At 43.2% G+C, this 60948-nt stretch overlaps 2 protein-coding genes across 5 annotated transcripts; both read left to right on the top strand.

Moving 5' to 3' along the window:
* The first annotated feature begins 965 nt into the window (after positions 1-965).
* On the top strand, positions 966-31750 carry LOC110535157 (glycogenin-1). Of its 4 annotated transcripts, none has more exons than XM_021620019.2 (8): positions 966-1107; positions 4274-4409; positions 6544-6718; positions 6787-6949; positions 23237-23363; positions 28574-28790; positions 29026-29118; positions 30549-31750. In XM_021620019.2, the coding sequence occupies exons 1-8, from the start codon at positions 1098-1100 to the stop codon at positions 30732-30734; spliced, it is 1107 nt and encodes a 368-aa protein (XP_021475694.1). In that variant the 5' UTR covers positions 966-1097; the 3' UTR covers positions 30735-31750. The 4 variants fall into 4 exon arrangements, with proteins under 4 accessions (XP_021475694.1, XP_021475693.1, XP_021475697.1 ...); XM_021620018.2 differs by having other exon boundaries at positions 28574-28802; XM_021620022.2 differs by lacking the exon at positions 29026-29118.
* Positions 31751-41750: 10000 nt separating this feature from the next.
* Positions 41751-52922, top strand: bdh1 (3-hydroxybutyrate dehydrogenase, type 1). Its single transcript, XM_021620016.2, has 5 exons — positions 41751-42019; positions 42301-42411; positions 43698-43839; positions 49976-50128; positions 51468-52922. The coding sequence occupies exons 1-5, from the start codon at positions 41807-41809 to the stop codon at positions 51932-51934; spliced, it is 1086 nt and encodes a 361-aa protein (XP_021475691.2). The 5' UTR covers positions 41751-41806; the 3' UTR covers positions 51935-52922.
* The last annotated feature ends 8026 nt before the right edge of the window (positions 52923-60948 follow it).

Raw genomic sequence — 60948 nt, 5'->3', positions numbered from 1 at the left:
TTTCATTAGCTGTCCAGGTGGCTGGTGTCAGATGATCCCACAGGTAAAGAATTCTCTAAAATTATGTTGGAGGTGGCTTATGGTAGAGAAATTAGCATTCAATATTCCTGAAGTCAGCATGCCAATTACATGCTCCCTCAAAACTTGAGACATCTGTGGTGTTGTCTGACAAAACTGCACATTTTAGAGTGGTCTTTTACTGCCCCCAGCACAAGGTGCACCTGTGTAATGATCATGCTGTTTAATCAGCTTCTTGATATACCACACCTGTCAGGTGGATGGATTATCTTGGCAAAGGAGAAAATGCTCACTAACAGGAATGTAAACAAATTTCTGCACAGAATTTTAAAGAAATACACTTTTTGGGGTTTGGAACATTTCTGGAATCATTTATTTCAGCGCACAAAACATGGGACCAACACTTTACATGTTGCGTTTCTATATTTTTTCTGTATATATACGAACCCCACACTGCTCATCGTCTGTCTGGAAAGCCTCCGCAAATTAAAACGGATGGTGGACCTCGAAGAGGGGCTTCTCCAGCGAGGTCCTTCTCCATAGATCAGGGATCATCAACTAGATTCAGTTGCGGGCAGATTTTTTCTTGAGCGGACGGTCATGGGACGGGAACATAATTACAAATAATTTGTAGACTGCAAATTGACTGCAAGAAGCCCAAACATCTATTATATTTGACTAAAACATAATCATATTAAACCTTGCTTATGTTTGTATACGGTCACATATGTCTCTCTATCATGCCCGAGAATACTTTGGAACAGATTTACTAAATGTTAATCACTTGGAGCTGATTTGCTGTTTTTTTTACAGTCTTTTTTGTCCAACAATAATTGTTTTCTTTTGCTCAGCAACCTCTGGGATGAAATAAAATCCCCTGCGGGCCAGATTGTGATCCGCGGGCCGCCAGTTGCGGAACCCTTCCATAGATAGAGCAGGAGTGGGTGTGCGCCAAGACCCTGTCACGTGACCCACGGTCTACATGCGTCTATAAATTCACCTCCATGTCGTAGGCTTGTCCTTTCCTAACGAAGGTGCTGTGTCTAATCTACAGAGGATCTGCAACTTCTACCATCAATATGTCAAAAGGTACGTGACGGGTTGTTACAATGTAATCCTTGGATGATGTGATGGAAGTTTGGCTGTGGCAGACACGGTGGAAACTAAGTAACTTGTCGTGATTGTTGCCACTGTCAGAGGCTAAAAAAGTTACTGTGGAGTTGCAGCAATGTCCGTCGTATATAAATGATGGGATGGCAGGCACGTTGAGAAATGTACAGTTTGGTTTGTTGCCGTTATTTTGTTTTTTGTCGATCCGTGACACAACCGGCATGTGGAAACCGGCTGAGTCGTTATTTAGTCTCTTTTCCGCTTTCCATCACCGCGTGTTTTGCAACACGGACTTTCTTAATAGAGCCGTATCGATACGTTTCACGGCTGTGTGGATAACGGTTGGGTCAATGAGTTTCGCTGTTGCTCAGTCTCTCCCTAGTTGTAACCCCATATTCCCACGTACCCTAAACAGCCGACAGGGACCGCTCAGTCGGTGCTGTCTGGCACTGATGTACCCAGCCGTTAATACTGGTGTGGACCGGTTCAACAACGTCCATTCAGGCTGCAAATGAATCATTTTCTTACTCAAAGGGTCTCTCTCTCTCATCCTGCGTTTAGACTTTAATACAACTGGGAACTGGTGGAAAAACGAGCCCACCGTTAAAGCTTGTTACAGTAACCTAAAAAAATATATATATTATTGAAAACCACAAGTTTTGGGTTTAGTGCAACGCGTCAATTCTGGCCTTCATTTTGAGGGTGTCTAAAATCAAATCGTAGATTCCTGCCGTTGTGCCCTTAAGCAAGGCACAGCACCCCAGGCGCTCTGTGGCAGCCCCCCGCACCTCTCCAAAACCTGTTTTTAGAGGTGTTTGGTGAAAAGCAGAAGACATCTTTTTGTTGGACCGCCTGCACACTTGACCAATAAAGTGATATCATTTATATTTTTGACGGCCTGTCATTAAATATAGTTAAGGAGAAAAATGATGCCTTTGCGGCCTGAGACGGAGAATGCTTTATGTACGAGCCGGTCCACGGAGGGCATCAATCCTAGACGACAGTGCAGATCTAGTGTTAGGTTAAATCGCACTGTACCTGCATTGCTGTAGACAGCTAGACGTATGCTACTTGATTATTGAATTACTGTTCCAAGTGAAACTGCATGTCCTGTAAGCCTACACAGCCTTCTCGCAGTGTTTTATTATATTAAGCTTTTATAGGCCTACCTAAAGTCAATACAAGATGCACACTAAAACGACAGTTATATATGTACCTGACAAATGTAGTAGTGAAACCTGACATCCTGTCCCCATGACTTACAAAAGGTGTCATCCCATGGTCATCTGCCTTTGCGATAGCAGCACTTTTTAGATCTTCATATAGTCAGTGGGTTGAGGCCTGAAGGCCAACAGCATGTCTTTCTGTGCTTATCATAGAAATGGCATTTTACCAGTAAGAGTAGCAGAGATCCAGTAGAACAGACTTCTGTTGACTGTTTTTTTGGGTGGCAGATTGCTTTGGGGTTTCTTGCTTCTAATATAACATCAGCTGTTTTCTTGGGACCAATGGCAATACGGGGTGGGAGGGAGGTACAGTTGGAAATGCATAATTTCACTTCAGCTGTACCTGGTTTGGCATCTGAACACAATTTGAGGTTTTGTATCCAGTGGTTTCTTTTTACCAGGCTGTTATCCAGTTGGCCCCCAATACCAAGTGTAGTTTTTACTATACCAGGGGATTGTTTAACTGACCAGCCAGGCCTGCTAATATTAACTGCCAGTTTCTACATTTGGCATTATAATTACATGAATCTATTTGCCCTTTGTTAGCTTACAATCATTTCATTGTTGAGACGTGAGTCTATGGGTAGTTTTATAAATTTTCCTATCTGGCACAGCATGCCAAAGTAGACATCATCAAGCCCTTGGCCATTCTGTCTGGCGTTCAGACATTGGTGTCATTGTTAAAACTGCCGCAGACCATTGGACATCACTCCCTCACAATTTTACTTTAATTTAGTCAATATTTTCTTAACTCTATTTCTTCAACTGCATTGTTGATTAAGGGCTCGTAAGTAAGCATTTCACGATAAGGTCTACTACACCTGTTGTATTCAGTGCTTGTGACAAATACAATTTGAGTTGTTAGTTTGATGCACTGATGAGTTTTGACTGATATCCGGTATTTTCCATGCCAAAAAACCCGACACCGATATTTAACATTTTAGCTGCCTTTTAAACCTTCTCATAAGGCTAAATAGTTGCAACACACCCCAAAATTATTTGGTTGGCATTTACCCATATCCCCATAACCAGTAAAACATCATCAAAACCTATTTAGTTCACTTACATGCTGTTTTGTTGTTCATTCTCAACCAGGATTTCATCATGCATGTCAAGCAGTGAACTTTCTCAGTATAAGTACCTGGGTGTCAGGATTGATAAATTGTCCTTTGTAACGAATATATAGAACATCTGGTTAAGGTTTTTTTTGTTATAGAAATAAATCAATCCGTAGTATTAAAAATAAGAGATTATTCAAACTTCTCCCTGTGTTGGCTGTTGGTAATATTGTTTACATGCGGCACAACCTCTGTTTTTAAACCCCTTGGACGCCGTCTTCCATTAGGTTTCATCACGGGACAATTTTAGGACTCATTGTAGTCTGTATAAACATGTGGGAAGGACCTCTGTTTTTAAGAGCTGCATTCCCAAAACGAACTGACAAACTCCCTCTAACATTAACTAGGATAAGAATTATAAGTTACCCGTTCACAGGAATCGATGACACAAGAGATCCCTCCAGTCTCCACAGATTTGGGGAAATCTGTTTAGTTTTTTGCCCCTATTTTGTGGATCAATCTGCAGAGTTCAATCGGGTTAAATGTGCTGGTGCCCCTCAGGCAGTTGACATTATTGATTGAGGACCTCTATGTAGTTAAATGGGATTGCTTTTATAACATTTTATTGTGCTGAATGATATTGTTTTATATGCATGTTTTTATTGTAATGTGTACAGGGCTCTCGTAAAATAGATTTTTAATCTCAATGTGACACCCTGTTTAAAAATATATGAAAAAATGTGTGTCCTTACAAAGTATTTTTTGGGGAAGGTTTTAAGAGTAGGATTCACACCATTTGAACCTAACGCAAATGTTATTCCTAAATTTGTATTAACAAGTTATGCCCCCCCCCCCATCCAGACCAGGCTTTTGTGACATTGGCCACCAATGACAACTATGCCAGAGGAGCCATGGTCCTGGGAAAGTCCCTGAGGAACCACCAGACAACCAGGAAGCTGGTGGTAATGATCGGCCCCCACGTCTCTGATCCCTGCAAGTAAGAACCTCTTTAAAGGACAATGTTTTACAACCAAATCTAAATGGTTTCACTTGTTGAAGAATTTACTCCAACCAGCGATGAATTTCATCGTCCTTGTTGGGAAATACGTCTTTTCAGAAAAGCGTTCAATGTAGTTATGCAGTTCTTCAGATGTTGTGCAAATCAAATCTAATTTATTTATATAGCCCTTTGTACATCAGCTGGTATCTCAAAGTGCTGTACAGAAACCCAGCCTAAAACCCCAAACAGCAAGCAATGCAGGTGTTGAAGCACAGTGGCTAGGAAAAACTCCCTAGAAAGGCCAAATCCTAGGAAGAAACCTAGAGAGGAACCAGGCTATGTGGGGTGGCCAGTCCTCTTCTGGCTGTGCCGGGTAGAGATTATAACAGAACATGGCCAAGATGTTCAAATGTTCATAAATGACCAGCATGGTCGAATAATAATAATAATGAGGCAGAACAGTTGAAACTGGAGCAGCAGCACGGCCAGGTGGACTGGGGACAGCAAGGAGTCATCATGTCAGGTAGTCCTGAGGCATGGTCCTAGGGCTCAGGTCCTCTGAGAGAGAGAAAGAGAGAATTAGAGAGAGCACACTTAAATTCACACAGGACACCGAATGGGACAGGAAGTACTCCAGATATAACAAACTGACCCTAGCCCCCCGACACATAAACTACATGACATTGCGGATAAAGGAATGGCAGTGTAATATTCAGTGCAATGCCCCTCCGTCCATTCTACAGGTAACTGCCTAAAACAAGGAAACGCCAGTAAATGAAGGATACAAAGTATGTTGCAGGAGCTTCCACACAGGAAGTTCCAGACAACTGTTGAAACTATGCCAACGGGCATTGAAACTATGCCAACGGGCATTGAAACTGTTCTGGCGGCTCATGGTGGCCCAATGCCCCGTTAAGATGCTTTGGTTCCTTTATTTTGGCTGGTACCTGCAGCAGTAGGCTAGAGAATGGCATGGCTGGATAGGGGAAAGGCTTGAGTGGCACAAAATGGTAAAAAAATCCAGATTAAAGTTTGGAATGACACAATTGCTTTTTCCCCCTATTGTAAGGAAAAATATTTTATTTGTATTTTTTGGAACAGTAATTGGTGATATATTTTGTCAAATCTTATTCCAGTATTTGACAATTTGTAAACAGTTCTAAGAATATTTTTGTAGGACTTAAGAGTTTTGAAACAAATGTACTTTGAGGGTAGCATACCATAATATGCGTTTAGAAAATGCCAGCAGAGGACGTGTGAGTTGAACTCTCTGACCATATATGTAAGAACCTGTCACTTCCCAGTTACATTTCCCTTAATAACCCGTATAGGTCTATGCCCATAGATTGCAATATCTACTAAGCTAACAAATGGAGTTTGATGGCCATAAAATCTAATTTGGCTGTTTTTATTTTTAATTTTAGGACCCCATATTGGTATGTATATCAATTATTTTATGAAATATTGAGTTAGGCCTTTACTGCTATAGCCCATAGAAATGCTTTGAATGACACATTCATAAATGTCAACTAAGTTTTAAAAAAGTCATAAGGAACAAAAATTAGAAGTCTGTCCTATATCTGATTATGTAAGAAAATACATGTCTACTTGTGTTATTTTTGGCACATTTCACCCAATGCACTTTCTGCAATTTTTACAACCCCCGTACTGTGTTAGCGTCAGATGACTCCCATGAAGCGTGTGCATCGTAGAGCAGAACAACTGACACCTTAGTGTTCGCTAGGCTCCCCTTTCGATATTGTAGCTCCAATGGTTCGGTCTGGACAGTTGGTTTTGTGAGAAACGAGGACGTCCACGACAGTATTCAGATGACTGCCCTAAACTTGTGGATGTCGTAGAGCCAACCAACTGGCACGGTTGTGTTGAGTTTCTCCGTATTGGTGACATTTGTAGCTCACACAGTTCGGGTTTTACAGCTGATTGTCTTGTCCGGATCATTGTGTAGGAGTTGAATACCCCTGCCCTACAAGTTTGGCATGGTAAGCCCTGGCCCCCGCCCTATGCCCCTGACTCATCACCACTGCAGTTATTCAGAATGCTTTCCACTGTACACCATATTGACGGTACGTCATGCAGTCTCTGCTTCCTCCTCTTCCTCCACCTCCACCAGGGGAGTGCTTCTCAAGATCTTTGACGAGGTACTGTTGGTGGATGTGTTGGACAGTGGAGACGCAGCTCACCTGGACCTGATGAAGAGACCTGACCTGGGAGTCACCTTCACCAAGCTACACTGCTGGACCCTTACACACTACTCCAAATGTGTCTTCATGGATGCAGACACACTGGTGAGACCGTTGGTGTTGTGCACACTCCCCCTGGTACGGTATAGTTCACCTGTATGTGTTTGTTGCAGGTGGTACAGAACATAGATGAGTTGTTTGACAGAGAGGAGCTGTCTGCGGCCCCGGATCCCGGCTGGCCAGACTGTTTCAACTCCGGCGTGTTCGTGTTCCGACCCTCCAACGAAACGTACAGCAAACTGCTCCAGTACTGCGCAGAGCACGGCAGCTTCGATGGTACGTGTTAGTTTGTAATGTTTCCTTTTGTTTTGTTAAGAAATGGAACGTCCATTTCCCATCCCATGACTTGTGTATTTTAATGCTACCTTATACTCATTACATAGAGCTAACCATTGGCACTTTTGTACAAATGTAGGTCTATCGGAGTAGTGTTTCCATGGTCTGCTGGTAGGTCATGCAGCATATTGTAGTGTTTCCATGGTCTGCTGGTAGGTCATGCAGCATATTGTAGTGTTTCCATGGTCTGCTGGTAGGTCATGCAGCATATTGTAGTGTTTCCATGGTCTGCTGGTAGGTCATGCAGCATATTGTAGTGTTTCCATGGTCTGCTGGTAGGTCATGCAGCATATTGTAGTGTTTCCATGGTCTGCTGGTAGGTCATGCAGCATATTGTAGTGTTTCTATGGTCTGCTGGTAGGTCATGCAGCATATTGTAGTGTTTCCATGGTCTGCTGGTAGGTCATGCAGCATATTGTAGTGTTTCCATGGTCTGCTGGTAGGTCATGCAGCATATTGTAGTGTTTCCATGGTCTGCTGGTAGGTCATGCAGCATATTGTAGTGTTTCCATGGTCTGCTGGTAGGTCATGCAGCATATTGTAGTGTTTCCATGGTCTGCTGGTAGGTCATGCAGCATATTGTAGTGTTTCTATGGTCTGCTGGTAGGTCATGCAGCATATTGTAGTGTTTCCATGGTCTGCTGGTAGGTCATGCAGCATATTGTAGTGTTTCCATGGTCTGCTGGTAGGTCATGCAGCATATTGTAGTGTTTCCATGGTCTGCTGGTAGGTCATGCAGCATATTGTAGTGTTTCCATGGTCTGCTGGTAGGTCATGCAGCATATTGTAGTGTTTCCATGGTCTGCTGGTAGGTCATGCAGCATATTGTAGTGTTTCCATGGTCTGCTGGTAGGTCATGCAGCATATTGTAGTGTTTCCATGGTCTGCTGGTAGGTCATGCAGCATATTGTAGTGTTTCCATGGTCTGCTGGTAGGTCATGCAGCATATTGTAGTGTTTCTATGGTCTGCTGGTAGGTCATGCAGCATATTGTAGTGTTTCTATGGTCTGCTGGTAGGTCATGCAGCATATTGTAGTGTTTCCATGGTCTGCTGGTAGGTCATGCAGCATATTGTAGTGTTTCCATGGTCTGCTGGTAGGTCATGCAGCATATTGTAGTGTTTCCATGGTCTGCTGGTAGGTCATGCAGCATATTGTAGTGTTTCTATGGTCTGCTGGTAGGTCATGCAGCATATTGTAGTGTTTCTATGGTCTGCTGGTAGGTCATGCAGCATATTGTAGTGTTTCCATGGTCTGCTGGTAGGTCATGCAGCATATTGTAGTGTTTCTATGGTCTGCTGGTAGGTCATGCAGCATATTGTAGTGTTTCTATGGTCTGCTGGTAGGTCATGCAGCATATTGTAGTGTTTCCATGGTCTGCTGGTAGGTCATGCAGCATATTGTAGTGTTTCTATGGTCTGCTGGTAGGTCATGCAGCATATTGTAGTGTTTCTATGGTCTGCTGGTAGGTCATGCAGCATATTGTAGTGTTTCCATGGTCTGCTGGTAGGTCATGCAGCATATTGTAGTGTTTCCATGGTCTGCTGGTAGGTCATGCAGCATATTGTAGTGTTTCCATGGTCTGATGGTAGGTCATGCAGCATATTCTAGTGTTTCTAAGGTCTGTTGGTAGGTCATGCAGCATATTGTAGTGTTTCTATGGTCTGCTGGTAGGTCATGCAGCATATTGTAGTGTTTCCATGGTCTGCTGGTAGGTCATGCAGCATATTGTAGTGTTTCCATGGTCTGCTGGTAGGTCATGCAGCATATTGTAGTGTTTCCATGGTCTGCTGGTAGGTCATGCAGCATATTGTAGTGTTTCCATGGTCTGCTGGTAGGTCTTGCAGCATATTGTAGTGTTTCCATGGTCTGCTGGTAGGTCTTGCAGCATATTGTAGTGTTTCTATGGTCTGCTGGTAGGTCATGCAGCATATTGTAGTGTTTCCATGGTCTGCTGGTAGGTCATGCAGCATATTGTAGTGTTTCTATGGTCTGCTGGTAGGTCATGCAGCATATTGTAGTGTTTCCATGGTCTGCTGGTAGGTCTTGCAGCATATTGTAGTGTTTCCATGGTCTGCTGGTAGGTCATGCAGCATATTGTAGTGTTTCCATGGTCTGCTGGTAGGTCATGCAGCATATTGTAGTGTTTCTATGGTCTGCTGGTAGGTCATGCAGCATATTGTAGTGTTTCTATGGTCTGCTGGTAGGTCATGCAGCATATTGTAGTATTTCCATGGTCTGCTGGTAGGTCATGCAGCATATTGTAGTGTTTCTATGGTCTGCTGGTAGGTCTTGCAGCATATTGTAGTGTTTCCATGGTCTGTTGGTAGGTCATGCAGCATATTGTAGTGTTTCCATGGTCTGCTGGTAGGTCATGCAGCATATTGTAGTGTTTCCATGGTCTGCTGGTAGGTCATGCAGCATATTGTAGTGTTTCCATGGTCTGCTGGTAGGTCATGCAGCATATTGTAGTGTTTCCATGGTCTGCTGGTAGGTCATGCAGCATATTGTAGTGTTTCCATGGTCTGCTGGTAGGTCATGCAGCATATTGTAGTGTTTCCATGGTCTGCTGGTAGGTCATGCAGCATATTGTAGTGTTTCCATGGTCTGCTGGTAGGTCATGCAGCATATTGTAGTGTTTCCATGGTCTGCTGGTAGGTCATGCAGCATATTGTAGTGTTTCCATGGTCTGCTGGTAGGTCATGCAGCATATTGTAGTGTTTCCATGGTCTGCTGGTAGGTCATGCAGCATATTGTAGTGTTTCCATGGTCTGCTGGTAGGTCATGCAGCATATTGTAGTGTTTCCATGGTCTGCTGGTAGGTCATGCAGCATATTGTAGTGTTTCCATGGTCTGCTGGTAGGTCATGCAGCATATTGTAGTGTTTCCATGGTCTGCTGGTAGGTCTTGCAGCATATTGTAGTGTTTCCATGGTCTGCTGGTAGGTCTTGCAGCATATTGTAGTGTTTCTATGGTCTGCTGGTAGGTCATGCAGCATATTGTAGTGTTTCCATGGTCTGCTGGTAGGTCATGCAGCATATTGTAGTGTTTCTATGGTCTGCTGGTAGGTCTTGCAGCATATTGTAGTGTTTCTATGGTCTGCTGGTAGGTCATGCAGCATATTGTAGTGTTTCCATGGTCTGCTGGTAGGTCTTGCAGCATATTGTAGTGTTTCCATGGTCTGCTGGTAGGTCTTGCAGCATATTGTAGTGTTTCCATGGTCTGCTGGTAGGTCTTGCAGCATATTGTAGTGTTTCCATGGTCTGCTGGTAGGTCATGCAGCATATTGTAGTGTTTCTATGGTCTGCTGGTAGGTCATGCAGCATATTGTAGTATTTCCATGGTCTGCTGGTAGGTCATGCAGCATATTGTAGTGTTTCTATGGTCTGCTGGTAGGTCTTGCAGCATATTGTAGTGTTTCCATGGTCTGTTGGTAGGTCATGCAGCATATTGTAGTGTTTCCATGGTCTGTTGGTAGGTCATGCAGCATATTGTAGTGTTTCCATGGTCTGCTGGTAGGTCATGCAGCATATTGTAGTGTTTCTATGGTCTGCTGGTAGGTCATGCAGCATATTGTAGTGTTTCCATGGTCTGCTGGTAGGTCATGCAGCATATTGTAGTGTTTCCATGGTCTGCTGGTAGGTCATGCAGCATATTGTAGTGTTTCCATGGTCTGCTGGTAGGTCATGCAGCATATTGTAGTGTTTCCATGGTCTGCTGGTAGGTCATGCAGCATATTGTAGTGTTTCTATGGTCTGCTGGTAGGTCATGCAGCATATTGTAGTGTTTCTATGGTCTGCTGGTAGGTCATGCAGCATATTGTAGTGTTTCCATGGTCTGCTGGTAGGTCATGCAGCATATTGTAGTGTTTCCATGGTCTGCTGGTAGGTCATGCAGCATATTGTAGTGTTTCCATGGTCTGCTGGTAGGTCATGCAGCATATTGTAGTGTTTCTATGGTCTGCTGGTAGGTCATGCAGCATATTGTAGTGTTTCCATGGTCTGCTGGTAGGTCATGCAGCATATTGTAGTGTTTCCATGGTCTGCTGGTAGGTCATGCAGCATATTGTAGTGTTTCCATGGTCTGCTGGTAGGTCATGCAGCATATTGTAGTGTTTCCATGGTCTGCTGGTAGGTCATGCAGCATATTGTAGTGTTTCCATGGTCTGCTGGTAGGTCATGCAGCATATTGTAGTGTTTCTATGGTCTGCTGGTAGGTCATGCAGCATATTGTAGTGTTTCCATGGTCTGCTGGTAGGTCTTGCAGCATATTGTAGTGTTTCTATGGTCTGCTGGTAGGTCATGCAGCATATTGTAGTGTTTCTATGGTCTGCTGGTAGGTCATGCAGCATATTGTAGTGTTTCCATGGTCTGCTGGTAGGTCATGCAGCATATTGTAGTGTTTCCATGGTCTGCTGGTAGGTCATGCAGCATATTGTAGTGTTTCCATGGTCTGCTGGTAGGTCATGCAGCATATTGTAGTGTTTCCATGGTCTGCTGGTAGGTCATGCAGCATATTGTAGTGTTTCTATGGTCTGCTGGTAGGTCATGCAGCATATTGTAGTGTTTCTATGGTCTGCTGGTAGGTCATGCAGCATATTGTAGTATTTCCATGGTCTGCTGGTAGGTCATGCAGCATATTGTAGTGTTTCTATGGTCTGCTGGTAGGTCTTGCAGCATATTGTAGTGTTTCCATGGTCTGTTGGTAGGTCATGCAGCATATTGTAGTGTTTCTATGGTCTGCTGGTAGGTCATGCAGCATATTGTAGTGTTTCCATGGTCTGCTGGTAGGTCATGCAGCATATTGTAGTGTTTCCATGGTCTGCTGGTAGGTCATACAGCATATTGTAGTGTTTATATGGTCTGCTGGTAGGTCATGCAGCATATTGTAGTGTTTCCATGGTCTGCTGGTAGGTCATGCAGCATATTGTAGTGTTTCCATGGTCTGCTGGTAGGTCATGCAGCATATTGTAGTGTTTCCATGGTCTGCTGGTAGGTCATGCAGCATATTGTAGTGTTTCCATGGTCTGCTGGTAGGTCATGCAGCATATTGTAGTGTTTCCATGGTCTGCTGGTAGGTCATGCAGCATATTGTAGTGTTTCTATGGTCTGCTGGTAGGTCATGCAGCATATTGTAGTGTTTCTATGGTCTGCTGGTAGGTCATGCAGCATATTGTAGTGTTTCCATGGTCTGCTGGTAGGTCATGCAGCATATTGTAGTGTTTCCATGGTCTGCTGGTAGGTCATGCAGCATATTGTAGTGTTTCTATGGTCTGCTGGTAGGTCATGCAGCATATTGTAGTGTTTCTATGGTCTGCTGGTAGGTCATGCAGCATATTGTAGTGTTTCCATGGTCTGCTGGTAGGTCATGCAGCATATTGTAGTGTTTCCATGGTCTGCTGGTAGGTCATGCAGCATATTGTAGTGTTTCTATGGTCTGTTGGTAGGTCATGCAGCATATTGTAGTGTTTCTATGGTCTGTTGGTAGGTCATGCAGCATATTGTAGTGTTTCTATGGTCTGCTGGTAGGTCATGCAGCATATTGTAGTGTTTCCATGGTCTGCTGGTAGGTCATGCAGCATATTGTAGTGTTTCTATGGTCTGCTGGTAGGTCATGCAGCATATTGTAGTGTTTCCATGGTCTGCTGGTAGGTCATGCAGCATATCGTAGTGTTTCTATGGTCTGCTGGTAGGTCATGCAGCATATCGTAGTGTTTCTATGGTCTGTTGGTAGGTCATGCAGCATATTGTAGTGTTTCTATGGTCTGTTGGTAGGTCATGCAGCATATCGTAGTGTTTCCATGGTCTGCTGGTAGGTCATGCAGCATATTGTAGTGTTTCCATGGTCTGCTGGTAGGTCATGCAGCATATTGTAGTGTTTCCATGGTCTTCTGGTAGGTCATGCAGCATATTGTAGTGTTTCCATGGTCTGCTGGTAGGTCATGCAGCATATTGTAGTGTTTCTATGGTCTGCTGGTAGGTCATGCAGCATATTGTAGTGTTTCTATGGTCTGCTGGTAGGTCATGCAGCATATTGTAGTGTTTCCATGGTCTGCTGGTAGGTCATGCAGCATATTGTAGTGTTTCTATGTTCTGCTGGTAGGTCATGCAGCATATTGTAGTGTTTCCATGGTCTGCTGGTAGGTCATGCAGCATATTGTAGTGTTTCCATGGTCTGCTGGTAGGTCATGCAGCATATTGTAGTGTTTCTATGGTCTGCTGGTAGGTCATGCAGCATATTGTAGTGTTTCCATGGTCTGCTGGTAGGTCATGCAGCATATTGTAGTGTTTCCATGGTCCAACCTTCCCACAATAAGGGGTGAATTTGGCCCATTCCTTCTGACAGAGCTGGTGTAACTGGTTCAGGTTTGTAGGCCTCCTTGGTCACACACACCTTTTCAGTTCTGCCCACGTGTTCTATAGGATTGAGGTCAGGGCTTGACTTTGTCGTCCTTGACATTTTGCCACAACTTTGGAGGTATGCTTGGGGTCATTGTCCATTTGGAAGTCCCATTTGCGACCAAGCTAACTTTCTGACTGGTGTCTTGAGAATTTGCTTCAATATATCCACATAATTGTCCCTAATGATGACATCTATTTTGTGAAGTGCACCACCCCTGCAGCAAAGCACCCCCACAACATGATGCTGCCACCCCCGTGCTTCACGGTTGGGATGGTGTTCTTCGGCTTCCAAACATAACGATGGTCATTATGGCCAAACAGTTCTATTTTTGTTCCATCAGACCAGAGGACATTTCTCCAAAAAGTGTTATTTTGTCCCCATGTGCAGTTGCAAATCGAAGTCTGGCTTTTTGGGGGGGTTTTGGAGCAGTGGCTTCTTCCTTGCTGAGCGGCCTTTCAATGTTATGTCGATATAGGACTTGTTTTACTGTGGATATAGATACTTTTGTACCTGTTTCCTCCAGCATCTTCACAGGGTCCTTTGCTGTTGTTCTGGGATTGATTTGCACTTTTTGCACCAAAGTAGGTATATCTCTAGGAGACAGAACGTGTCTCCTTCCTGAGTGGTATGATGGCTGCGTGGTCCCATGGAGTTTATACTTGCGTACTATTGTTTGTACAGATGAACGTGGTACCTTCAGGCGTTTGTAAATTGCTCCCAAGGATGAAACAGACTTGTGGAGGTCTATAAAAAAATAAAATAAGATCTGAGGTCTTGGCTGATTTCTTTAGATTTTCCCATGATGTCAAGCAAAGAGGCACTGCATTTGAAGGTAGGCCTCGAAATACATCCACAATAATTGACAATTAGCCTATCGGAAGCTTCTGAAGCACAATTTCTGACATTTTCCAAGCTGTTTAACCTTTCTGATCTCCCCATCCCGGATCCGGGTTCGTGAATACAGACTCAAGCTCATTACCATAACGCAACGTTAACTATTCATGAAAATCGCAAATGAAATGAAATAAATATGCTAGCTCTCAAGCTTAGCCTTTTGTTAACAACACTGTCATCTCAGATTTTCAAAATATGCTTCTCAACCATTGCAAAACAAGCATTTGTGTAACAGTATTGATGGCTAATGTAGCATTTAGCATTAGCATTCAGCTGGCAACATTTACACAAAAAAACAGAAAAGCATTCAAAAAAATCATTTACCTTTGAAGAACTTCAGATGTTTTCAATGAGGAGACTCTCAGATAGCAAATGTTCAGTTTTTCCTGAAAGATTATTTGTTTAGGACAAATCGCTCCGTTTTCTGCGTCACGTTTAGCTATGAAAAAACCCCTGTATCCAGGATTGTGTTAATCTATCAGCAAGCTCATTAGCATAACACAACGTTAACTATTTATGAAAATCGCAAATGAAATGAAATAAATATGCCATCTCTCAAGCTTAGCCTTTTGTAAACAACACTGTCATCTCAGATTTTCAAAATATGCTTCTCAACCATAGGAAAACAATCATTTGTGTAAAAGTAGCTAGCTAGAGTTAGCATTTCGCGTTAGCATTTAGCGTTAGCATTAGCGTTAGCATCCAGCACGCAACATTAACAAAAACATAAAAGCCTTCAAATAAAATCATTTACCTTTGAAGAACTTCTGATGTTTTCAATGAGGATACTCTGTTAGATAGCAGATGCTCAGTTTTTCCAAAAAGATTCCTTGTGTATTAGAAAGAGCTCCGTTTTATACATCACATTTGGCTACCAAAAAAAATCCATAAATTCAGTCCTCAAAACGCAAACTTTTTTCCAAATTAACTCCATAATATCGACTGAAAACATGGCAAACGTTGTTTAGAATCAATCCTCAAGGTGTTTTTCACATATCTCTTCATTGATACATCGTTCTTGGAAACATGCTTTCTCTCCTGAATCCCAGGAGAAAATGCCTGCACCTGAAGATTACGCACAAATTTAGACAAAGGACACCGGGCGGACCTCTGGAAAATGTAGTCTCTTATGGCCAATCTTCCAATGATATGCCTACAAATACGTCACAATGCTGCTAAGACCTTGGGCGAACGACAGAAAGTGTAGGCTCATTCCTTGCGCAATCACAGCCATATAAGGAGAGAATGGAAAACAGAGCTTCAGAAATTCTGCTAATTCCTGGGTGATGCATCATCTTGGTTTCGCCTGTAGAATGAGTTCTGGGGCACTTACAGACAAAATCTTTGCAGATTCTGAAACGTCAGAGTGTTTTCTTTCCAAAACTGTCAAGAATATGCATAGTCGAGCATCTTTTCGTGACAAAATATCGCGCTTAAAACGGGAACGTTTTTTATCCAAAAATGAAATAGCGCCCCTAGAGCTCTAAGAGGTTAAAGGAATAGTCAACTTAGTATGTAAACTTCTGATCCACTCAAATTGTGATAGTGAATTTTAAGTCAAAAAAACAATTGTTGGAAATAATACTTGTCATGCACAAAGTAGATGTCCTAACCAACTTGCCAAAACTATAGTTTGTAAACAAGAAATGTGTGGAGTGGTTGAGAAACTAGTTTTAATGACTCCAACCTAAGTGTATGTCACTACTTCATGAGAGGCATTTGAATGTTTTAACAGTTTAGCTTCTGTCTCTCTCCTCGCCCCTACCTGGGCTTGAACCATGGACCCTCTGCACACATCAACAGCCACCCTCTAGCTAGCTAGCTAGCTAGCTAGCATTGTGTATGATCTGTGTACAGTAGTAATATTATTCTAATCATAAATCCATTTGCATTGCTAGTTATAGACTAATATTAGCGCACATTGGTCCTAGTTAGCTTTAGCTAGCTGCAGATTCATACTCAAGCTATGACGATGTTTGTTTTGTTAGTATGAGTTGGGATTATTCCGGTTCATTGTCTAATCCCTCTGCATATGACTCCATCAGTCTACTTTCAGAGAAGTGAACCATACATTTAGTTTTTCTTGCATTAAGCACACGTTTCAATTAAAACGTTTATTTTAAACGACATCAAAAGCCAACTGTAAATCCTGAAAAGGCTTCTCAATATTAGATGCCCTAAAATAAGTAATTGTCATTAGCATACAGAGTCCACTCTTCTGTCATTTATATACTGTGAAAAGCATTGGACCAGCGGGGTCAAGTGTTCAAGCCTTTTCGATAAGTCGATAAAATGTAAGTGCACAGTTTGGCTATCTGACGATGGTTATCCAACTGGCACGTATCGCCACCCTTATTTAAAGGGCTGAAGTAGGCTGCGTTCCAGCTGTTTGGAATCTTATTACTTGCCAATGAAAGATTGAATATGAGTGATGGGCAGCAAAGATGTATATTTTTTTAAATAAGGGTTAAATTCGTCCAGGCCGGACACTTAATATCAATAGATAGGAGTGCCTTCAACTCCTGAGCTTGTTCTCGGCTCTCAGCTGTCGGCTGTCTAGCGGCATGCAGAGCCTCATTCGCAGATGTTATGATGGAGTTCATTATCAAATGAAAGCCCAGCTTTAGCAAAATGCTCATTAAACAGGTCAAGCAGTTTATTCTGGTCACGTATCTGAGGTCAATTTCAGCAGAAGACCAGAGGAGGTCATTTTAACATTCATCGACTTAGTGGTTTTCCATCATTTTGTGCGGTTGAGGTTTCTCTTGGTAGATTTGTCATAGAAGCTAGATTGGCCTTTCTGTATTAACAAGATGCTCTTATTTCTGGAGAAAACATGATTGCGTTTAACGCATTCTCATATCTGTCGCATGTGTGAAGTCTGACAGAACTGCTTCAAGTTCTGTGACTATGAACCGATGGAAACTTTAGGCCAACTTCACAAAGATCGCTTAAACCATTATGGAAACAACCAATGGCTGAAAATTATGCGGATTGTTAGAATAACTTGAAGTGTTGACTTGGAGATGTCTTTTTGTTTGGGCCTGGCGACTGCATTTATCAATTGCGTAGAAGCCTGTACAATCAGTCCTCGTATGGCCTCTGAGTTATGATAACAAGTCCCAGTATAAATTGCCCATAGGCATCATAGCATTTCCCCCAACCACACAGAACTTCAGTCAGTGAATCAAGGGGTTGTATTTTTGCAGATGGCTTATAGCATCCTATTAAATCTAAGTTAATTAGCTTTTGATAACTGCAGTTTCAATTCTAAAAACTGCTTTGGTTTAGATGAAGACCTTAATTCATTAAATTTAATTTAACCTTTAACTAGGCAAGTCAGTTAAATTCTTATTTACATTGATGGCCTAGGAACAGTGGGTTAACTGCCTTGTTCAGGGGCAGAACAGATTATATATATTTATTTTTACCTTGTCAGGGTTTCGATCTAGCAACTTTTTGGTTACTGGCCCAAAGCCAGGCTACCTGCTGCCTACGGGCTCCCGAGTGGCGCAGCGGTCTAAGGCACTGCAGTTCAGTGCTAGAGGTGTCACTACAGACCCTAGTTCGATTCCAGGCTTTATCACAACCGGCCGTGATTGGGAGTCCCATGGCCCAGTGTCGTACGGGGTAGGCCGTCATTATAAATTTGTTAATTGACTTGCCTAGTTACATTACGTATCCGTCTTTAATATGACTGACTACCTCTCATTCACTTGGTCACATCGATAAACATCAGCCAGTCGAGCCTATAGACTGATTTATAAAATATTTGTTTGTCCGGTTGCGGACAGAACTAAGACGGTATGAACCCAGTCTTTTGTCTTGTACAATTTACACATCAGACTCATGTTAATGTGTCGGTCCCAACCCTGATCTAGGTTACATTTTAGAGTCAGAAGTTCATCCACAGCCATTGGGCCTGGGTTCAGGGGAATGTTTCTTAACACCAAGAGCAGAAAAATGAAACACCTTGATTTGTTGCTTCCTAAAATCTCTACACTTATTATTAAAATAATCCTAACTTCAGTCCTCTGATACAACAGTTGGTAGCCAGACCAAAACCTGCAGATGAGAATGTATTAATGAGCTGTAGGAATCCAACGGTAACACAATCAGACCACTCTTTAAGATAAAAGCTGCGGTACCATCAAAGTAGGGTTTGGTGTTTTCTGGGTTTTTACCCTACCACCCCCACTCTTCAGGGGACCGGCACACGCCTAGTCTGCAGGCACACGCCTAGTCTGCAGGCACACGCCTAGTCTGCAGGCACACGCCTAGTCTGCAGGTGACCAGAAACAAGCTACATACGAATAATACCAGAATAGATCATCTAGTGATTGTAGATTTTGCTGTGAAGAGACCGAGATGAGATTGAGATCTCTCTCATTCTGATGGTGGAAATCGGTTTGTATAAGTTAAACCAAATCAAGTGGTTTTATGTATCAGTTTATAAACCATGTGCTGTGGAATTGGTACATTGCACATCTCTTCCCATTTTTTTATTTTGCAACTTGTATGGGGCAGCTTTCAACACGTTTTCTTCAAATGAAACTGGTATATTTTTACATTTATGCCAATTATTTTCAGTGAATTTGTATCTTTTTGATATTTGGCAGAACAAGTTCCCTGCCTTTCTACCTCTAACATGGTATTTTGTCACCTGTGAGTCACAGCAATCTTTAGTATTTGGTTGAGGTGATGGTAGAAAGTTGTAGTAGCTTTGACTACTCGCTCAGCCTATAACGGTTAATATACACTTCAGAGGTACAACGGGCTCAGCGGAACGGCTCAGCCGCCATCTCGGCTTGCCTGTGAGGGCTGGTATGACACAAAAGGAACCTGGGACAAAACAAACTACGATCACTTATCATCCAAGAACGCAGTCTCTCCATAGCCCACACTAGCTTGTTGGAGGCGCCTGTCCATCTTTAATTTGGACGATTTGTTAACTGCCTGGATTCCCTGTGCTGTTGACTTACACACATTAATGGGTTAGCCGTATGCTAACTGGCTAGAGCTGCGGTATGCTAACTGGCTAGAGCTGCGGTATGCTAACTGGCTAGAGCTGCGGTATGCTAACTGGCTAGAGCTGCGGTATGCTAACTGGCTAGAGCTGCGGTATGCTAACTGGCTAGAGCTGCGGTATGCTAACTGGCTAGAGCTGCGGTATGCTAACTGGCTAGAGCTGCGGTATGCTAACTGGCTAGAGCTGCGGTATGCTAACTGGCTAGAGCTGCGGTAGGCTAACTGGCTAGAGCTGCAGTGTTTTTAGTCAGCGTTGGTCTTTAAATGTTTCGCTGTGACTTGCACTTCTCTGACCTTTAACATTTATGCTCCGGCTCTCCACTACAATTGGAAAACAGTCGGGGGCCATTATTGTGCCAGTCATTTTTGGCGTGGCTGTGTAGCGCTGGCTAACCAACTATTGGGCAATGGCAGATCGGAGTGATGAAATGGTTCAGGAGAGATCAGGCTTCAGGTCTTGGGCCGGGGGCGCCTCAATACAATTTCCCCTTTATTACTGCATACTGTCCAGGTGGCAGTGAGGCAGTAGCTGGACCTGTGGTTCAGTATCATCTGCTGCCAAGGTACACTGGCAGTGCCCCCAGGGGTAGAGCTGCATTCCTGCTGGCTTCTGCTCAGCCCCTCTAAATGAAGATTCTTGGGCTCATTAACTTCCTGGAACCTCTCTGCTAGAGTGAAGCCTCAAGGGGGGCATCTGGCCGGCCTGGGGTTGGGCTGACAATAGACGGATAGTACTTCAGCCCCTCTGTTTGTAATAAACTGTAGAAACAAGTAGTTTAGACTGCAGACACAGCGCTACGCTGTTGAACACAGACTAGTCTCCAGTTTAAAGGTCCTCCTGCTCACGTTCTGTGTACAGTAGATAGACCACTCTAACGTGTGGCTAGTTTGTCCTCAACCTCCAGCACAAGACATTTTCTCCATGTCGTAATTTGACTGGTGGATTGTGAAACCTTGGGTGTAGATTACTCAATGACCTCTTTCATACCTTTTACGTGTGTTTGTCATCTCTAGGAATGTGAGCCTCTTCTGAGAAGGTTACTCAGCTGTTGGTGTGTCATTTACAGACTTCCTCGGTCTAGTGTGGCGGAATGTCGTCCTCTGTCTAGTGTGGCGGAATGTCGTCCTCTGTCTATAGTGTGGCGGAATGTCGGCCTCGGCCTATAGTGTGGCGGAATCTCGGCCTATAGTGTGGCGGAATGTCGGCCTCGGTCTATAGTGTGGCGGAATGTCGGCCTCGGCCTATAGTGTGGCGGAATGTCGGCCTCGGCCTATAGTGTGGCGGAATGTCGGCCTCGGCCTATAGTGTGGCGGAATGTCGGCCTCGGCCTATAGTGTGGCGGAATGTCGGCCTCGGCCTATAGTGTGGCGGAATGTCGGCCTCGGCCTATAGTGTGGCGGAATGTCGGCCTCGGCCTATCGTGTGGCGGAATGTCGGCCTCGGCCTATAGTGTGGCGGAATGTCGGCCTCGGCCTATAGTGTGGCGGAATGTTTTTCAACTGAAACAGTTTACTCCAAACAGAAATCCACTGACACCATGACGTCTAACTACCAGAAGAATACAGGGGTCTCCTTTGTGATGTTCTGACCATTGCTGGCACTGTGATAGCCACACTGCCAGGCTGCCCTTCCTATAAATACATCTGTGGAAAGTGACTGACTGTATAGTGACTTTATCATATAGCGATAGAGATTCTGTCAGCTCAGACATTTTGCTATTTATATCTCTGGATGGCTAAAGCATAGTGACTGGATATCAAATCCAGTGTTATTTGTCACAGGCTTTGGAAACAACCGGTGTAGACTAGCAGTGAAATGTTAACTTACAGGCCCTTCCCAACAATGCAGAGAAAAGGCATAAAGTGAGACCAGAGGGTAAACTGTAACAGCAGCGTATGTAAAGAGCTGGTGCAAGAAAGGCTGAATGCAGGGGTAGCTATTGGTTAACTATAATGGAGAAAATAAACTCGAATAAATAAACTGTTGGAGTTAAGAGAAGAGGGATTTATACCTATTCTGGAGGGAATGGTATTTGTCTGAGGCTTTCTGGCTGTGGCTCAGCTTTTCATGACCTGGAGACCTACACAAAGTATCAGATCTGAAATGGATTCTAGATGGGTGGATCTTTCATTTAAAGCCACTATTAGAACGTCACTTGAGTTTGAGTTTTGACGACTGGTGCTATTTTCTGACGTAACAAATGCATGGCTGTTAGGAGAGAGAGGAGTGCTGTGTTTGCTGCCACCACCCCCATCCAACCGTCCAGAAATATCCTACACCGCAGTCTGTGTAAAGAGCATTGTGGGTACTGTGTCTTCAGAAAGTGTTCACACCCCTTGACTTTTTCCATGTTTTAAAGCATGATTTTTTAAAAAATGGATTCAGGTAACTTTTTTGCCACTGCCCTACACACCATAATGTCAGTGGAATCGTTTTTTGAACATTATTACAAAAAATGAATGCAATGTTTCGATTCTAAGTCTTCAACTGTATGTTTGGGCAAATCCAATATTACACTTAACTGAGTACCACTCCATGTTTTCAAGTGTAGTGGTGGCTGCATCTTATGGATGTGCTGCCGGATGTGCTGCCGGGACGGCAGGGTAGCCTAGTGGTTAGAGCGTTGGACTAGTAACCGGCAAGATCAAACCCCCGAGCTGACAACGTACAAATCTGTCGTTCTGCCCCTGAACAGGCAGTTAACCCACAGTTCCTAGGCCGTCATTGAAAATAAGAATTTGTTCTTAACTGACTTGCCTCGTAAAATAAATAAATATTTTAGAGCTCAGCACAGGCAACATCCTCGAGGAAAACCTGCTTCAGTCTGCTTTCAACCAGACACTGGGAGATGAACTCACCTTTCAGCTGGACAATAACCTAAAACACAAGGCCAAATCTACACGAGTTGCTTACTAAGAAGACAGTGAATGTTCCATGTTTTACCTTAAATCTACTTATCTGCAGAATGGCGAGACTTGAGATGGTTGTCTAGCGACGATCAATAACCATTTGAAAAGGGTAATCTACATATGTTGCACAATGCAGTTGTGGAAAGCTCTTAGACATACCCAGGAAGACTCACAGCTGTCATCTCGGGTGTGAATCTCAGGTGTGTGTAGTTTAGTGAGGGGAAAAATGTAATCAATTTTGAGTTCGGGCTGTAACAACAACGTAGAATAAGGTCAAAGGGTATGAATACTTTCTGAAGGTACCTTCTATTCAGACCATCTTATGTAAACATTGAGTGACTTTGTGTACATCCAGTTTTACTGTCAGGACTGATCTGAGCAGTCACCTGACTAGGAGCCTGTGGCGGCGTTGGCAGGAGGTCAAATGGCTTTAGGGGTCAGAGGTGAATCAGTTGGATAGACGGCTGAATGACTGACAGCCAGCTGATCCATACATGGGTACAGATGCTTCCCTCTGAAGTCTATCATTTAGACAACCTGTTCACATTACGTTAGTCATTTAGCAGAGTGACTTAGTGCATCCATCTTAAGGTATCTAGGGCGAGACAACCACATAGGAAGTAAATTCTTCCTGAAAGTAGCGATCAGCGGCGTCTCCGTGTGTCCACCTGTTTTATAGTCTCTGAGGTTGTGGCTTGGGTGCAGAGGATATTAACAGAATGGTTTTGTTTCACAGCATCTGTTTATAAAATAATGTTGGTCTTTCTGCGGTGGGCTTCTTGTTAGCCTCACTGTCTGGTCTAGTCATATCCTGGACAAGGTACAAAGCTCATGATGATAAATTATTACGTCTAGATGGAGTAAGTCTTGAACCAGCCTCTGCTTCCAGGCTTCCTGGTGTTTTGAACCAGTCATAACCATATATGTTGGGGCAAAATATATTGTGCTTCCTGTTGTGTGTAATTGCTAACAGATGTTTTTCTTCTGTCTCTAGGTGGAGACCAGGGGGTCTTGAATGGCTTCTTCAGTAACTGGGCAACAGCAGATATATCAAAACACCTCCCCTTCATCTACAACCTCAGCAGCATAGCGATCTACACTTACCTTCCAGCATTCAAACAGTAAGTACTCAATCTACACTTACCTTCCAGCATTCAAACAGTCAGTACTCAATCTACACTTACCTTCCAGCATTCAAACAGTCAGTACTCAATCTACACTTACCTTCCAGCATTCAAACAGTCAGTACTCAATCTACACTTACCTTCCAGCATTCAAACAGTCAGTACTCAATCTACACTTACCTTCCAGCATTCAAACAGTCAGTACTCAATCTACACTTACCTTCCAGCATTCAAACAGTCAGTACTCAATCTACACTTACCTTCCAGCATTCAAACAGTCAGTACTCCATCTACACTTACCTTCCAGCATTCAAACAGTCAGTACTCCATCTACACTTACCTTCCAGCATTCAAACAGTCAGTACTCCATCTACACTTACCTTCCAGCATTCAAACAGTCAGTACTCAATCTACACTTACCTTCCAGCATTCAAACAGTCAGTACTCAATCTACTCCCCCCTTTCAGTACTCATATGATAGAACTGTGTAGCTCTAGTTACTGGTTTAGGCAGTAACGACTATCTGAATAGATCTCTATTTCTTACATCGATAAACCATTCAGCTGAATCACAAACATGGCTACCTCAAGTTAATATTTGAGGTGTTTTCTACAACTCCCTGCTTGCCTAACGTTAGGTGGGAAGATCAGCAGTGACTCAATAGTAGACTACCTGTAAAATCCCTAGCAGGGAAAGGTTTGTTGGTGTGGGTTGTTAGAACGGGAGGCGTAAGGTGATACGGTCACATGAAAGTGTGCTCATGCTATGGCATCAGGTTACCAGTGATGGGAGCTTTTACGGAGCAGCAGCATAAAGTCTAAAGGCTTCTCCCAGCTACTGTTGGGCCCAAGGCCTTGTTGGGTTAGATATCAAGCCGGCGCTTCACAGCTGAGGCCAAAATAAAGCTATTTATTTAAAGACCTTAATGCCTGTAGACAGGACCTCTGCTGGTCAGTGACAAATCTCTCCCTCCTTTCTCTCTTGCCCTTCATTCTCTCCCCCCACCACCCCCCTCTCTCTGGCATTTATTTTTCCTCTGGCAAAATCAGACATTTCATCAATGTATCTCAGCAGTTTTTCTTTTTCTTTTTATTTAACCAGGTAGGCTAGTTGAGAACACCTTTATTTAACCAGGTAGGCTAGTTGAGAACACCTTTATTTAACCAGGTAGGCTAGTTGAGAACACCTTTATTTAACCAGGTAGGCTAGTTGAGAACACCTTTATTTAACCAGGTAGGCTAGTTGAGAACACCTTTATTTAACCAGGTAGGCTAGTTGAGAACACCTTTATTTAACCAGGTAGGCTAGTTGAGAACACCTTTATTTAACCAGGTAGGCTAGTTGAGAACACCTTTATTTAACCAGGTAGGCTAGTTGAGAACACCTTTATTTAACCAGGTAGGCCAGTTGAGAACACCTTTATTTAACCAGGTAGGCTAGTTGAGAACACCTTTATTTAACCAGGTAGGCTAGTTGAGAACACCTTTATTTAACCAGGTAGGCCAGTTGAGAACACCTTTATTTAACCAGGTAGGCCAGTTGAGAACACCTTTATTTAACCAGGTAGGCTAGTTGAGAACACCTTTATTTAACCAGGTAGGCTAGTTGAGAACACCTTTATTTAACCAGGTAGGCTAGTTGAGAACACCTTTATTTAACCAGGTAGGCCAGTTGAGAACACCTTTATTTAACCAGGTAGGCCAGTTGAGAACACCTTTATTTAACCAGGTAGGCTAGTTGAGAACACCTTTATTTAACCAGGTAGGCCAGTTGAGAACACCTTTATTTAACCAGGTAGGCCAGTTGAGAACACCTTTATTTAACCAGGTAGGCTAGTTGAGAACACCTTTATTTAACCAGGTAGGCTAGTTGAGAACACCTTTATTTAACCAGGTAGGCCAGTTGAGAACACCTTTATTTAACCAGGTAGGCCAGTTGAGAACACCTTTATTTAACCAGGTAGGCTAGTTGAGAACACCTTTATTTAACCAGGTAGGCCAGTTGAGAACACCTTTATTTAACCAGGTAGGCCAGTTGAGAACACCTTTATTTAACCAGGTAGGCTAGTTGAGAACACCTTTATTTAACCAGGTAGGCTAGTTGAGAACACCTTTATTTAACCAGGTAGGCTAGTTGAGAACACCTTTATTTAACCAGGTAGGCTAGTTGAGAACACCTTTATTTAACCAGGTAGGCTAGTTGAGAACACCTTTATTTAACCAGGTAGGCTAGTTGAGAACACCTTTATTTAACCAGGTAGGCTAGTTGAGAACACCTTTATTTAACCAGGTAGGCTAGTTGAGAACACCTTTATTTAACCAGGTAGGCTAGTTGAGAACACCTTTATTTAACCAGGTAGGCTAGTTGAGAACACCTTTATTTAACCAGGTAGGCCAGTTGAGAACACCTTTATTTAACCAGGTAGGCCAGTTGAGAACACCTTTATTTAACCAGGTAGGCTAGTTGAGAACACCTTTATTTAACCAGGTAGGCCAGTTGAGAACACCTTTATTTAACCAGGTAGGCCAGTTGAGAACACCTTTATTTAACCAGGTAGGCTAGTTGAGAACACCTTTATTTAACCAGGTAGGCTAGTTGAGAACACCTTTATTTAACCAGGTAGGCTAGTTGAGAACACCTTTATTTAACCAGGTAGGCTAGTTGAGAACACCTTTATTTAACCAGGTAGGCCAGTTGAGAACACCTTTATTTAACCAGGTAGGCTAGTTGAGAACAAGTTCTCATTTACAACTGCGACCTGGCCAACATAAAGCAAAGCAGTTCGACACACAACGACAGAGTTACACATGGAATAAACAAAACATACAGTCAATAATACAGTAGAACAAAAGAAAACAACAAGTTTATATACAGTGAGTGCAAATGAGGTAAGTTAAGGAAATAAATAGGCCATGGTGGCGAAGTAATTACAATATAGCAATTAAACACTGGAATGGTAGATTGGCAGAAGATGAATGTGAAGGTAGAGATACTGGGGTGTAAAGGAGAAAGATGCATAAATAAATACAGTATGGGGATGAGGTAGGTAGATGGGCTGTTAACAGATGGGCTATGTACAGGTGCAGTGATCTGAAAACTGCTCTAACAGCTGGTGCTTAAAGCTAGTGAGGGAGATGTGAGTCTCCAGCTTCAGAGATTTTTGCAATTATTTCCAGTCATGGGCAGCAGAGAACTGGAAGGAAAGATGACCAAAGGAGGAATTGGCTTTGGGGGTGACCAGTGAGATATACCTGCTGGAGCGTGTGCTGCTATGGTGACCAGTGAGCTGAGATAAGGCGGGGCTTTACCTTGTAGAGACTTGTAGATAACCTGTAGCCAGTGGGTTTGGCGACGAGTATGAAGCGAGGGTTAACCAACGAGAGCGTACAGGTCGCAATGGTGGGTAGTGTATGGGGCTTTGGTGACACAACGGATGGCACTGTGATAGACTGCATCCAGTTTGTTGAGTAGAGTGTTTGAGGCTATTTTTATAGATGACATCACCGAAGTCGAGGATCGGTAGGATGGTCAGTTTTACGAGGGTATGTTTGGCAGCATGAGTGAAGGATGCTTTGTTGCGATATAGGAAGCCGATTCTAGATTTAATTTTGGATTGGAGATGCTTAATGTGAGTCTGGAAGGAGAGTTTACAGTCTAAGCAGACACCCAGGTATTTGTAGGCCCTCCGATTTGACACACTGAACTCTCAGAAGTAGTTGGTAAACCAGGCGAGGCAATCATTTGAGAAACCAAGGCGGTTGAGTCTGCTGATAAGAATGTTGTGATTGACAGAGTGGAAAGCCTTGGCCAGGTCGATGAATACGGCTGCACAGTAATGTCTCTTATCGATGGTGGTGATGTCGTTTAGAATCTTGAGCGTGGCTGAGGTGCACCCATGACCAGCTCTGAAACCAGATTGCATAGCGGAGAAGGTATGGTGGGATTCGAAATGGTCAGTAATCTGATAACTTGGCTTTCGAGGACCTTAGAAAGACAGGGTAGGATAGATGTAGGTCTGTAACAGTTTGGGTCTAGAGTGTCTCCCCCTTTGAAGAGGGGGATGACCGCGGCAGCTTTCCAATCTTTGGGAATCTCAGACGATACGAAAGAGGTTGAACAGGCTGGTAATAGGGGTTGCAACAATTTCGGCAGATCATTTTAGAAAGAGGGTCCAGATTGTCTAGCCCGGCTGATTTGTAGGGGTCCAGATTTGCAGCTCTTTCAGAACATTGGCTATCTGGATTTGGGTAAAGTAGAAATGGTGGGGGCTTTGGCGGGTTGCTGTGGAGGGTGCCGGGCTGTTGACCGGGGTAGGGATGTGGAAAGCATGACCAGCAGTAGAGAAATGCTTATTGAAATTCTCAATTATCAGAGCAGTGGGCAGCTGGGAGGAGGTGCTCTTATTCTCCATGGACTTTAGTGTCCCAGAAATTTGAGTTAGTACTACAGGATGCACATTTCTGTTTGAAAAAGCTTGCCTTAGCTTTTCTAACTGCCTGTGTATATTTGTTCCTAACTTCCCTGAAGAGTTGCATTTCACGGGGGCTATTCGTTGCTAGCAATCAGTAATCAGTTCACATATAGTATCGAGGGCACAGCTGGGGGCAGAGGGAGGTCTATAGCAAGCGACAACAGTGAGAGACTTGTTTCTGGAAAGGTGAATTTTTAGAAGTAGAAGCTCAGGAAGGGACTGGTGGGTAGGGGGGACGGAGCGGTTCAGGAAGGGACTGGTGGGTAGGGGGGATGCAGCGGTTCAGGAAGGGACTGGTGGGTAGGGGGGACGCAGCGGTTCAGGAAGGGACTGGTGGGTAGGGGGGACGGAGCGGTTCAGGAAGGGACTGGTGGGTAGGGGGGACGGAGCGGTTCAGGAAGGGACTGACTCTTGGAATCTTATTACTACTGATTAAATGGTACGGTATCTTGTAGAATTTAATCACAAATGTATTGCCCAATTTGCTGCCAATATTGCAGATATACAGGCCGAAAGCCAATCAAACATGTCAAACCACAGCAGTCACAACAATCTTTAATTACAAGAGGAGTTGTATTTCGCTACAAGATTTAAGCAAATGCTTTTACGCCTGCATTGCTTGCTGTTTGGGGTTTTAGGCTGGGTTTCTGTACAGCACTTTGAGATATCAGCTGATGTACGAAGGGCTTTATAAAATACATTTGATTGAAGTAAATTAACATGCATTCTGTTCCAGATACGGTGCCAACGCCAAGGTGGTCCACTTCCTGGGTCAGACCAAGCCGTGGAGCTACACGTACGACCCCAAGACCAAGAAGGTCAGCGGGGACATGCAGGAGACCTCCACACACCCCAGCTTCCTCCTGGACTGGTGGTTCCTCTACTCTTCCTCTGTGGTGCCCATGATGACAGAGGGATATGGAGACCAGCCCTTCCACTCTGGCTGTGTGGAAGTCAGTCTAGAAGTATTAGCCTTTTCTTCCTCTACAGAATGTATCAACAGCTGGAACAATTTAAATTAAGTGGTTACTTGGATGCTTCTTGTTAGTAAGTAAAAGTAATATTGTCTCATCGCACCTGAATTAATACCAAACGATATAAATTACGATGAGTCAATTGATGAAATGCAGTGTTACTTCAGTCCTGATGGCTGTTGCGATGTGTAACCCTCATTCGTCCATCTGATAGTTCCAATCCTCGGTCAAAGAAAGTTGTAATCATCATGGTCACTGGCATGAGCTGTGGTCCCAGATCTATAGTCACAAGGGGGATGGATGGAAGGTATGCTGAAGGAGACTAGATGGTTGTGATGCTACCTTATCAGACAACGCCTTGTCGATCGTCACTAATAATTGCTGCTTCTTGTGGGCAATCTGTTCTACAACAAACCTGGCTTAGCGTCTAGCCCTATAATACTATAGCCGTGTGTTCGCTGGCTATATGAACTGAACAAAAATATATAAACGCAACATTTAAAGTGTTGGTCCTGCGTTAAATTAGCTGAAATAAAAGATCCCAGAAATATTCCATATGCACAAAAAGCTTATTTCTCATTTTGTGCACAAATTTGTTTACATCACTGTTGGTGAGCATTTTCTCCTTTGCCAAGATAATCCATTTACCTGACAGGTGTGTGTGTGTATATAGAGAAGCTAATTTGTGATCTGATCATTACACAGGTGCACCTTGTGCTGGGCGATAAAAGGTCACTCTAAAATGTGCAGTTTTGTCACACAACGCCACAGATGTCTCAAGTTGAGGGAGGGTACAATTGGTATGATTACTGCAGCAATTCCCCGTTAATTTATCTACCGTAAGCCAACTCCGAGGTCATAAAGGATAATTTGGCAGTCCAAATTACATCCAACCGGCCTCAACTGCAGACCACGTGTATGGTGTTGTGTGGGTGAGCGGTTTGCCAATGTCAACATGGTGAACAGAGTGCCCCATGGTGGGGTTATGGTACGGGCAGGCATAATCTATGGACAATGAACACACTTGTGTTTAATTGATGGCAATTTGAATGCTCAGAGATACCGTGACGAGATCTTGAGGCCCATTGTTGTGCCATTCATCCGCTGCCATCACATGTTTCAGCATGATAATACACAGCCGCACGTCGCAAGGATCTGTACACAATATCTGGAAGCTGAAGATGGCCTGCGTACTCACTAGACATGTCACCCATGAGCATGTTTGGGGTGCTCTGGATCAACGTGTACGACAGCGTGTTCCAGTTCCCGCCTCCTATCCAGGAACTTCACACAGCCATTGAAGAGGAGTGGGACAACATTCCACAGGCCACAATCAACGGCCTGATCAACTCTGTGAAGGAGATGTTTTGCGCTGCATGAGGCAAATGGTGGTCATACTAGATACTGACCAACGGATGCATCTGTTTTCCCAGTTATGAAATCCATAGATTAGTGCCTCATGAATGTGTTTCAATTGACTGATTTCCTTTTTAAATGATCAGGAACTCAGTAAAATCTTGGCATTGTTGCCTGTTGAGTTTATATATTTGTTCAGTATAGATCGATTTGATGGTTTGGCGTGAAGTTGATGTGTAAATATGAATGGCAGGTTTTACATAATTGTGTAGCTGTACTGACTGAAGAAACGGTTTTCTCCGTAGCTTTTAGTTTTGTAGCTTTCTCCTGAATTCATCAAATCTCAAGTTCTAGCTGTTAATATTTTGTTTCCTCCTCCAGGGAAGCAGCACGTGTTTCCTCCCACAGTGTAGCAGCACGTCCCAGGAGCCCCATCACACCGAGCCATACGTGCCACCCGAGACATCTGAGGAACGCAAGCAGAAATGGGAGCAGGGCCAGGCGGACTACATGGGAATGGATTCGTTTGACAATATCCAGAAAAAGCTTGATGCTTTTCTCAAATAAACGTCTACAAGGGATCACTTAGTTTGACAGATTGATTTAGTAGACCCCCCCCCCCAATTCTCGATCTCACCAATAGTTGGTTCTTTAGTGAACCACTACCCACACCAGCTCTAAGGATTACAGCACATTGTTTTACAATGTGAAACATTCTGACATCGTTGGCAGAGCGCATACTACACAAGTATTGCATAGTGTATGTATGTTTAGGCTGTCATACTGTAAAGATGCCCACATTGTGAAGCACCATTTTTTTTTGACACGCATGATTTAAAAAATGTTTTGAAATTGCTATATTTGTGAAGAGAATAAACAGCAATAAAATATGGCCTTGTCAGATATATGAACATACGAGCCTTACATGGGGACACTGACACATTTTAAAGATTAATACTTTATTTTTTGGGGCACTGAAATACTTCTGAATCCTCAGACTAACAAAGCATTTCATGTATTGTCCTGAAATGTCCTGTGAATGGAGTCTCCACACAGCACAACCAGGGACTGTATGTGTTACCATGCAGTCAGTTGGATATGAAGTCACACTTGAATGTCTGGGCCCAGGGTAGGTCTTCAGTTGGCCTGGGCCCAGGGTAGGTCTTCAGTTGGCCTGGGCCCAGGGTAGGTCTTCAGTTGGCCTGGGCCCAGGGTAGGTCTTCAGTTGGCCTGGGCCCAGGGTAGGTCTTCAGTTGGCCTGGGCCCAGGGTAGGTCTTCAGTTGGCCTGGGCCGAAGGGTAGGTCTTCAGTTGGCCTGGGCCCAGGGTAGGTCTTCAGTTGGCCTGGGCCCAGGGTAGGTCTTTAGTTGTCGTAAACCCTCAAAAAGCTGGATTTGAGAACCTGTTCCACTCCCTCTTTTGAGCTGAAGGCTCCATTCTTGGGCTTGTGTTTGATCATATCTGTACTCTTGGTACTGACACACCCCCGGGACATGTTGGTCTCCTTCTGTTCAGCTTTTACTTGACACATGGTGCCTGTACCACAGCCCCTGTCACATGCTAAATAAACTACTGGTAGAATAAGTTGTGCTTGGTCTTTCATCTGGCACAATAACGTGCTAGGGTTCATTCAGGAAGGTCCAATGGTACAGGACATGAATACATTACGTTGTCACAATTACCCCATATCTCTGTTAGATCCGTGTTAGAAATCAGGATACGAGTACCTCATTACTATTGAGCCATTGGATTCCCATGTGAAGGCTTATTGGCCATTCATTCATAGACCTAAAGACAATATAGCACAGAGAAAGGTCATGAGCAGATGAGCTCCCACATTGTTCAGCATGTTTAGAGTTAGACAAACCTGGACATATACAGGATGCTACCCTAAACAACACAACCTTCACTCCAAACCTACAACCTGATTTTGGATGGAATTACCTGGAATGCTTCCTACACCCAAGGATTATTATTCCCAAGTCACACAGTAAATGCTCTGGCAAACAAACAGAAACCTGAAAACACCATCCAACCTGGACCTGAGCGAGTAATGCTGTCTGAATCTATTTTTTTACTTTCAAAAGCCAAGAAAAATACATTACAATTATATATTTTACTTTATAAGGACTGAATGATCAGGCTACCAAGCTTGCTAGGACAAAGTGATACAACTTCAATTAGCACTGACGTGAAGCGAGAGGTGTCGAAGCCTTTGAGCCCAACAAATGACAGGCTACCCCACCCAGATCCAGAGGCCTTGAAGCCCCCTCCTGCTGATCATTTTCTACAACAAATCTGCTTCCAGAAAAAAAGCTTCTCCCAAGTGGGTGTGACACCTATCACGGTGACACCTACTATCACTGTGTCTCCCCCTGTCTGGTACAGGTACCCCAACCACACTCCCCCCTCTCTGTTCACCATCTGCCCTGGTTGTCTCCCCGTCTGGTACAGATTATTACCAATCCCACAAGGTATCAAGGACTTCAAACACCCAGAGAAGGTTACTCTCCTTGATGTTATCCTCACAATAATCCTGATAGGTATCAGTCTGGTGTTTTCTGTAATGACCTTAGTGATCACTGTTTTACAGTCTGTGTTCGTAATGGCTGCTCAGTGAAATGTCCTGTCCTGGTTCGTCATAGACGCTTGCTAAAAAAACTAATGAGCAAGCCTTCCTTCATGAACTGGCCTCTGTAAAATGGTATAGAATCAGCTTGATCCCCTCTGTCGAAGACACTTGGACCTTCTTTTTTGATATTTTTTTTTATATTATCAGTGTTATTGTTAACAAACATGCCCCCCATAGAGAAAATGAGAATTAAAACAGGTTCAGCCCCTGGTTTGACTGTGATCTTGCAGAGTTACTCCACCTCAAGAATCCCATTTGGCAAAAGGCTCGGCACACACATACTCAGGCTGACTGGCTCTCGTTCAGGCAAATGAGAAATAAGTGCACTCGGGTTATCCGGAAGGCCGAAGTTAGTTACTTTAAGGAGCAGTTCTCTCTCTGTGGGTCTAACCCCAAGAAGTTCTGGAAAACGGTTAAAGACCTGGAGAATAAACCCTCCACCTCACAGCTGCCCACGTCACTTAAAGTTGATGATGTGGTTCAGTCACTGAGTCCGAGGTGCTAAAGGAGCTCCTGAAACTGACTGCTTAAAAACATCTGGGTCAGATGGTTTAGACCCTTTCTTCTTTAAGGTTGCAGCCCCTATCATCACCAAGCCTATCTCTGACCTTTTTAACCTGTCTCTCCTCTCTGGGGAGGTTCCCATTGCTTGGAAGGCAGCCACGGTTCATCCTTTATTTAAAGGGGAGGTCAAGCTGATCCTAATTGTTAGAGGCATATTTCTATTTTGCCCTGTTTATCAAAAGTGTTGGAAAAACTTGTCAATAATCAACTGACTGGCTTTCTTCATGTCTATACACTGCACTTTTTGAGAGAGGTAGTTAGCAAATCAGGCCAAAGACCCCTCAGAGACACCAATATTCCTAAACCGGCCCACAAGAATGGAATGGTCTACCGTATCAAAAGCTTTGGCCAAGTCAATAAAAATAGCAGCACAACATTGCTTATAATCAAGGGCAATGATGACATCATTGAGGACCTTTAAGGTTGTAGTGACACATCCATAACCTGAGCAGAAACCAGATTGCATACCAGAGAGAATACTATAAAGTCAGAAAATCTGCTGTCTCAGCCACTGCCTGTCACCAAGCGAGTACCCCAAGGTTCAATCCTAGGCCCCACGCTCTTCTCAATTTACATCAACAACATAGCTCAGCCGGTAGGAAGCTCTCTAATCCATTTATATGCAGATGATACAGTCTTATACTCCCTGGATTTTGTGTTAAATAATCTACAAAAGCTTTCTTAGTGTCCAACAAGCTTTCTCTACCCTGTCGTGTCTTTGGCTATGCCGGATTAAGTGATAGGACATGCTATTCTATAAAATAATTTCTCTAATATTACCTGATTAAGCTAATCAGGTTAATGTAATTAACTAGAAAGTCGGGGCACCACACAATAATGTTTATAGAGCTGTTATCTTCCGAATGATCTCTTAATAAAGACCTTGTCATCTTTTACGTCAGTAGCAGTCAATATTTAATCCCCACCTTCATGAACCCTGGCTAACAAGTTGAATATATTTACTAAATACCTAACTACCTCACACAGAATTACATATACCCAGAATGAATCATACATGGATTACAAATTATGTCATAAAGAAAACGTCCCTGGTGGACGGAACAGCTACGACGGCTGGTTACACAAAGAGAGGGGGTTGGGTTTGAGTGAAAGAGCGGGAAGACTGAGTAACAAAGGGAGAAGCTATGCTAAATAAATACAGAATCTTATGCATTCTAAATTACCGCCCATTTGAAAAAGGAAAATGCAATAAATATTTACTCTGAGCTGCGCTTCGGTAGATTGGTCGTCCATGGAAGGCCGGTTTGTCCTTTATGGATCGCTAGTCCACTGAGGAATGTCTAGTGGTGAACTGGAGAGTGGTAGAATGGATACTCTGTCTGTATCACTTTTGGAGTGAATAAGAGTTTAAAGTTCATACCAAGTTGCCATACTTTAATGCTCATGCTATATTCTGGCTGTTATAATCGAAATTCATCCTTCCGGTGTGTAGGTCGTGACCTTCACATTGAAATTCGATGCTAATTTCGTTAGGTTCTCTAAGGTTGGCTTTCTTCTGTAGGTGGTCTTTGTCCTTTCAACGTGGGGACCTCAAGTCCACACGTCCTTGGAACAGCTTATTATCTGAGCCCTTTTAACGTAGGACTGTCGCCCTAATGTCCTCGCAACAGAAAGTTACATTTTCGTCAAGGGCTTTATATAGGAGGGGAGAGAAGGGCGTGTTTCATAGTTTATAACCAATGTCTGTTCACATGGGCAGGGCCACTGAGTTGAGCATAGTTTACTCTATGACAAACCGTTCTCTCATTAAGAAGCTAAATTACATTTAATCTTTTCACAAATAGTTTAATATTTAAACGTTTAAATTGCACAACAATTCCATGTGAATCTGATAACTAGAATGTGTAGACTTTCCAAGATATAGTTTATGTCATCCATTAGTATTAATGTCTCAGATGACAACTGATCTGTCGTAATATTCTTTAAGTACCAACGCATATTTTCAACTGGTTGGATTACCGAAATATGGTTACTTTCACCCCACCTTTTGATGTTCCAGGACTCTATATGTTAAACAAGAATCCTTCTGTAGAGTCAAGAGAGAGGAAAGGAAGAAAGGTATTTATGGGGGGAGGTCATAAACCTCACCCACAAGCCAACGTCATGACAACCCTTAACCTTGTTCTGAACACCTCCAAAACAAAGGTCATGTGGTTTGGTAAGAAGAATGCCCCTCTCCCCACCGGTGTGATTACTACCTCTGAGGGTTTAGAGCTTGAGGTAGTCACATCATACAAGTACTTGGGAGTATGGCTAGACTGTACACTGTCCTTCTCTCAGCACATATCAAATCTGCAGGCTGAAGTTAAATCTAGACTTGGTTTCCTATATCGTAATCGCTCCTCTTTCACCAGAGCTGCCAAACTAACCTTGATTCAGATGACCATCCTATCCATGCTAGATTTCGGAGACATCATTTATAGATCAGCAGGTAAGGGTGCTCTCGAGCGGCTAGATGTTCTTTACCGTTCGGCCACCAGATTTGCCACCAATGCTCCTTATAGGACACATCACTGCACTATACTCCTCTGTAAACTGGTCATCTCTGTATACCTGTCGCAAGACCCACTGATTAATGCTTACTTATAAAACCCTCTTAGGCCTTACTCCCCCCTATCTGAGTTATCTACTGCAGCCCTCATCCTCCACATACAACATCGGTTCTGCCAGTCACATTATGTTAAAGGTCCCCAAAGAACACACATCTCTGGGTTGCTCGACTTTTCAGTCCGCTACAGCTAGCGACTGGAACGAGCTGCAACAAACACTCAAACTGGACAGTTTTATCACAATCTCTTCATTGAAAGATTCAATCATGGACACTCTTACTGACAGTTGTGGCTGTTTTGAATGATGTATTGTTGTCTCTACTTACATGCCCTTTGTACCATGTTTTATGCTGCTACCATGTTGTTAGACCTACTAGAGACAGTATAGACCTACTAGAGACAGTATAAACCTACTAGAGACAGTATAAACCTACTAGAGACAGTATAGACCTACTAGAGATAGTATATACCTACTAGAGACAGTATAGACCTACTAGAGACAGTATAGACCTACTACACCTACTAGAGACAGTATAGACCTACTAGAGACAGTATATACCTACTAGAGACAGTATAGACCTACTAGAGACAGTGTAGACCTACTAGAGACAGTATAGACCTACTAGAGACAGTATAAACCTACTAGACAGTATAGACCTACTAGAGACAGTATAGACCTACTAGAGACAGTATAGACCTACTAGAGACAGTATAGACCTACTAGAGACAGTATAGACCTACTAGAGACAGTATAAACCTACTAGAGACAGTATAAACCTACTAGAGACAGTATAAACCTACTAGAGACAGTATAGACCTACTAGAGACAGTATAGACCTACTAGAGACAGTATAAACCTACTAGAGACAGTATAAACCTACTAGAGACAGTATAAACCTACTAGAGACAGTATAAACCTACTAGAGACAGTATAAACCTACTAGAAACAGTATAGACCTACTAGAGACATATAGACCTACTAGACACAGTATAGACCAAGAGACAGTATGAACCTAGAGACAGTATAGACCTACTAGAGACAGTATAGACCTACTAGAGACATATAGACCTACTAGAGACAGTATAGACCTACTAGAGACAGTATAGACCAAGAGACAGTATAGACCTACAAGAGAGACAGCATAGACCTACTGAAGAGACCGTACAGACATATTAGAGAGACAGTATAGACCTACTAAAGACAGTATATACCTACTAGAGACAGTATAGACCTACTAGAGACAGTATAGACCTACTAGAGACAGTATAAACCTACTAGAGACAGTATAGACCTACTAGAGACAGTATAGACCTACTAGAGACAGTATAGACCTACTAGAGACAGTATAAACCTACTAGAGACAGTATAGACCTACTAGACAGTTTAGACATACTAGAGACAGTATATACAAACTAGAAACAGTTGAGACCAACCAGAGAGACAGCATAAACCTACTAGAGACAGTATAGATTTACTAGAGACAGTATAGACCTACTAGAGACAGTATAGACCAAGAGACAGTATAAACCTAGAGACAGTATAGACCTACTAGAGACAGTATAAACCTACTAGAGACAGTATAGACCTTCTAGAGACAGTATAGACCTACTAGAGACAGTATAGACCTACTAGAGACAGTAAAGACCAAGAGACAGTATAAACCTAGAGACAGTATAGACCTACTAGAGACAGTATAAACCTACTAGAAACAGTATAGACCTTCTAGAGACAGTATAGACCTACTAGAGACAGTATAGCCCTACTAGAGACAGTATAGACCTACTAGACAGTATAGACCTACTAGAGACAGTATATACCAACTAGAAAAAGTTGAGACCTACCAGAGAGACAGCATAAACCTACTAGAGACAGTATAGATTTACTAGAGACAGTATAGACCTACTAGAGAGACTATACAGACATATTAGAGAGTCACTGTAGACCTACCAGAGACAGTATAGACTTACTAAAGGCAGTATTGACTTACTAGAGACAGTATAGACCTACAAGAGAGACAGCATAGACCTACTGAAGAGACCGTACAGACATATTAGAGAGACAGTATAGACCTACTAAAGACAGTATAGACCTACTAGAGACAGTATAGACCTACTAGAGACAGTATAGACCTACTAGAGACAGTATAGACCTACTAGACAGTATAGACCTACTAGAGACAGCATATACCTACTAGAGACAGTATAGACCTACTAGAGACAGTATAGACCTAATAGAGACAGTATAGACCTACTAGAGACAGTATAGACCTACTAGAGACAGTATGGACCTACTAGAGACAGTATAGACCTACTACAGACAGTATAGACCTACTAGAGACAGTTGAGACGTACTAGAGACAGTATAGACCTACTAGAGACAGTTGAGACCTACTACAGACAGTATAGACCTATTAGAGACAGTATAAACCTACTAGAGACAGTATAGACCTACTAGACAGTATAGACCTACTAGAGACAGTATAGACCTACTAGAGGCAGTATAGACCTACTAGAGACAGTTGCGACGTACTAGAGACAGTATAGACCTACTAGAGACAGTTGAGACCTACTAGAGACAGTATAGACCTACTAGAGACAGTATATACCTACTAGAGATAGTTGAGACCTACTGGAGACAGTATAGACGTACTAGAGACAGTATAGACCTACTAGAGACAGTATATACCTACTTGAGACAGTATAGACGTACTAGAGACAGTACAGACCTACTAGAGACAGTATATACCTACTAGAGATAGTTGAGACCTACTGGAGACAGTATAGACGTACTAGAGACAGTATAGACCTACTACAGACAGTATTGACCTACTAGAGACAGTTGTGACGTACTAGAGACAGTATAGACCTACTAGAGACAGTTGAGACCTACTAGAGACAGTATAGACCTACTAGAGACAGTATATACCTACTAGAGATAGTTGAGACCTACTGGAGACAGTATAGACGTACTAGAGACAGTATAGACCTACTACAGACAGTATTGACCTACTAGAGACAGTTGAGACGTACTAGAGACAGTATAGACCTACTAGAGACAGTTGCGACGTACTAGAGACAGTATAGACCTACTAGAGACAGTTGAGACCTACTAGAGACAGTATAGACCTATTAGAGACATATAGACCTACTAGAGACAGTATAGACGTACTAGAGACAGTATAGACGTACTAGAGACAGTATAGACCTACTAGAGACAGTTGAGACCTATTAGAGACAGTATAGACCTACTAGAGACAGTCTAGACGTACTAGAGACAGTATATACCTACTAGAGATAGTTGAGACCTACTAGAGACAGTATAGACGTACTAGAGACAGTATATACCTACTAGAGATAGTTGAGACCTACTGGAGACAGTATAGACGTACTAGAGACAGTATAGACCTACTAGAGACAGTATATACCTACTTGAGACAGTATAGACGTACTAGAGACAGTACAGACCTACTAGAGACAGTATATACCTACTAGAGATAGTTGAGACCTACTAGAGACAGCATAGACCTACCATCTGCCTCCTATGTCTGCATCTAGGCCTCGCCTTGTGCCCTGATATAACCTTTAACCAGGTTGCAGGCACTGGTTATCAGTCAACCTACCAGGTTAGTTACAAACAGCACAGAAGTGAAATCATCTTTACTAATGCTGCAGAAATGTTCTTTAAAGCAGTATCCAAATCCATAGGGTTTAGTAATCACAATATAGTAAGTAGCCATATCTAGGAAAACCAAAGATCCAAAGGCTGGGCCTGATATAGTGTATAAGAGGTCATAGAATAAGTTTTGTAGTGATTCATATTTTATTTTTATTTTTTATTTCACCTTTATTTAACCAGGTAGGCAAGTTGAGAACAAGTTCTCATTTACAATTGCGACCTGGCCAAGATAAAGCAAAGCAGTTCGACACATACAACGACAGAGTTACACATGGAGTAAAAACAAACATACAGTCAATAATACAGTATAAACAAGTCTATATACGATATGTTAATGATCTGTGGTGTGTAATGAGTAGCAAACAGACGCTGCTCTTGACGCTTATCTCAGTTACTAATAAGCATGCACCCATTAAGAAAATGACTGTAAAAACTGTTAAATCCCCTTGGATTGATGAGGATTTGAAAAATTGTATGCCATACCTTTTGCCTCATTCAACATGTGAATGAGGCAAAAGGTATGGAAATGAGTCTGGCAGCCCAACGTACTGCAAATTAACAAAATAGCGTGACTAAACTAAAGAAGAAACTACACTGAAACAAACATAAACCATATAAAGAATGATAGTAAAAAGCTTTGGAGCACCTTAAATGACATTTTAAATCAAATTCATTCATTGAATCAGATGGCTCATTCATCACAAAGCCCACTGATATTGCAAACTACTTTAATTACTTTTTCATTGGCAAGATAAACAAACTTAAGGATGACATGCCAGCAACAAACGCTGACACTACACATCCAGGAATATCTGACCAAATTATGAAAGACAAGCGTTGTACTTTTGAATTCTGTAACAAGCCACCAGGGTCTGACAACTTGGATGGAAAATTACTGAGGATAATAGCGGACGATATTGCATCTCCTATTTGCCATATCTTCAATCCAAACCTACTAGAAAGTGTGCCCCCTCAGGCCTGGAGGGAAGCTGAAGTCATTCCCCTACCTAATAGAATAGTAAAGCCCCCTTTACTGGCTCAAATAGCCGACCAATCAGCCTGTTACCAACCCTTAGTATTTGACCAGATACAATGTTATTTTACAGTAAACAAATTGACAAACTTTCAACACCCTTATAGGGAAGGACACTTACACACATGACTGATTGGCTGAGAGAAATGATGAAATGATGATGATGATTAAAACAGAGCAGGTTTGTTCATTGCGGCTTTTGACATTATCGATCATAGTCTGCTGCTGGAAAAACACTACAGTTCAAAAGTTTGGGGTCACTTAGAAATGTCCTTGTTTTTGAAAGAAAATCACTTTTTTTTGTCCATTAAAATAACATCAAATTGATCAGGGGGGGCAGCAGGGTAGCCTAGTGGTTAGAGTGTTGGACTAGTAACCGAAAGGTTGCAAGATCGAATCCCCGAGACAACAAGGTAAAAATCTGTAGTTCTGCTCCTGAACAAGGCAGTTAACCCACCTAGGCAATCATTGTAAATAATAATTTGTTCTTAACTGACTTGCCTAGTAAAATCAGGAATGTGTTGTAGCTGATTTTTTTTAATGGAATATGTACACAGGCGTACAGAGGCCCATTTTCAGCAACCATCCCTCCTGTGTTCCAATGGCACGTTGTGTTAGCTAATCCAAGTTTACCATTTTAAACGGCTAATTGATAATTAGAAAACAGTTTTACAATTATGTTAGCACTGCTGAAAACTGTTCTGATTAAAGAAGCAATTAAAACTGGCCTTCTTTAGACTAGTTGAGTATCTGGAGCATCAGCATTTCTGGGTTTGATTACAGGCTCAAAATGGCCAGAAACAAAGACTTTCTTCTGAAACTATTCTTGGAATGTAAATCACAGAACATATAGGTAGTGGCAGCTGCAGAGAAGTAGCTGGACATACAAGATTTGACTTCAGAAGAGTTACAGGGTGTGTTGAGTGGTGGTTTTCTGCCCTGGTGGTGCAGGAGTAGATATGGTCAAAGTAGTGGAATGGGGAAGTGAGTTTTTAATTAGTGTAGAGTTAGTTGGAATGGTGTTTATTTGACATTTTTCCCATTTTGTATCACAGTATAATGGATATATATTATAGTCCAGTTGGGGGCGGTAATGCAACACATTGGATGCCAACCGTCGTTAAACCCCGAAGAAGAAGTTAACAGCACAGAAGTTAATAACGAAATGGCTTCGCTTCCTTTCGTTCGAGGGGCTCTACTCGTGTCGTTTTCGGTTCTTTTGACTGTAGTTCTGGGGTTCGGACTCCCAGCGTTGCTGAATGCTGTCGCTAAATGCTGTGGTTTTCCTGAGACCAGTGTGTCAGAGTGCATAGTCGGGGTGTATTTCATTTTTGTACTCTATGTCGCGACACCACGGATACCCAGAGGAACGATAGAGGTACAGAAGCCTAAAATATCTCACCTGTACGGTATACCATTGAAAATCTAATGCCTTTTATATTTCATTCCACACTGTATCTACGCTATACTGATTTAAAGTTGAACAAAGCAGATAAGACATTAAATCATATCATAATAAGATATAAAAGTATCCCACAATAGTTTGAAATTAAATGGGTCAATTCCAAGCAGTGCAGTTTCTCAGCTTGCCTTTCCATCTATTCAAACCCTTTAAAATGACACTTTGTGTTGGGTAATATTAGTTTGTCCATGTTGCAGGTAAAGGGAAAGGCAGTATTCATCACAGGCTGTGACAGTGGTTTTGGTCATGCCACGGCTAAGCACCTCCACAAACTGGGCTTCACTGTCTTCGCTGGATGTCTGTTCAAGGTAATGTTATTAGTTTATGTCCAGGTAAACTGTCTGTTCAAGGTAATGTTATTAGTTTATGTCCAGGTAAACTGTCTGTTCAAGGTAATGTTATTAGTTTATGTCCAGGTAAACTGTCTGTTCAAGGTAATGTTATTAGTTTATGTCCAGGTAAACTGTCTGTTCAAGGTAATGTTTATATCCAGGTAAACTGTCTGTTCAAGGTAATGTTTATATCCAGGTAAACTGTCTGTTCAAGGTAGTGTTTATATCCAGGTTAACTGTCTGTTCAAGGTAATGTTTATATCCAGGTAAACTGTCTGTTCAAGGTAATGTTTATATCCAGGTAAACTGTCTGTTCAAGGTAATGTTTATATCCAGGTAAACTGTCTGTTCAAGGTAATGTTTATATCCAGGTAAACTGTCTGTTCAAGGTAATGTTTATATCCAGGTAAACTGTATGTTCAAGGTAATGTTTATATCTAGGTAAACTGTCTGTTCAAGGTAATGTTTATATCCAGGTAAACTGTCTGTTCAAGGTAATGTTTATATCCAGGTAAACTGTCTGTTCAAGGTAGTGTTTATATCCAGGTTAACTGTCTGTTCAAGGTAATGTTTATATCCAGGTAAACTGTCTGTTCAAGGTAATGTTTATATCCAGGTAAACTGTCTGTTCAAGGTAATGTTTATATCCAGGTAAACTGTCTGTTCAAGGTAATGTTTATATCCAGGTAAACTGTCTGTTCAAGGTAATGTTTATATCCAGGTAAACTGTATGTTCAAGGTAATGTTTATATCTAGGTAAACTGTCTGTTCAAGGTAATGTTATTAGTTTATGTCCAGGTAAACTGTCTGTTCAAGGTACTGTGTATATCCAGGTAAACTGTCTGTTCAAGGTAATGTTATTAGTTTATGTCCAGGTAAACTGTCTGTTCAAGGTAATGTTATTAGTTTATGTCCAGGTAAACTGTCTGTTCAAGGTAATGTTATTAGTTTATGTCCAGGTAAACTGTATGTTCAAGGTAATGTTATTAGTTTGTCTAGGTAAACTGTCTGTTCAAGGTAATGTTATTAGTTTGTCTAGGTAAACTGTCTGTTCAAGGTAATGTTATTAGTTTGTCTAGGTAAACTGTCTGTTCAAGGTAATGCAGAAGATGCTAAGGAAATGGAAAGTAGGATTTCTGTCTGTGAAATAATAGGCTGGCGCAGTAGTCTGAGTTTGTGCTGATTGTTGAAATGTTCAGAGAGGCATTGACTATCGTCAGACAGTTTTGGAGTTCTTCTGATTTGATGCCTTTCCTTTCCAGGATAAGGGTGGGGAAGGGTCCAAGGAGCTGGAGGAGATGCAGTCAGATCGGATGAAGGTGGTTCAGCTGGATGTCTGCAGTGAGGAGCAGGTGAACAGAGCTGTGGACTACGTCAACACACACCTGGACGACTCACAGAGAGGTACAGAACACCAGTCTGTCTCTCTGCCAGACATCATACCATAAACAGGAACATGAACGGCATCATGCAGAGCTCTTTCTACATTATCTAGAATAAATATGCAGATTTTTGATCTGAATTATTGGGTATAGTGAATGATTATCTGCATGACAGTGAAAGCAGATGCAGTGCATTCAGAAAGTAGTCATACCCCTTTACATATTCAATATTTTGTTACAGCCTGAATTCAAAATAAAAAACCTCACCCATCTAGACAGGTGTGTTTTTTTTTTCTCCCAAAATCACATCCAATCTATCGAATTTACCTCAGGTGGACTCCAAGTTGTAGTGACATCTCAAGGATGAACAATGGAAACAGGATTCATCTGGGGTCAATTTGGGGTGTCATGGCAAGGGGGTGTGAATACTTACAGTACCAGTCAAAAGTTTGGACACACCTACTCATTCAAGGGTTTTTCTTCATTTTTACTATTTTCTACATTGTAGAATAATAGTGAAGACATCAACTATGGAATCATTCCCCCTCAGGAGACTGAAAAGATTTGGGTCCCCAGATCCTCAAAATGTTCTACAACTGCACCATCGAGATCATCCTGACCGGCATCCTACATGTAAAAATTACCTCAACTAACCCCCGCACATTGACTCGGTACCAGTACCCCATGTATATAGCCTCCACATTGACTCTGTACCGGTACCCCCTGTATATAGCCTCCACATTGATTCTGTACCAGTACACCCTGTATATAGCGTCCACATTGACTCTGTACCGGTACCCCCTGTATATAGCGTCCACATTGACTCTGTACCGGTACACCCTGTATATAGCGTCCACATTGACTCTACTGGTACCCCCTGTATATAGCGTCCACATTGACTCTGTACCGGTACCCCCTGTATATAGCGTCCACATTGACTCTGTACCGGTACACCCTGTATATAGCGTCCACATTGACTCTGTACCGGTACCCCCTGTATATAGCGTCCACATTGACTCTGTACCGGTACACCCTGTATATAGCGTCCACATTGACTCTGTACCGGTACCCCCTGTATATAGCGTCCACATTGACTCTGTACCGGTACACCCTGTATATAGCGTCCACATTGACTCTACTGGTACCCCCTGAATATAGCGTCCACATTGACTCTGTACTGGTACCCCCTGTATATAGCGTCCACATTGACTCTGTACCAGTACCCCCTGTATATAGCGTCCACATTGACTCTGTACCGGTACACCCTGTATATAGCGTCCACATTGACTCTGTACTGGTACCCCCTGTATATAGCCTCCACATTGACTCTGTACTGGTACCCCCTGAATATAGCGTCCACATTGACTCTGTACCGGTACCCCCTGTATATAGCGTCCACATTGACTCTGTACCAGTACCCCCTGTATATAGCGTCCACATTGACTCTGTACCGGTACACCCTGTATATAGCGTCCACATTGACTCTGTACTGGTACCCCCTGTATATAGCGTCCACATTGACTCTGTACCGGTACCCCCAGTATATAGCCTCCACATTGACTCTACTGGTACCCCCTGTATATAGCCTCCACATTGATTCTGTACCGGTACCCCCTGTATATAGCCTCCACATTGACTCTGTACTGGTACCCCCTGTATATAGCCTCCACATTGACTCTGTACTGGTACCCCCTGTATATAGCGTCCACATTGACTCTGTACCGGTACCCCCAATATATAGCCTCCACATTGACTCTGTACTGGTACCCCCTGTATATAGCCTCCACATTGACTCTGTACTGGTACCCCCTGTATATAGCGTCCACATTGACTCTGTACCGGTACCCCCAATATAGAGCCTCCACATTGTACCGGTATCCCCTGAATATAGCCTCTGTTTTATTTTTTACTTTACTTTATTTGGTAAATATTTTCTTAATGCTTCTTGAACTGCACTGTTGGTTAATGGCTTGTCAGTCAGCATTTCATGGTAAAGTCTACACTGTTTTATTTTTATTTTTTATTTTACCTTTATTTAACCAGGTAGGCAAGTTGAGAACAAGTTCTCATTTACAATTGCGACCTGGCCAAGATAAAGCAAAGCAGTTCGACACATACAACGACACAGAGTTACACATGGAGTAAAAACAAACATACAGTCAATAATACAGTATAAACAAGTCTATATACAATGTGAGCAAATGAGGTGAGAAGGGAGGTAAAGGCAAAAAAGGCCATGGTGGCAAGGTAAATACAATATAGCAAGTAAAACACTGGAATGGTAGTTTTGCAATGGAAGAATGTGCAAAGTAGAAATAAAAATAATGGGATGCAAAATAAATAAAATACAGTTGGGAAAGAGGTAGTTGTTTGGGCTAAATTATAGGTGGGCTATGTACAGGTGCAGTAGTCTGTGAGCTGCTCTGACAGTTGGTGCTTAAAGCTAGTGAGGGAGATAAGTGTTTCCAGTTTCAGAGATTTTTGTAGTTCGTTCCAGTCATTGGCAGCAGAGAACTGGAAGGAGAGGCGGCCAAAGAAAGAATTGGTTTTGGGGGTGACTAGAGAGATATACCTGCTGGAGCGTGTGCTACAGGTGGGAGATGCTATGGTGACCAGCGAGCTGAGATAAGGGGGGACTTTACCTAGCAGGGTCTTGTAGATGACATGGAGCCAGTGGGTTTGGCGACGAGTATGAAGCGAGGGCCAGCCAACGAGAGCGTACAGGTCGCAGTGGTGGGTAGTATATGGGGCTTTGGTGACAAAACGGATTGCACTGTGATAGACTGCATCCAATTTGTTGAGTAGGGTATTGGAGGCTATTTTGTAAATGACATCGCCAAAGTCGAGGATTGGTAGGATGGTCAGTTTTACAAGGGTATGTTTGGCAGCATGAGTGAAGGATGCTTTGTTGTGAAATAGGAAGCCAATTCTAGATTTAACTTTGGATTGGAGATGTTTGATATGGGTCTGGAAGGAGAGTTTACAGTCTAACCAGACACCTAAGTATTTGTAGTTGTCCACGTATTCTAAGTCAGAGCCGTCCAGAGTAGTGATGTTGGACAGGCGGGTAGGTGCAGGTAGCGATCGGTTGAAGAGCATGCATTTAGTTTTACTTGTATTTAAGAGCAATTGGAGGCCACGGAAGGAGAGTTGTATGGCATTGAAGCTTGCCTGGAGGGTTGTTAACAGTGTCCAAAGAAGGGCCGGAAGTATACAGAATGGTGTCGTCTGCGTAGAGGTGGATCAGAGACTCACCAGCAGCAAGAGCGACCTCATTGATGTATACAGAGAAGAGAGTAGGTCCAAGAATTGAACCCTGTGGCACCCCCATAGAGACTGCCAGAGGTCCGGACAGCAGACCCTCCGATTTGACACACTGAACTCTATCAGAGAAGTAGTTAGTGAACCAGGCGAGGCAATCATTTGAGAAACCAAGGCTGTCGAGTCTGCCGATGAGGATGTGGTGATTGACAGAGTCGAAAGCCTTGGCCAGATCAATGAATATGGCTGCACAGTAATGTTTCTGGCTGTTAAGATATCGTTTAGGACCTTGAGCATGGCTGAGGTGCACCCATGACCAGCTCTGAAACCAGATTGCATAGCAGAGAAGGTATGGTGAGATTCGAAATGGTCGGTAATCTGTTTGTTGACTTGGCTTTCGAAGACCTTAGAAAGGCATGGTAGGATAGATCTAGGTCTGTAGCAGTTTGGGTCAAGAGTGTCCCACCCTTTGAAGAGGGGGATGACCGCAGCTGCTTTCCAATCTTTGGGAATCTCAGACGACACGAAAGAGAGGTTGAACAGGCTAGTAATAGGGGTGGCAACAATTTCGGCAGATCATTTTAGAAAGAAAGGGTCCAGATTGTCTAGCCCGGCTGATTTGTAGGGGTCCAGATTTTGCAGCTCTTTCAGAAGATCAGCTGAATGGATTTGGGAGAATTAGAAATAGGGAAGGCTTGGGCGAGTTGCTGTTGGGGGTGCAGTGCTGTTGACCGGGGTAGGAGTAACCAGGTGGAAAGCATGGCCAGCCGTAGAAAAATGCTTATTGAAATTCTCAATTATGGTGGATTTATCAGTGGTGACAGTGTTTCCTATCTTCAGTGCAGTGGGCAGCTGGGAGGAGGTGTTCTTATTCTCCATGGACTTTACAGTGTCCCAGAACTTTTTTGAGTTTGTGTTGCAGGAAGAAAATTTCTGCTTGAAAAAGCTAGCCTTGGCTTTTCTAACTGCCTGTGTATAATGGTTTCTAGCTTCCCTGAACAGCTGCATACCACGGGGGCTGTTCGATGCTAATGCAGAACGCCATAGGATGTTTTTGTGTTGGTTAAGGGCAGTCAGGTCTGGGGAGAACCAAGGGCTATATCTGTTCCTGGTTTTACATTTCTTGAATGGGGCATGTTTATTTAAGATGGTTAGGAAGGCATTTATAAAAAATATCCAGGCATCCTCTACTGACGGGATGAGATCAATATCCTTCCAGGATACCCCGGCCAGGTCGATTAGAAAGGCCTGCTCGCTGAAGTGTTTCAGGGAGCGTTTTACAGTGATGAGTGGAGGTCGTTTGACCGCTGACCCATTACGGATGCAGGCAATGAGGCAGTGATCGCTGAGATCTTGGTTGAAGACAGCAGAGGTGTATTTAGAGGGGAAGTTGGTTAGGATGATATCTATGAGGGTGCCCGTGTTTAAGGCTTTGGGGAGGTACCTGGTAGGTTCATTGATAATTTGTGTGAGATTGAGGGCATCAAGTTTAGATTGTAGGATGGCTGGGGTGTTAAGCATGTTCCAGTTTAGGTCGCCTAGCAGCACGAGCTCTGAAGATAGATGGGGGGCAATCAGTTCACATATGGTGTCCAGAGCACAGCTGGGGGCAGAGGGTGGTCTATAGCAGGCAGCAACGGTGAGAGACTTGTTTTTAGAGAGGTGGATTTTTAAAAGTAGAAGTTCAAATTGTTTGGGTACAGACCTGGATAGTAGGACAGAACTCTGCAGGCTATCTTTGCAGTAGATTGCAACACCGCCCCCTTTGGCAGTTCTATCTTGTCTGAAAATGTTGTAGTTTGGAATTAAAATTTCTGAATTTTTGGTGGTCTTCCTAAGCCAGGATTCAGACACAGCTAGAACATCCGGGTTGGCAGAGTGTGCTAAAGCAGTGAATAGAACAAACTTAGGGAGGAGGCTTCTAATGTTAACATGCATGAAACCAAGGCTATTACGGTTACACAAGTCGTCAAAAGAGAGCGCCTGGGGAATAGGAGTGGAGCTAGGCACTGCAGGGCCTGGATTCACCTCTACATCGCCAGAGGAACATAGGAGGAGTAGAATAAGGGTGCGGCTAAAAGCAATAAGAATTGGTCTTCTAGAACGTCTGGAACAGAGAGTAAAAGGAGGTTTCTGGGGGCGATAAAATAGCATCAAGGTATAATGTACAGACAAAGGTATGGTAGGATGTGAATACAGTGGAGGTAAACCTAGGTATTGAGTGATGAAGAGAGAGATATTGTCTCTAGAAACATCATTGAAACCAGGAGATGTCATTGCATGTGTGGGTGGTGGAACTAATAGGTTGGTTAAGGGCTTGTCAGTCAGCATTTCATGGTAAAGTCTACACTGTTGGTTAAGGGCTTGTCAGTTGTCACTTGGTTTGGGATGAGTAGGACCGCAGAGTGAAGGAAAATTAGCCAACAAGTGCTCAGCATATGTGGGAACTCATTCAAGACTGTTGGAAAAGCATTGCTCATAACGCTTGAGAGAGTGCCAAGAGTGTGCAAAGCTGTCAAGGCGAAGGGTGGCTACTTTGAAGAATCTAAAATATATTTTGATTTGTTTAACTTTTTTTTTTGTTGGTTACTACATGATTCCATAGTTTAATATCTTCACTATTATTCTACAATGAATGAAATAGTAAAAATAAAGAAAAACCCTGGAATGAGTGGGTGTGTCCAAACTTTTGACTGGTACTGTATGTAAATTCGATTTTCTGTATTTCATTTTCAGTAAATTTGCATACATTTCTAAACATGTTTTCACTTTGTCGTTATGGGGTATTGTGTGTAAATGCTGAATTCAGGCTGTGACTATGTTAAATCAAGAAGAAAATGTGTCAATGGAGACACTGAAGGAGACCAAGTCATAACCTTCTCTATTCCCCTGATCAGGTCTGTGGGCGGTGCTGAACAACGCAGGTGTGTCTACGTTTGGAGAGGTGGAGTTTACGACCATGGAGACGTACCGACAGGTGTCAGAGGTCAACCTGTGGGGGGTTATCAGGGTCACCAAGGCCCTCCTGCCCCTCATCCGTAGGGCCAAAGGTCAGCCACACACAACTGCTTCAGACACAAGTACTAAATAACTACTGCCCTGTAGCACTCACATCTGTAGTCATGAAGTGCTTTGACAGGCTGGTCATGGCTCACATTAACTCCACCATCCCAGAAACCCTAGACACACTCCAATTTTCATACCACCCCACCCGATCCATCTATTGCACTCCACACTGTGCTCACCCATCTAGATAAGAGGAATACCTATGTGAGAATGCTGTTCATTGACTACAGCTCAGTGTTAAACACCCATTGTCCCCTCCATGCTTGTCACTAAGCTTAAGGTGGTGGTGGTACGGGGGCTCTGTTTAGGTGGTGGTGGTACGGGGGCTCTGTTTAGGTGGTGGTGGTGGTGGTACGGGGGCTCTGTTTAGGTGGTGGTGGTGGTGGTACGGGGGCTCTGTTTAGGTGGTGGTGGTACGGTAGTGGTGGTGGTGGTACGGGGGCTCTGTTTAGGCTGCGGTGGTGGTGGTACGGGGGCTCTGTTTAGGCTGCGGTGGTGGTGGTACGGGGGCTCTGTTTAGGTGGTGGTGGTGGTGGTGGTACGGGGGCTCTGTTTAGGTGGTGGTGCTGCGGTGGTGGTGGTACGGGGGCTCTGTTTAGGCTGCGGTGGTGGTGGTACGGGGGCTCTGTTTCGGTGGTGGTACGGGGGCTCTGTTTAGGCTGCGGTGGTGGTGGTACGGGGGCTCTGTTTAGGCTGCGGTGGTGGTACGGGGGCTCTGTTTGGGCCGCGGTGGTGGTACGGGGGCTCTGTTTAGGCTGCGGTGGTGGTACGGGGGCTCTGTTTAGGCTGCGGTGGTGGTACGGGGGCTCTGTTTAGGCTGCGGTGGTGGTACGGGGGCTCTGTTTAGGCATAATGTTGTTTGTGTGGAATGTAATGTACTGCATTGAGCTGGTAGAAAATTAGTGACCAACTGACTAGCGCTTTGGTCAATCAGTCGCTGCTCTGTAAAGCTCCTGAAGAATGTTTTTAAGATGTGGTTTTGAGGCTAGTTGGACTGTAGAGGCATGCCACTGGAGCATTTACTAACAGGCTCAGAGCTTGGGTTCATACTGCTTTTCTTCTAGAAATAAAAAGTGAAAAGGTAGACTCAGCGTTATGTTGTTGTCACCAGCAGCACCTCAGATATTCATATGAGAGTGATGCAATACTTTTCTGTGTTTCAGAAATCGATTGCTGTTTACTTTGTGCATCGATTAATCTACCTTTTTTAATGTGTTCTAAATCACTGTGTTAAATAGATATTGATCTATGTAATAACCTAATGCCACTGTGTTGTTAAATAGGTATTGATCTACGTAATAACCTAATGCCACTGTGTTGCAGGTCGTGTGGTCAACCTGGCCAGTATGTATGGGCGGATGGGCAATGCCCTGCGTTCTCCATACTGCGTATCTAAATATGGCGTGGAAGCGTTCTCCGACTGTCTACGTTACGAGATGAAGGCCTGGGGGGTCAAGGTCTCCGTCATCGAGCCGGGGAACTTCATTGTGGCAACGGGCATCCTGACCCGGGACATTGTGGCGACCACTGCTGATAAACTGTGGCGCGAGGCGCCCCCTGGTGTCCAGGAGGACTATGGCCACGCCCACTTCGACAAACACATGGCTCTGATGAGGTCATACTGTAGCAGCGGACAGAAAGATGTCCAGCCCGTCCTAGATGACATCACCGACGCCATCACGTCACGCCGCCCGTTCACGCGCTATAACCCCATGGAGCCTCACTGGTGGATCAGGATGCAGGTGATGACACACCTACCGGCCGCCATCTCCGACCGTCTCTACTTCTGAACTGGAGGATCCCTGTCTCTGATCGTCTCCATACGTACAGTGTATCCTATTGCATTAGGGTTCCGTTCCACTTTAGTGTCTAAAATTGGGGAATTCCCTATGGAAAATTACAAGCGATCGATTCTCAATATGTTAAATCTAATTTGAATGAATTTCCTGACTTGACTGATTTAACAATTTCTGTTCTTCTTGGATCATGAGGTCCAAGGCCCACTGCTGTAGCTAAGGATTCCTTCACACTGGAAATCTCAGTGATTGAGCCATTTTGAACACTATGCACTATTGTCCTATCTACAATATATACGTTATTCACCCCCTTGGAAACGGGATCTTTTCTTCTTCTTAAGTAATACATGAAGCTGTAATATTCAAGTGATGAAGCCGATGTTTGGAGGTTATATTGGCGCGGGTGTTAGGCCCGAGGTGAACACCAGCTCCCAGGGCATTATCACTTTTATGCGGGTTATTAACATATTTTCATAAACATTACTTTGATGAATTTACTCATACAGTTTCATCCTTCCACGAGATATAGTCCCGACGCAAATCTAGGGTTGCTACCCAAGCCGGCTGGTTGGTCATTCTATCGGTTCGGGTTGCCAGAGACGCGACCCAGTCGTTGTCCTTTTGTTCTGTGTATAGGGACGCGACCCAGTCGTTGTCCTTTTATTCTGTGTCTAGGGACGCGACCCAGTCGTTGTCCTTTTGTTCTGTGTCTAGGGACGCGACCCAGTCGTTGTCCTTTTGTTCTGTGTCTAGGGACGCGACCCAGTCGTTGTCCTTTTGTTCTGTGTCTAGGGACGAGAACCAGTCGTTGTCCTTGTTGTTCTGTGTCTAGGGACGAGACCCAGTCGTTGTCCTTTTGTTCTGTGTCTAGGGACGAGACCCAGTCGTTGTCCTTTTGTTCTGTGTCTAGGGACGAGAACCAGTCGTTGTCCTTTTGTTCTGTGTCTAGGGACGAGACCCAGTCGTTGTCCTTTTGTTCTGTGTCTAGGGACGAGACCCAGTCGTTGTCCTTTTGTTCTGTGTCTAGGGACGCGACCTAGTCGTTGTCCTTGTTGTTCTGTGTCTATGGACGCGACCCAGTCGTTGTCCTTGTTGTTCTGTGTCTAGGGACGCGACCCAGTCGTTGTCCTTTTGTTCTGTGTCTAGGGACGCGACCCAGTCGTTGTCCTTGTTGTTCTGTGTCTATGGACGCGACCCAGTCGTTGTCCTTTTGTTCTGTGTCTAGGGACGAGACCCAGTCGTTGTCCTTTTGTTCTGTGTCTAGGGACGAGACCCAGTCGTTGTCCTTTTGTTCTGTGTCTAGGGACGCGACCCAGTCGTTGTCCTTGTTGTTCTGTGTCTATGGACGCGACCCAGTCGTTGTCCTTGTTGTTCTGTGTCTAGGGACGCGACCCAGTCGTTGTCCTTTTATTCTGTGTCTAGGGACGAGACCCAGTCGTTGTCCTTGTTGTTCTGTTTCTAGGGACGCGACCCAGTCGTTGTCCTTTTGTTCTGTGTCTATGGACGCGACCCAGTCGTTGTCCTTTTGTTCTGTGTCTAGGGACGAGACCCAGTCGTTGTCCTTGTTGTTCTGTGTCTAGGGACGCGACCCAGTCGTTGTCCTTTTGTTCTGTGTCTAGGGACGCGACCCAGTTGTCCTTTTGTTCTGTGTCTAGGGATGAGACCCAGTCGTTGTCCTTGTTGTTCTGTATCTAGGAACGAGACCCAGTCGTTGTCCTTGTTGTTCTGTATCTATGGACGCGACCCAGTCGTTGTCCTTTTATTCTGTGTCTAGGGACGCGACCCAGTCGTTGTCCTTTTGTTCTGTGTCTATGGACGAGACCCAGTTGTTGTCCTTTTGTTCTGTGTCTAGGGACGAGACCCAGTCGTTGTCCTTTTGTTCTGTGTCTAGGGACGAGACCCAGTCGTTGTCCTTTTATTCTGTGTCTAGGGACGAGACCCAGTCGTTGTCCTTTTGTTCTGTGTCTATGGACGAGACCCAGTCGTTGTCCTTTTATTCTGTGTCTAGGAACGCGACCCAGTCGTTGTCCTTTTGTTCTGTGTCTATGGACGAGACCCAGTCGTTGTCCTTTTATTCTGTGTCTAGGAACGCGACCCAGTCGTTGTCCTTTTATTCTGTGTCTAGGGACGCGACCCAGTCGTTGTCCTTTTATTCTGTGTCTATGGACGCGACCCAGTCGTTGTCCTTGTTGTTCTGTGTCTATGGACGCGACCCAGTCGTTGTCCTTTTGTTCTGTGTCTATGGACGAGACCCAGTCGTTGTCCTTTTGTTCTGTGTCTAGGGACGAGACCCAGTCGTTGTCCTTTTGTTCTGTGTCTAGGGACGCGAACCAGTCGTTGTCCTTTTGTTCTGTGTCTAGGGACGAGACCCAGTCGTTGCCCTTTTGTTCTGTGTCTATGGACGAGACCCAGTCGTTGTCCTTGTTGTTCTGTATCTATGGACGAGACCCAGTCGTTGTCCTTGTTGTTCTGTGTCTATGGACGAGACCCAGTCGTTGTCCTTTTATTCTGTATCTAGGGACGAGACCCAGTCGTTGTCCTTTTGTTCTGTATCTATGGACGAGACCCAGTCGTTGTCCTTTTGTTCTGTATCTAGGGACGAGACCCAGTTGTTGTCCTTTTATTCTGTATCTATGGACGAGACCCAGTCGTTGTCCTTTTATTCTGAATCTATGGACGAGACCCAGTCGTTCGTTCTAAATGTTCCATTGCCATGATGGCTGGCAATGGTCTTATCCCTTGCTTGCTATTTGGCTAACACAGGCATGTCAAACAGTGTAGCCAGAATAACAGCACAGTAGCTGGGGTTTAAGCTGTTTTCTAGTGACTCTTTCGGGATACCTCCATAACAATGAGCTAATGATTTCTCCTGGCATGGAACGCTGTCTGGTTCTCTCTCTCTCTCTCTCTCTTCCCCTCCCTCCCCCCAAACTGAAGCTGGAATGACAGCAAACGAGCTACAGTTACTGTTTTTCTGTTGACATTTCGTTTGTATAGATCCATAAAAATGATGCTGAGTCATGATTTCGACTGGCTGAGAGAAGCTGCCTGTTTGTCCTGACATGTTCATTAATAGCTGGAGATCCAATTTCAATATTGTATTATTATTTTTTTTAATATTTTGCAAACGCAAGGCTATTACAAATCTCCGCTGTTGAAAACCAATTGTTAATCTAAAAGAAATGTGAGATAATGTCTAGATGGTTTTTATAGTGGAGATCAAGTTTATAAGTTGCCTGGTTGGGCTGATGAGAGAGTGGATTGCTCAGAGTAAATAGACATTTTAACGTCATAGATTTAGCCTGTGGTAACTTGTAGAATAGACAATGGCTGGAATGTGGTTTTAACCAACCAGGATTAGACCCACCCATATAAACCTTGATTGAGATAAGTATTCAACCCTCTGAGTCAATACATGTTAGAATCACATTTTGGCAGCGATTACAGCTGTGAGTCTTCTTGGGTTGGTATCTAAGGGGCCAATTCAGACTGAGGAAATGCCTTTTGCACTTCTCAGTTGGTATTCAGACTTACCAAGCATGTATTGCGCTCTACAGGTGTGGCTACCATGCCCTCAATGAATAAATATCATTCAATCACTGACAAACCTCCCACTTGCTGGCTAACCGATTATTTCCTTTGTTGTGAAGTTCACATTCAACAGTGTTTTCAGTACATTTATCGAAAGCCATCCCTTTAAATATGCTGTACCTTTTTAAAATTTGAATTTTGTCTACAGACAAAAGAGAGAATATTATGGATCGATGAAATTAAGCATCTAGATATATTGATCTCTTTCAGCACCAACTCGTAGATTTTTGTGGGTTATTTCGTGCCGATGTTAGGAAAGTGAATCATTCTAATCAGGTTTGGTGAGCCTTTACGTATTAAATATATTATTGAATCATAAATAGTGTTACGATTCATCCTGAAAGTCGGCGTATTCAAGTTCAATCCATAAAATATTGGAAGGTGGGAAAATGTGGACAGTAGTCGTATGAACTAAACATGGAGCTGTGATGAACCGTGCGGCAGGTTTAAACTGCTACGTCCGAGTTCCATAAGGACTCTAATAGACACCGTTAGCCTAATGTCACCCTGGAACAACGACAAGACGACCGAGGAAGGAAGGGGAATGGTGCTAAATGTAGGAAACTAGAGTGAAAGTTAGAACTGCATGTGGGTATTACTGACGGTGGCTCCCGATAGTGGCTCATATTTAACACGATACACATTGTAAAGATAAACTGAGAAAACAATGAAAACATTCTAAAGAGAATAAATCAGGTTTGGCCATTTAAAGGCCTACAGATTGGGTCTTCAAATGTCAATCCCTGCAAGTTATTAGGGCATAACAGCTATTTTATAGTCTATTTCACTGTGGCAAGGGGCCGTAACACATCATGTTGATATGATTTTAATTTGGCCTCTATAGGACTGGTTTCACATTTGTCTCCAGGAACAATGATCTAGACCAGTTACTATATGTAGGCTATCTCCAAACAGCTTACTCATTTTACCTAGCGGCAGGGTAGCCTCGTGGTTAGAGCAAGTTCGAATCCCCGAGCTGACAAGGTACAAATCTGTCGTTCTGTCCCTGAACAAGGCAGTTAACCCACTGTTCCTAGGCCGTCATTGAAAATAAGAATTTGTTCTTAACCGACTTCCCTAGTTAAATAAATTATTGATTATAAATGACAATGAATGGTGTTATTTCTATCAAGAATAAAATGAAGGTAAACAGGGCGGGTGTTTAATTCTGACGATTCTGTTACAAAACGTTTCTTAAGCAAATGGCACAAAATGGGGAGGGACCTACCTGAATTTGTCCAATAGAAACTCTTGTTTTATTAGCAAAACAGAATAAATGATTACACGCTAGAGGCAGGCAAGAGGGTGTAAGGCAGTATTTAATGTTCTCACTGGCTGTCACCTTGATTACTCAAATTATTCTCTCAACCTTTTCACCTGCATTGTAAACTTTCATTCTAAGTCTGTTGTAGCAACCTCATGATGGGTATAGGTCAAATTAGAGTATCATGTCGTGGCCTAAACATATCGATGATACATTGAACTGGGTGAATGAAATATGAATAACAGCCATCCAATATGCTGTAGTAGAAATAAGGCCGTCCTCCATCTCAAACGGCACCAACCGTGGCTGAGGTCACTCCGTAGACAGGAAAGTGTATAAAAAGCCAACACAGCGATGTGCTATGGTCTGAACTTCCCCCTGAGAGCTTTCCACACCTCAATTGTGCAAAAGTCTACATATTTTCAAGCAGATTTAAGTCTCTAAACTGTAACTAGGCCACTCGGCAACATGCGATGTCATCTTGGTAAGGCACTCCAGTTTTATGTAGCCTGGTGTGTCAGGTTAGGACGAGGCAGTTACTCAGTGACATGTTGGCTTTGCCCCAAACATAAGACTTAGCATTTATGCCAAAATGTTTATTCATTTTGCCGTGTTTAAAAGAAAGTTTTACTTCAGTGCCTTGTTAGATACAGGATGCTTGTTTTGGAGTTGTTGAGCTGTCCTCGGTTATCTCCTGTCACAGCCATTACACTCTGTAGCTATTTTAAACTCACCAAGGGTCTCATGGTATTATCCTTCCTGCCCTCCATTCAGAAGGAAGACTGTACACTTGTTGTGTCTGGGTGGCAATGAGACTTTCAAAAAAGCTCCCTGGTCTTTGTAGTTTAATCTGTGCTTGAAATTCAATAGTTGACGGAGGGACCTTTCGTATGTATGGGGGACAGAGGAAGGGGTAGTCAATCAGGAATCATGTCAAACCCTACTATTTCATACAGTACAGGTAACCTATAATTTGTTAAGCAACAATTTACTCCTGAACTCATTTAGGTTTGCTTAAACAAAGGAGGTGAATTTTTATGCAATGATTTTTGTTATTTGTTTTTATTAATTTGTAGAAATGTATTTTGTGTAGAACAATAAATCAAATCCATTCCAATCCAATTTTAACAACAAAATCCAAGGGGCTGAATACTTGAGATTAGGGTGTTTAATATGATGCAATGCCTTGACATTCATACATGTTTCCATTCAATTATGAAAAATGTCATCGAAAAGAGGACACTAGCCGTCCAGTGTTAACTGTTGGTTCTGAGGAGGATACCCTCTCTGTTCTACTGTTGGTTCTAAGGAGGATAACCTCTCTCTCTGTTCTACTGTTGGTTCTGAGAAGGGTAACCTCTGTTTTACTGTTGGTTCTGATGAGGATAACCTCTCTCTCTCTGTTCTACTGTTGGTTCTAAGGAGGATAACCTCTGTTTTACTGTTGGTTCTGATGAGGATAACCTCTCTCTCTCTGTTCTACTGTTGGTTCTAAGGAGGATAACCTCTGTTCTACTGTTGGTTCTGATGAGGATAACCTCTCTCTCTCTGTTCTACTGTTGGTTCTGATGAGGATAACCTCTGTTCTACTGTTGGTTCTGATGAGGATAACCTCTCTCTCTCTGTTCTACTGTTGGTTCTGATGAGGATAACCTCTCTCTCTCTGTTCTACTGTTGGTTCTGAGGAGGGTAGTCTCTCCACAAAGGGTCTTTAAGAGTAGTACTGGTCTAGGATCAGGTCCTCCTTGTCCCTAACAATCTGAATCATTTTAATCTAAGACGCTTTGCGGATTCGTCTAACAGGGTCCAGAGCTAGGGAGGGTTCCTGCTGTTCTGTTGTGGCCCAGTCCGGAACAGACCCAGGCTGCCTACTGTAAGACACTGTGAGGCTTGGCTAGATTCACTCCAGGTTACATAATGACAACAGACTGGCTTGTGTTGCTGGCTGCTGTCAGATTCTATTCATCCACACAGTTGGTTTTAAAAATGGGACTTTGGCCTTTTAAAATGTGTTTCAAGCCTTTCATACATTTACGCATTAAACATTTCCTGCTGTGGAAAATATGTGTGGATTGGAATTTGTCCATTTTAAAAGTTAATAGTAAAATGTTGTTAGAGTTCCTTTCAAAGGATGATTTGAAATAAACAAAGTTTGAGTCAATTCCTTATTTCCTTCATTCCCATTTTGTTGTAGTTCATGTCGTTGACTTCTGTCCAAACCACCAGAGGAACGTTCACTACTATAGCTGGCCACTAGATGGTAGCACTGCACAGTACAACATGTTAGACAGATAGACCACTCATTTATCAGCAGCAGTGTTCCAGTGAATGGTATCTTTCTATTCCATATATATGTGTATATATACCATATATACCGCTGGTCAAAGGTTTTACAACGCCGACTCATTCAAGGGGTTTCATTTATTTTCTACATTGTAGAATAATAGTGAAGACATCAACTATGAAATAACACATATGGATGGAATCAAGTAGTAACCAGAAAAAGTGTTAAACAAATCAAAATATATTAAAGAATTTGAGATTCTTCAAATAGCCATCATTTGCCTTGACAGCTTTTCACACTATTGGCATTCTCTCAACCAGCTTCACCTGGAATGGTTTTCCAACACTACTGAAGGAGTTCCCACATATGCTGGGCACTTGTTGGCTGCTTTTCCTTCACTCTGCAGTCCGACTCATCCCAAACCATCTCAATTTGGTTGAGGTCTGGTGATTGTGGAGGCCAGGTCAACTGATGCAGCACTCCATCACTCTCCTTCTTGGTAAAATAGCTCTTACACTGCCTGGAGGTGTGTTGGGTCATCGTCCTGCTGAAAAACAAATGATAGTCCCACTAAGCCCAAACCAGATGGGATGGCGTATTGCTGCAGAATGCTGTGGTAGCCAATATTTGTTATAGGAAATAAACAAAGCACTTGAGCGTGCATAACTATTCACCCCCTCGAAATCAATACTTTGTAGATACACCTTTTGCAGCAATTACAGCTGCAAGTCTCTTGGGGTATGTCTCTATAAGCTTGACACATCTAGCCACTGGGATTTTCCCCCCATTCTTCAAGGCAAAACTGCTCCAGTTTCTTCAAGTTGGATGGGTTCCGCTGGTGTACAGCAATCTTTAAGTCATACCACAGATTCACAATTGGATTGAGGTCTGGGCTTTGACTAGGCCATTCCAAGACATTTAAATATTTCCCCTTAAACCACTCAAGTGTTGCTGTACCAGTATGCTTAGGGTTATTGTCCTGCTGGAAGGTGAACCTCCGTCCCAGTCTCAAATCTTTGGAAGACTGAAACAGGTTTCCCTCAAGAATTTCCCTGTATTTAGTGTCATCCATCATTCTTTCAATTCTGACCAGTTTCCCAGTCCCCGATCCCAAACATCCCCACAGCATGATGCTGCCACCACCATGCTTCACTGTGGGGATGGTATTCTCTGGGTGATGAGAGGTGTTGGGTTTGCGCCAGACATAGCTTTTTCCATGATGGCCAAAAAGCTACATTTTAGTCTCATCTGACCAGAGAACCTTCTTCCATATGTTTGGGGAGTCTCCCACATGCCTTTTGGCGAACACCAAACGTGTTTGCTTATTTCTTTAAGCAATGGCTAAAATGAACAAAAAAACGCAACATGCAACAATGTAAAAGATTTTACTGAGTTACAGTTCATGTAAGGAAAGCAGTCAATTGAAATAAATGTATTGAAATACACTGCTCAAAAAAATAAAGGGAACACTTAAACAACACAATGTAACTCCAAAAGCAAACGGTCCACTTATGAAGCAACACTGATTGACAATACATTTCCCATGCTGTTGTGCAAATGGAATAGACAACAGGTGGAAATTATAGGCAATTAGCAAGACACCCCCAATAAAGGAGTGGTTCTGCAGGTGGTGACCACAGACCACTTCTCAGTTCCTATGCTTCCTGGCTGATGTTTTGGTCACTTTTGAATGCTGGCGGTGCTTTCACTCTAGTGGTAGCATGAGACGGAGTCTACAACCCACACAAGTGGCTCAGGTAGTGCAGCTCATCCAGGATAGCACATCAATGTAAGCTGTGGCAAGAAGGTTTGCTGTGTCTGTCAGCGTAGTGTCCAGAGCATGGAGGCGCTACCAGGAGACAGGCCAGT

Source organism: Oncorhynchus mykiss, chromosome 11 (genome assembly GCF_013265735.2).
Source record: "Oncorhynchus mykiss isolate Arlee chromosome 11, USDA_OmykA_1.1, whole genome shotgun sequence".
Taxonomy (NCBI): domain Eukaryota; kingdom Metazoa; phylum Chordata; class Actinopteri; order Salmoniformes; family Salmonidae; genus Oncorhynchus; species Oncorhynchus mykiss.
The sequence above is the reverse complement of the archived record's forward strand: the minus strand, read 5'-3'. Positions and strand labels throughout refer to the sequence as shown.

Coding starts and splice junctions, on each gene's coding strand:
- LOC110535157 (XM_021620018.2), top strand. Junction 6,950..23,236: donor AGAGCACGGCAGCTTCGATG/GTACGTGTTAGT, acceptor TTCTGTCTCTAG/GTGGAGACCAGGGGGTCTTG. Junction 29,119..30,548: donor ACAAGGGGGATGGATGGAAG/GTATGCTGAAGG, acceptor TTCCTCCTCCAG/GGAAGCAGCACGTGTTTCCT.
- bdh1 (XM_021620016.2), top strand. CDS start 41,807: ATGGCTTCGCTTCCTTTCGTTCGAGGGGCTCTACTCGTGTCGTTTTCG. Junction 42,020..42,300: donor TACCCAGAGGAACGATAGAG/GTACAGAAGCCT, acceptor TCCATGTTGCAG/GTAAAGGGAAAGGCAGTATT. Junction 42,412..43,697: donor TCGCTGGATGTCTGTTCAAG/GTAATGTTATTA, acceptor TTTCCTTTCCAG/GATAAGGGTGGGGAAGGGTC.